Source organism: Rutidosis leptorrhynchoides, chromosome 5, assembly GCF_046630445.1.
Source record: "Rutidosis leptorrhynchoides isolate AG116_Rl617_1_P2 chromosome 5, CSIRO_AGI_Rlap_v1, whole genome shotgun sequence".
Lineage (NCBI taxonomy): Eukaryota > Viridiplantae > Streptophyta > Magnoliopsida > Asterales > Asteraceae > Rutidosis > Rutidosis leptorrhynchoides.
In genome coordinates this window covers 365647787-365719875 of record NC_092337.1, presented here as the reverse complement: position 1 = coordinate 365719875, position 72089 = coordinate 365647787, and the positions used below count along the sequence as shown (strand labels likewise).

The 72089-nt window shown below is 33.5% G+C and overlaps 1 pseudogene; it reads right to left on the bottom strand.

Moving 5' to 3' along the window:
- Nucleotides 1-32997: 32997 nt before the first annotated feature.
- Nucleotides 32998-71739, bottom strand: LOC139846929 (LEAF RUST 10 DISEASE-RESISTANCE LOCUS RECEPTOR-LIKE PROTEIN KINASE-like 2.4; annotated as a pseudogene).
- Nucleotides 71740-72089: the final 350 nt, after the last annotated feature.

The window sequence follows — 72089 nt, the reverse complement described above, 5'->3', positions numbered from 1 at the left end:
GTTAAAAGGAGTTCTATTAGTTGACTAGCTCATGGTAGAAGTTAAAATTGATTAGTCATACATGACATAATCAAGAGTGGAATCCCATGCTAGTTCCTATTGGTATATACCCATAGTAAGTACGTTTTGAAGCTGTGTATAATACGGGTAAGAATACGACTAGAATTCTTGATGAAAGAAAAGAATGGGAAAGTAACTGTAACCATTTTTGTTTAGTATGAGTGTTTTGATATATGTCTTGAAGTCTTCCAAAAGTATTTTAATACATCTAAATACACTACATGTATATACATTTTAACTGAGTCGTTAAGTCATCGTTAGTCGTTACATGTAAGTGTTGTTTTGAAACCTTTAAGTTAACGATCTCAATTAATGTTGTTAACCCATTGTTTATTATATCTAATGAGATGTTAAATTATTATATTATCATGATATTATGGTATATTAATATATCTTAATATGATATATATACATTTAAATGTCGTTACAACGATAATCGTTACATATATGTCTCGTTTCGAAATCCTTAAGTTAGTAGTCTTGTTTATATGTATATAACTCATTGTTAATATACTTATGGAGATACTTACTTATAATAATCTCATGTTAACCATATGTATATCCATATATATATTGTCATGTCGTTTTTACAAGTTTTAACGTTCGTGAATCGCCGGTCAACTTGGGTGGTCAATTGTCTATATGAAACATATTTCAATTAATCAAGTCTTAACAAGTTTGATTGCTTAACATGTTGGAAACATTTAATCATGTAAATATCAATCTCAATTAATATATATAAATATGGAAAAGTTCGAGTCACTACAGTACCTACCCGTTAAATAAATTTCGTCCCGAAATTTTAAGCTGTTGAAGGTGTTGAAGAATCTTCTGGAAATAGATGCGGGTATTTCTTCTTCATCTGATCTTCATGCTCCCAAGTGAACTCGGGTCCTCTACGAGCATTCCATTGAACCTTAACAATTGGTATCTTGTTTTGCTTAAGTCTTTTAACCTCACGATCCATTATTTCGACGGGTTCTTCGATGAATTAAAGTTTTTCGTTGATTTGGATTTCATCTAACGGAATAGTGAGATCTTCTTTAGCAAAACATTTCTTCAAATTCGAGACGTGGAAAGTGTTATGTACATCCGCGAGTTGTTGAGGTAACTCAAGTCGGTAAGCTACTGGTCCGACACGATCAATAATCTTGAATGGTCCAATATACCTTGGATTGAATTTCCACCGTTTACCAAATCGAACAACGCCTTTCCAAGGTGCAACTTTAAGCATGACCATCTCTCCAATTTTAAATTCTATATCTTTTCTTTTAAAGTCAGCGTAGCTCTTTTGTCGACTTTGGGCGGTTTTCAACCGTTGTTGAATTTGGATGATCTTCTCGGTAGTTTCTTGTGTAATCTCCGGACCCGTAATTTGTCTATCCCCCACTTCACTCCAACAAATCGGAGACCTGCACTTTCTACCATAAAGTGCTTCAAACGGCGCCATCTCAATGCTTGAATGGTAGCTGTTGTTATACGAAAATTCTGCTAACGGTAGATGTCGATCCCAACTGTTTTTGAAATCAATAACACATGCTCGTAGCATGTCTTCAAGCGTTTGTATCATCCTTTCGCTCTGCCCATCAGTTTGTGGATGATAGGCAGTACTCATGTCCAGACGAGTTCCTAATGCTTGTTGTAATGTCTGCCAGAATCTTGAAATAAATCTACCATCCCTATCAGAGATAATAGAGATTGGTATTCCATGTCTGGAGACGACTTCCTTCAAATACAGTCGTGCTAACTTCTCCATCTTGTCATCTTCTCTTATTGGCAGGAAGTGTGCTGATTTGGTGAGACGATCAACTATTACCCAAATAGTATCAAAACCACTTGCAGTCCTTGGCAATTTAGTGATGAAATCCATGGTAATATTTTCCCATTTCCATTCCGGGATTTCGGGTTGTTGAAGTAGACCTGATGGTTTCTGATGCCCAGCTTTGACCTTAGAACACGTCAAACATTCTCCTACATATTTAGCAACATCGGCTTTCATACCCGGCCACCAAAAATGTTTCTTGAGATCCTTGTACATCTTCCCCGTTCCAGGATGTATTGAGTATCTGGTTTTATGAGCTTCTCTAAGTACCATTTCTCTCATATCTCCAAATTTTGGTGCCCAAATCCTTTCAGCCCTATACCGGGTTTCGTCTTCCCGAATATTAAGATGCTGCTCCGATCCTTTGGGTATTTCATCCTTTAAATTTCCTTCTTTTAAAACTCCTTGTTGCACCTCCTTTATTTGAGTAGTGAAGTTATTATGAATCATTATATTCATAGATTTTACTCGAATGGGTTCTCTGTCCTTCCTGCTCAAGGCATCGGCTACCACATTTGCCTTCCCCGGGTGGTAACGAATCTCAAAGTCGTAATCATTCAATAATTCAATCCACCTACGCTGCCTCATATTCAGTTGTTTCTGATTAAATATGAGTTGAAGACTTTTGTGGTCGGTATATATAATACTTTTGACCCCATATAAGTAGTGCCTCCAAGTCTTTAATGCAAAAACAACCGCGCCTAATTCCAAATCATGCGTCGTATAATTTTGCTCGTGAATCTTCAATTGTCTAGACGCATAAGCAATCACCTTCGTTCGTTGCATTATTACACAACTGAGACCTTGCTTTGATGCGTCACAATAAATCACAAAATCATCATTCCCTTCAGGCAATGACAATATAGGTGCCATAGTTAGCTTTTTCTTCAATAACTGAAACGCTTTCTCTTGTTCATCCTTCCATTCAAATTTCTTCCCTTTATGCGTTAATGTAGTCAAGGATTTTGCTATTCTGGAAAAGTCTTGGATGAACCTTCTGTAGTAACCAGCTAGTCCTAAAAACTGGCGTATGTGTTTCGGAGTTTTTGGGGTTTCCCACTTTTCAACAGTTTCTATCTTTGCCGGATCCACCTTAATACCTTTTTTGTTCACTATGTGACCGAGGAATTGAACTTCTTCCAACCAAAATGCACACTTTGAAAATTTAGCGTACAATTCTTCCTTCCTCAATACTTCTAACACCTTTCTTAAATGTTCACCGTGTTCTTGGTCATTCTTTGAGTAAATAAGTATGTCATCAATGAAAACAATGACAAACTTGTCAAGGTATGGTCCACACACTCGGTTCATAAGGTCCATGAACACAGCTGGTGCATTAGTTAAACCAAATGGCATTACCATAAACTCGTAATGACCGTAGCGTGTTCTGAAAGCAGTCTTTAGAATATCATCTTCTTTCACCCGCATTTGATGATACCCGGAACGTAAGTCAATCTTTGAATAAACAGACGAGCCTTGTAGTTGATCAAATAAGTCATCGATTCTCGGTAGTGGGTAGTGGTTCTTGATGGTAAGTTTGTTCAACTCTCGGTAGTCGATACACAACCTGAATGTACCATCTTTCTTCTTGACAAACAAAACAGGAGCTCCCCACGGTGATGTGCTTGGTCGAATGAAACCACGCTCTAAAAGTTCTTGTAATTGGCTTTGCAGTTCTTTCATCTCGCTGGGTGCGAGTCTGTAAGGAGCACGAGCTATTGGTGCAGCTCCTGGTACAAGATCTATTTGAAATTCAACAGATCGATATGGGGGTAATCCCGGTAATTCTTTCGGAAATACATCGGGAAATTCTTTTGCGACGGGAACATTATTGATGCTCTTTTCTTCAGTTTGTACTTTCTCGACGTGTGCTAGAACAGCATAGCAACCTTTTCTTATTAGTTTTTGTGCCTTCAAATTACTAATAAGATGTAGCTTCGTGTTGCCCTTTTCTCCGTACACCATTAAGGGTTTTCCTTTTTCTCGTATAATACGAATTGCATTTTTGTAACAAACGATCTCTGCTTTCACTTCTTTCAACCAGTCCATATCGATTATCACATCAAAACTCCCTAACTCTACTGGTATCAAATCAATCTTAAATGTTTCGCTAACCAGTTTAATTTCTCGATTCCGACATATATTATCTGCTGAAATTAATTTACCATTTGCTAATTCGAGTAAAAATTTACTATCCAAAGGCGTCAATGGACAACTTAATTTAGCACAAAAATCTCTACTCATATAGCTTCTATCCGCACCCGAATCAAATAAAACGTAAGCAGATTTATTGTCAATAAGAAACGTACCCGTAACAAGCTCCGGGTCTTCTTGTGCCTCTGCCGCATTAATATTGAAAACTCTTCCGCGGCCTTGTCCATTCGTGTTCTCCTGGTTCGGGCAATTTCTAATAATGTGGCCCGGTTTTCCACATTTATAACAAACTACATTGGCATAACTTGCTCCGACACTACTTGCTCCACCATTACTCGTTCCGACACCATTTGTTCCTTTCGTTCTATTAACCCCTGGTCCGTAGACCTCACACTTCGCCGCGCTATGACCATTTCTTTTACACTTGTTGCAAAATTTGGTGCAGAACCCCGAGTGATACTTTTCACACCTTTGGCATAGCTGCTTCTGATTGTTGTTGTTGTTGCAGTTATTATTGTTGTTGGGATGATTGTTGTAGTTGATGTTGTTGTTGTTGTTGTTGTTGTTGTTGTTGTTGTTGTTGTTGGGCCGTTTGTTGTAGTTGCGATTGATGTTGCGATTGTTGGGATAATTGTTGCGATTATTGTTGTAATTGCTGTTGTTGTTGTATTGGTGATTCTTATCACCGTTTTCCTCCCACTTTCTTTTGACTTGCTTCACATTGGCCTCTTCAGCAGTCTGTTCTTTAATTCTTTCTTCAATCTGGTTCACTAGTTTGTGAGCCATTCTACATGCCTGTTGTATGGAGGCGGGCTCGTGTGAACTTATATCTTCTTGGATTCTTTCCGGTAATCCTTTCACAAACGCGTCGATCTTCTCTTCCTCATCTTCGAATGCTCCCGGACACAATAGGCACAATTCTGTGAATCGTCTTTCGTACGTGGTAATATCAAATCCTTGGGTTCGTAACCCTCTAAGTTCTGTCTTGAGCTTATTGACCTCGGTTCTGGGACGGTACTTCTCGTTCATCAAGTGCTTGAATGCTGACCACGGTAGTGCGTACGCATCGTCTTGTCCCACTTGCTCTAGATAGGTATTCCACCATGTTAACGCAGAACCTGTGAAGGTATGCGTAGCGTACTTTACTTTGTCCTCTTCAGTACACTTACTTATGGCAAACACCGATTCGACCTTCTCGGTCCACCGTTTCAATCCGATCGGTCCTTCGGTTCCATCAAATTCCAAAGGTTTGCAGGCAGTGAATTCTTTGTAGGTGCATCCTACACGATTTCCTGTACTGCTAGATCCAAGGTTAGTGTTGGTATGTAGCGCAGCCTGTACTGCGGCTATGTTTGAAGCTAGAAAAGTACGAAATTCCTCTTCATTCATATTCATGGTGTGTCGAGTAGTCGGTTCCATTTCCTTCAAAATAGTCAAATGGAACAAGTTAATCATACAGAATATTAAGAGTAGTTAATAGTATTTCGTAGCATAATATGAACTCATTTATAAAAGCTTTTTCTTCATATTAGCGTTTTATAAGTTTAAATTCGGGTAGTACCTACCCGTTAAGTTCATACTTAGTAGCTAATATACAATTCAACTACTACAATTCTATATGAAAAACTGATTATAATAATAATTCGCGTTCAAACTTTTATACAATATTTTAAAAACTTACAATACCGCTTATTTTACATAAAGCATGAAATATAGCACACAATAACTTTGATACAAGATAGTTGTGAAGATAATTCTAGCTAGTACACAAGTCGTTCAGCAAAGGCAATAAAGACACGTAATTCATACGTCCAGAAACAAGTCATGCATTCTGGTTTTACTAGGACTACTTCCCATCCTTGGTCTTGTGGAACATAACCGTTATGGCCGTTGATAAGACAGCGTGTTGTAACGTCGTCAAAGGGTCGAGGGTTACGTAATGTCCAACAGTCCCGTAACAATCTAAAAACCTCATTTCTTACCCCAATTACCGACTCCGTCACTTGTGGGAACGTTTTGTTTAATAGTTGTAGGCCGATGTTCTTGTTCTCACTTTGGTGAGAAGCGAACATTACTAATCCGTAAGCATAACATGCTTCTTTATGTTGCATGTTAGCCGCTTTTTCTAAATCACGAAGTCCAATATTCAGATATATTGAGTCAAAATAATTTCTTAACCCATTGCGTAAAATAGCATTTGGGTTCCCCGCAATATATGCGTCAAAGTAAACACATCGTAACTTATCGATTTCCCAATGTGATATCCCCCATCTTTCGAACGAAAGCCTTTTATAAACCAAGGCATTCTTGGAATGTTCTTCGAATGTCTTACAAACTGATCTCGCCTTAAATAGTTGTGCCGAAGAATTCTGACCGACTCTAGACAAGATTTCATCAATCATGTCTCCGGGTAGGTCTCTTAAAATATTGGGTTGTCTATCCATTTTGTGTTTTTATACTGTAAAATAGACAAGAGTTAGATTCATAAAAAAAATACTTATTAATACAAGCAATTTTTACATATATCATAAAGCATAAGTACACTATATTACATATATTACACCACACGAATACAACTATCTTATTCCGACTCGCTTGTTTCTTCTTCTTCGGTTTTGGTTCGTTTTGCCAAGTTTCTAGGGATATATGATGTTCCCCTTATACGATTCCACATTGGTTTAGAAAAACCTGGTGGTTTAGAGGTTCCCGGGTCATTGTTACAACTTAAGGACTTCGGGGGTTGACGATACATATAAAGTTCATCGGGGTTGGAATTAGATTTCTCTATTTTTATGCCCTTTCCCTTATTATTTTCTTTTGCCTTTTTAAATTCAGTTGGGGTAATTTCTATAACATCATCGGAATTCTCGTCAGAATCCGATTCATCGGAGAATTGGTAATCCTCCCAATATTTTGCTTCCTTAGCGGAAACACCATTGACCATAATTAACCTTGGTCGGTTGGTTGAGGATTTTCTTTTACTTAACTGTTTTATTATTTCCCCCACCGGTTCTATTTCTTCATCCGGTTCCGATTCTTCTTCCGGTTCCGACTCTTCTTCCGGTTCCTCTTCGGGAACTTGTGAATCAGTCCACGAATCATTCCAATTTACATTTGACTCTTCATTATTATTAGGTGAGTCAATGGGACTTGTTCTAGAGGTAGACATCTATCACATAATATCAAACGCGTTAAGAGATTAATATATCACATAATATTCACATGTTAAAAATATATAGTTTCCAACAAAATTTGTTAAGCAATCATTTTTCAAGTAAACACGGTCGAAGTCCAGACTCACTAATGCATCCTAACAAACTCGATAAGACACACTAATGCAAAATTCTGGTTCTCTAAGACCAACGCTCGGATACCAACTGAAATGTCCCGTTCTTATTGATTAAAAACGTTCCATATTAATTGATTTCGTTGCGAGGTTTTGACCTCTATATGAGACGTTTTTCAAAGACTGCATTCATTTTTAAAACAAACCATAACCTTTATTTCATAAATAAAGGTTTAAAAAGCTTTACGTAGATTATCAAATAATGATAATCTAAAATATCCTGTTTACACACGACCATTACATAATGGTTTACAATACAAATATGTTACATCGAAATCAGTTTCTTGAATGCAGTTTTTACACAGTATCATACAAACATGGACTCCAAATCTTGTCCTTATTTTAGTATGCAACAGCGGAAGCTCTTAGTATTCACCTGAGAATAAACATGCTTTAAACGTCAACAAAAATGTTGGTGAGTTATAGGTTTAACCTATATATATCAAATCGTAACAATAGACCACAAGATTTCATATTTCAATACACATCCCATACATAGAGATAAAAATCATTCATATGGTGAACACCTGGTAACCGACATTAACAAGATGCATATATAAGAATATCCCCATCATTCCGGGACACCCTTCGGATATGTTATAAATTTCGAAGTACTAAAGCATCCGGTACTTTGGATGGGGTTTATTAGGCCCAATAGATCTATCTTTAGGATTCGCGTCAATTAGGGTGTCTGTTCCCTAATTCTTAGATTACCAGACTTAATAAAAAGGGGCATATTCGATTTCGATAATTCAACCATAGAATGTAGTTTCACGTACTTGTGTCTATTTTGTAAATCATTTATAAAACCTGCATGTATTCTCATCCCAAAAATATTAGATTTTAAAAGTGGGACTATAACTCACTTTCACATATTTTTACTTCGTCGAGAAGTAAGACTTGGCCACTGTTGATTCACGAACCTATAACAATATATACATGTATATTAAAGTATGTTCAAAATATATTTACAACACTTTTAATATATTTTGATGTTTTAAGTTTATTAAGTCAGCTGTCCTCGTTAGTAACCTACAACTAGTTGTCCACAGTTAGATGTACAGAAATAAATCCATAAATATTATCTTGAATCAATCCACGACCCAGTGTATACGTATCTCAGTATTGATCACAACTCAAACTATATATATTTTGGAATCAACCTCAACCCTGTATAGCTAACTCCAACATTCACATATAGAGTGTCTATGGTTGTTCCGAAATATATATAGATGTGTCGACATGATAGGTCAAAATATTGTATACGTGTCTATGGTATCTCAAGATTACATAATATACAATACAAGTTGATTAAGTTATGGTTGGAATAGATTTGTTACCAATTTTCACGTAGCTAAAATGAGAAAAATTATCCAATCTTGTTTTACCCATAACTTCTTCATTTTAAATCCGTTTTGAGTGAATCAAATTGCCATGATTTCATATTGAACTCTATTTTATGAATCTAAACAGAAAAAGTATAGGTTTATAGTCAGAAAAATAAGTTACAAGTCGTTTTTGTAAAGGTAGTCATTTCAGTCGAAAGAACGACGTCTAGATGACCATTTTAGAAAACATACTTCCACTTTGAGTTTAACCATAATTTTTGGATATAGTTTCATGTTCATAATAAAAATCATTTTTCTCAGAATAAAAGCTTTTAAATCAAAGTTTATCATAGTTTTTAATTAACTAACCCAAAACAGCCCGCGGTGTTACTACGACGGCGTAAATCCGGTTTTACGGTGTTTTTCGTGTTTCCAGGTTTTAAATCATTAAGTTAGCATATAATATAGATATAGAACATGTGTTTAGTTAATTTTAAAAGTCAAGTTAGAAGGATTAACTTTTGTTTGCGAACAAGTTTAGAATTAACTAAACTATGTTCTAGTGATTACGAGTTTAAACCTTCGAATAAGATAGTTTTATATATATGAATCGAATGATGTTATGAACATCATTAATACCTCAAGTTTAGTAGGTAAACCTACTGGAAGTGACAAGAAATTATCTAGCTTCAAAGGATCTTGGATGGCTTGAAAGTTCTTGAAGTAGGATCATGACACAAAAACAAGTTCAAGTAAGATTTTTACTCGAATTAAGATAGTTTATAGTTATAGAAATTGAATCAAAGTTTGAATATGAATATTACCTTGAATAAGAAAGATAACCTACTGTATATAACAAAGGTTTCTTGATCTTAGATGATTACTTGGAATGGATTAGAAAGCTTGGAAGTAAATTAGTAATCTTGAAGGGATTTTTGAAGGGTTCTTGAAGTGTTCTTCCTATGATGATTATAGCTTGATTCTTGAAGTGATTTTTGATGAAGATGATGATTAACTACTGGAAAAATACGTTCATAATAGTGTGTGTATGTTGAGAGAGAATTAAAAAGAGAATTGGAAGTGAAATGGAGTGAATGATGAGTGGTAATTGGTGAGTGGTGAGTGGGGTTAAAAGGAGTTCTATTAGTAGACTAGCTCATGGTAGAAGTTAAAATTGATTAGTCATACATGACATAATCAAGAGTGGAATCCCATGCTAATTCCTATTGGTATATACCCATAGTAAGTACGTTTTGAAGCTGTGTATAATACGGGTAAGAATACGACTAGAATTCTTGATGAAAGAAAAGAATGGGAAAGTAACTGTAACCATTTTTGTTTAGTATGAGTGTTTTGATATATGTCTTGAAGTCTTCCAAAAGTATTTTAATACATCTAAATACACTACATGTATATACATTTTAACTGAGTCATTAAGTCATCGTTAGTCGTTACATGTAAGTGTTGTTTTGAAACCTTTAAGTTAACGATCTCAATTAATGTTGTTAACCCATTGTTTATTATATCTAATGAGATGTTAAATTATTATATTATCATGATATTATGATATATTAATATATCTTAATATGATATATATACATTTAAATGTCGTTACAACGATAATCGTTACATATATGTCTCGTTTCGAAATCCTTAAGTTAGTAGTCTTGTTTATATGTATATAACTCATTGTTAATATACTTATGGAGATACTTACTTATCATAATCTCATGTTAACCATATGTATATCCATATATATATCGTCATGTCGTTTTTACAAGTTTTAACGTTCGTGAATCGCCGGTCAACTTGGGTGGTCAATTGTCTATATGAAACATATTTCAATTAATCAAGTCTTAACAAGTTTGATTGCTTAAAATGTTGGAAACATTTAATCATGTAAATATCAATCTCAATTAATATATATAAACATGGAAAAGTTCGGGTCACTACAGCAACGCCCCTGCAACCTTTCAAAGGTGTATGATGGCGATTTTTCATGACATGATAGAAGAATGCATGGAAGTTTTCATGGATGACTTTTCAGTCTTCGGTGATACATTTGAATCATGTCTAGTTAATCTTGAACGAATGCTTATTAGATGCGAACAATCAAATCTAGTACTTAATTGGGAGAAATGCCATTTCATGGTTAAAGAAGGCATCGTTCTTGGACATAAAATTTCAAAAGAAGGAATTGAAGTGGATAGAGCTAAAGTAGATGTAATTGCTAAACTTCCACATCCCACCAATGTTAGAGGAGTTAGGAGTTTTCTAGGGCATGCCGGTTTTTACCGACGTTTCATAAAAGAATTTTCTAAAATTGCCACTCCTATGAATAAACTCCTAGAAAAGGATGCTCCATTCATCTTTTCAGATGAGTGTATCAAATCTTTTAATATTCTTAAAGAGAAACTCACTAATGCACCGATCATGATAATACCAAATTGGAATCTACCATTTGAACTAATGTGCGATGCAAGTGATTTTGCAATGGGAGCCATTTTAGGACAAAGGATTGAAAAACGATTTCAACCTATATATTATGCTAGTAAGACGTTACAAGGAGCACAAACGAACTATACAACTACTGAAAAAGAACTCCTTGCTATTTTCTTTGCTTTTGACAAATTTCGATCATATCTCGTTCTAGCAAAAACGGTGGTCTATACCGACCATTCTGCTCTTAGATACCTATTTTCGAAACAAGATGCTAAACCAAGATTAATCCGTTGGATCTTACTCTTACAAGAGTTTGATATTGAAATCCGAGATAAAAGAGGAGCAGAAAATCTCGCCGCTGATCATCTTTCTCGTCTTGAAAATCCCGAATTAGAAGTTCTAAATGAATCGGCCATACAAGACAACTTTCCTGATGAATATCTATTGAAGATAGATTATAATGAAATCCCATGGTTTGCAGACTATGCAAACTACTTAGTTTGTGGATTCCTTGAAAAAGGATTATCGTACCAAAAACGAAAGAAATTCTTCAGTGATATAAAACACTATTTTTGGGAAGATCCACATCTGTTTAAAAGTTGTCCCGATGGAATAATACGCCGATGTGTATTTGGAGATGAAGCTAGTAAAATATTAAACCATTGTCACACAGGACCAACAGGAGGGCATTATGGGCCTCAACTAACAGCAAGAAAAGTTTATGATGCTGGATTCTATTGGCCTACAATTTACAAAGACGCACACCTTCTTTGCAAATCCTGTGATGCTTGTCAAAGGGCCGAAAAAATAAGTCAACGTGATGAAATGCCACAAAATGTCATCCAAGTATGTGAAGTATTTGACATTTGGGGTATTGACTTTATGGGTCCATTTCCAAAATCTCATAATAATCTATATATACTCGTAGCCATTGATTATGTATTTAAATGGGTGGAAGCACAAGCTCTCCCAACTAACGATGCACGAGTTGTAGTCAACTTTTTAAAACGTCTTTTTGCAAGGTTTGGAACACCGAAAGCTTTAATAAGTGATCGGGGTACTCATTTTTGTAATAATCAACTTGAGAAAGTTCTTAAAAGATATGGAGTAACTCATAAAATCTTCACCGCATATCATCCACAAACAAGTGGACAATTGGAAAATACCAACCGAGCTTTAAAACGTATTCTAGAGAAAACCGTAGGATCAAATCCGAAGGAATGGTCCATTAAATTGGAGGATGCACTCTGGGCTTTTAGAACAGCCTACAAAACTCCAATTGGAACCACACCTTTTAGACTTGTTTATGGAAAAGCATGTCATCTTCCAGTAGAAATTGAACACAAAGCATTTTGGGCTTTGAAGACATGTAATCTTGATATACATGAAGCTGGACGTCTACGATTAAGTCAACTAAACGAATTATAAGAATTAAGACATGAAGCATACGATAATTCGTTAATCTATAAGGAAAGAACGAAGAAATGGCATGATAAAAGAATCAGAAGTTTAAAAGAATTTAAAGAAGGAGACAGAGTTCTTCTTTTCAATTCACGATTCAAGCTATTTCCTAGAAAATTGAAATCAAGATGGTCTGGACCATTCATAGTCAAAAGAGTTTTCCCATACGGAACAGTAGAATTGATAAATTCAAATGGGATTGAATTTAAAGTTAATGGTCACAGAGTTAAACACTACATAGATAGTCCGATGGAAGTCGACAACGAAGTTAATCACAATTTCGACACCACAGCTAACTAAGTGTGGGGAGAATCAAGTCTTTAAAGGATAATATGTATTTCTGTTAGAGTTAGATTGTCTGTTTTCATGTAGTTCTCGAAAATGGAACCCAAATGGTCTTTCCCTAGCAGATCCTAAAGAACTAGTCTTCTCCCCCCATTCTGAATTTTTATTTTTTTTAGGAAATGAAGACTGCTTGTGAACTAAACCATGGTCTAATGCTACACGCTTTGATCACTAAACGTAATAATGACACACTTCCGAGTGAAATAGTATCAGTAATCAGAGAAAGAATGGACGGAGTTAGAAAAGAATCCAGATGCGAAGATAATAAGTTACAATTTGGTAAAGGAAAATCAAAATCCGCAGCAAAAAGAAGAGCACGACACCTAGAAAGATGTCACAAATGCGGAAAATGGTCACATGGAGGTAAATGTTCAAATAATCAAACCTATTCAAATAGCGAATTTGTTACTTTATGCAGAGACGGACCGTTCATATGTTTAGAAGAAAAGACACTGAATGCTCGAGGTTACGCCTATGTAGCTATGGAAAACCAATTAAACCGACTATCTTATGAATGGGATAGATCATATAACTAAGAATACTATCTCACAGGTAAGTCTGTACAGTCTTTATTTTTATTTTTAACCTTTTGATAATAAACGCTAATTTGTTCGCTATAAAGTATTAAATTGGTATTGAATAAAATTAGGTTTGGCGACCGAAATTATTGATATCATTCAAAAATTTATTACATCACTGCGAAATTTAACGTTTATTCTTAAGGTATAAATATCTTTAATCAATCAACCCAAAATATTTCAAAAATTCGTCATGAGTTAACTTAGGTCTTGGAACCGAAATTACTTTACCGAAAAAAGGGGCGCATATTTTTGATAATATTTGATTGATTAAAGTGGGATAAAAAGCGAAAAAAGATTTTTAATTTTATTTTTACCATGTTTTTAAAATTAATATTTAAATCTTAAATTAATATTGTAAACTTTGTAAAAACAATATATTTAAAATTGTAAATATTTGAAAAATTAATATAAGTTTGGTGTGAATTTATAATATGAATTTTTAAATTAAGTTTGGTGTGAATTTTTAATTTTTAAAATATGAATTTTTAATTTTATGCATTTCAAATTTTAAAATTTGGTGTAAATTTTTAATATTAATTTTGAATTTTATATTTAAATTGTGTGAATTTAAAAATAAAAATTTACTTTATCTCATTAAGTTAAAAATATGATTTTTAAAATTCGTCGTTTGTTGAAGACTAGGTCTTTGAACCGAAATTGCTTTACCCGAGGGAGGGACGAGAACTTTTATTATCATTATTTTTAATCTTATTGAATTAAAGTATGTCAAAAACATTAAAAAACTCCAAAAATCTTAGCTTTTAAAACAATCGCTACAAAAAGACAAATTTTAAAATTTTGTCGAAGGACGGACTAGGACATCGATCCGAAACGACCTCGTCCTAAATAACAAGGGAAACAAAATTTTAAAATTAATTACTTAATTGTTTTAATTAATATAAGATGTTATAAAAAAAAAACAAACTCCACGACTCGCGGAGTTTGAAGGGTAATATACCGCGAGTCGCGGAGTTCCTAAAATCCAGAAAAAAATATAAACGCAGAACAGCTCAGTCCACACCACAAACTCAAAAAAAAAACTGCCGAAAATACTGCGAAAAACTGCGAAAATACACCCCCAAAATCACAATTTTTAACCGTTAATCATCAAATCTTTTACTAAAATCATGTTGAGAAGGATGCTATCAAGGAATTACTCAAGAAAAACGGTAAATTTCTACACCTAAACACCATTTAATCTGAAAATTAGTGTTCTTGAACAATTTTATACCCAATTTGATTTTGATGCTTTTTAGTGTAATTATGCTTAAATTGTTTATGTATTATTCTTGTATAACCTAGATTGATGCTATTTAACATGACTAGAAGCCTTAAACTTCAAATTTAGAGTAATCTAGGGTTTGTGTTCTTGAGCAAATTTGGGGCTTTTTGATATAAACAGGTTATGGCCGATTTTTGTCATGAATTGTTGCTAAATTAAGTAGTGTAACATGTTTAGGTAGTTAAATGATCCAAACTTTGAGCCTAAACATGATTTTGAGAATTAAATAGACTTTTTCAAGTCTAAAATTCATGAACTTGATTTTTGAAAGATAATGCCATTTGAAACTTGTTTAATTGCTAGTAATGATTATTTTGACATGTTATTTGAGTTGAATGCTTATGAACTTGGCGAACATTTTCGTATATGCTTATTTGAAAAAGTGTAGATTTGATAAAAATGTGAAAATGAGCTTAAGTTTGATATAAATTGATCATGTCATTGTAATTATTTTGATTGATGGTTTTGCTGACACTAATGCATATTTGGATGCACAAAAATTGTGTTTGATGTGTTTTGCAGACTGAAAGGGGTGAATCTTCATCCCAAGCTCGCAATGCTCCTGCTGAGAATGTGGAACAACAGGAGGTAGATAGCTACTACAAGCAAGATATACCTCATCCAGTCATGACATTTTCTGATATGCACTTGGAAGATTTGCACCCGAACCTGAGATTTGACAGACTTTGGATAGATTATCCAAAATACCAAAGGAGTTTGCATACTCTTCATTCTAAAGTTGTTGAGGTACTTAGGGTCATAGAATGGGGACCATTAGAAGCTGTAGAATTGGCCGGGCCAATTAGGGAATTACTTGCACAGAGGTATGGTAATTCTACTTTTAATGACTGGGTACGTTTATTCACCATGCGTAGACCTGTATATAAAGTATGGTGTGAAGAATTGTTGTGTAGTATAGAATTAAATGATCGGGTAGCTAGTTTAACCGATCGATCTTTTATTAGATTTTTGTTAGGAGGTTCGATGCGCCACATGTCTTTACTAGACATGGCTCAGGCTTTATGTATATATACGCCTGAGGAGTTAGCATCTGCCGATTGTAGAGGGTTGATACTAAATGGTAGAAAGATAGATGAAAATTTTGATACACATGGTGTATGGAGTCAAATGACAAGCCATCACCGATTCAAAGGGGGAAATTACTCTTATTTGGATATAGATAGAGCTGAATTAAGAGTGATTCATAGGTTTTTAGCTAATTCGATTACACAAAGAGGTAAGAACAAGGAAAAGGTAAATGAACAGGATTTGTTTTATCATATGTGTATTCGAGACCCACAAAGCGCTGTAAGTATACCTTATTGTGTGGGTTATTATTTATCAGCTATGGTTAGGGGAATGAGACCGCATAGTAAAATAGGAGGTGGTATTTTTATTACTTTGATTGCTGAATATCTCGGTGTGGATATAAGTCAGGGGGGATTATTAGTCGAAGAACCAGAACCCCGCGATACTATAGGTTTAAATGTATACCATGGTGCGAAAGTTTTGAAGAGGCGAAATAACGCCGCAGTACAATACCATGGTAGACATCCACAGGTTGAGAGAAACCAACAGCAAGGTAATGTAGGAGGGGGAAATGAAATGCAAGAAATGCAAAGGTTTATAGCTTCACAGGAGTACGAAAATGCTAGACAGAGAGCATTTGAAGATTGGCAAGTTCATCAAAACCAAATCATAGCTCATTGCCAACATATAGGTAGAAACTATATTCCTACTCCAAAACCCATATTCCCTCCCTGGTCTATAGAGATGCAACCACCGTATCCTACGTATAACCCTGCCGAAGCATTTTATAGCACCTATGGTTATGCATGGAACCCCTATTGGTATCAGTATCATCCCTAGTCTACTTAGTTTTATTTATTTTGTAATTTGTAATGTTGATACGTTTAATACTTATGTTAATATTGTAATATTTTTTATAATTTTCTAACTTTTATTCTTAGATTTTAATAATTTTTGAATGTGGGGTAATATACCAAACTTCCAAAATATGTATATATGTTTGCAGTTTATTTTATGTACACAACAGGGTAAAACAACGCATTTTCAAAGACTGGCATTAAGTTCAGCAAAAGCAACTAATTTTGACGACAAGATGCAAAATATATGTGAAATAACAACAAGACGGAATGAACAAATGATGTGCACCATTTATCATTCAGCAAACAAACGCCACTATATTTGGAAACTTTGGTAAAATTTAATCATTTTCACACAAATCACCCTCAATAATTTAAATTGTTACTGATTTCTTGCAAATGAGGGCATTGCAAGATCTTAAGTGTGGGAAGGGGTTAAATTCTTTCGGATTTTAAAATTTTTATCTTAAATACTTGGTTACCATTAGAAATACTAGTAAAGTAGTAGTTGTATTAGAATCTAGTGCTCTCTGATAATAAAGAACAGCCCTAGTCTTATATACTGACTACCCAATTCTAGTAAAAAATTTCAAAATTTTCAATTAAATGAACTCAAAATCATGTTTATACATATTTATGAACGATAAACCTAGGTTTTAACACCGAAATTATTGTTACCTCATAAAGGACATAAATTGAGAAACAAATCAAAATGTTAAAATTCATTTAAAATGGAATAGAGGACAATAAAAAGAAAAATAAAAGCCAAGTGTGGGAAATTCTCCAAGTTATTCAAAACATATATCACATATTTTTGTACAAATAACTGAAAATACTTTTGCTTTGGACTAAACTAAAAAGTTTTACCTAATTTACTGTAAGAAAGATGGATCTTCACGATGAATCAATTCCATCATTAAAAGGAAGTAAAGTCTTCCGAAAAAGACACGCGCTTCTTGATTTAAGTCAGGAAGTTGTCGTCCAGACCAGCTGTAGGTTGACGAAAAATCTAGAAAAATCATCACTAAAATCAGCAGGAAATCCACGGACCTCAGCATTAAACAGGGTCGCCAAGTGGTCAGATTTATCCTAACCATGAGAAGGATTTATCTCGTAAAATGGGGGGCACCATGCAAATTAGCTGGATAAGACTAATGAATCAGATCCCCAGAAAGGATAATCTCCTTAAAAGATCAAAAATCAGCTTTTAAGCCTGATATTACTCAATTCTTGAGATTGACCTTAAAGATTGAGAATTACAAACTCATGGAATTCAATGATATCTAAACTCGAGCTTGAACGAGAAAATATTTTGATCAAAATTACAAACCGGTTTGTTTTCTGAAAACCCTATTTTCAATGCGTTCATTACCATTGAACGTAAAATCCTAGGAATTCACCTGGAATTCATTAGGTCACCTGAACCAAATCGGGTGTCAACCGTAAGAACGGTGGTTGCATAGTGGTCAAAGACAGGACCTTGTGCCAGACCGAAAAATTATAAGGGTGAGCTTTACTATTGCTCCTACCAAGGATAGTAATTGCGTCCGACACGTTATAGACCATAATTAAAAGCATGTCAGGGGACATTGCCTTAACAGTTGCTTGTTCAACGCTTTCCTTTACAACCGGACGGTAGTTTACCGAAAGGTAATATACGGGACAAGTAAACTGGATGTGTTGCTTTCTAAATACAAGGTTAGCAAGTGGGTGACACAAAACCATAAGTTTTGAGCTAAAATTTTCAAATCTGAAACCCACCAAACCCACAAAAATATTTTGCAAACACCGGTGAAGGGTTATTCCAGAAAACTTATCTAGGGTAAAAACTAGATTTAATTTTCAAAAGATCAAATGTTTTCATAAAGATCCAATTTCCTTAATGGATCTAAATTTTTATAGTCATGTGGGACTGTAAACCATATCGTTACTACCATTGTTTATACCGCCGTATAGAAATCACTGATGTACAAAGTGTGAAGAATAAAGAAGTGATTCTAGTATTTCAAGACGATATTGCTTGAGGACAAGCAACGCTTAAGTGTGGGAATATTTGATAATGCTAAAAACGAACATATATTTCATAGCATTATTCCTCAAGAAAGACAAGCTTTTAGTTGCAATTATTCTATTTACAAGTGATATTCGTTTAAATAATAAAAGGTGAAGACAAAAGACAGATTCGACGAATTGAAGACACAAACGACCAAAAAGCTCAAAAGTACAAAAGACAATCAAAGAGGTTCCAATTATTGATAATAAACGTCTCGAAATTACAAGAGTACAAGATTCAAAACGCAAAGTACAAGATATTAAATTGTACGCAAGGACGTTTTAAAATCCGGAACCGGGGCCAGAGTCAACTCTCAACGCTCGACGCAACGGACTAAAAATTACAAGTCAACTATGCACATAAATATAATATAATATTTAAATAATTCTTATAATTATTTATATATTATATAAATAAAATAAACCATCGGCAAGAAAGACTCCAAAATGGAGTGAGCTGTATTTACAAACTCCGCGACTCGCGGAGTTTGAAGGCAAAAAGGGCCGCGAGTCGCGGAGTATACCTGAACTCAATTCCCTATAAAGCCAACCGAATTCTGATCATTTTACACACTCATATATCCATCTCTCTATCTATATACGTAATATTTATATTTATAATTTATATTTTAATTTTAATTTTAATTATAATTCTAATAATAAGGGTATGTTAGCGAATATTGTAAGGGTGTAAGTCGAAATTCTGTCCGTGTAACGCTACGCTATTTTTAATCATTGTAAGTTATGTTCAACCTTTTTAATTTAATGTCTCGTAGCTAAGTTATTATTATGCTTATTTAATCCGAAGTAATCATGATGTTGGGCTAATTACTAAAATTGGGTAATTGGGCTTTGTACCATAATTGGGGTTTGGACAAAAGAATGACACTTGTGGAAATTAGACTATGGGCTATTAATGGGCTTTATATTTGTTTAACTAAATGATAGTTTGTTAATGTTAATATAAAGATTTACAATTGGGCATCCCTATAAATTACCATATACACTCGATCGGACACGATGGGCAGGGTATTTATATGTACGAATAATCGTTCATTTAACCGGACACGGGAATGGATTAATAGCCACTAGAATAATTAAAACAGGGGTGAAATTATGTACAATGACACTTGGTAAAATTGATAACAAAATATTAAAACCTTGGGTTACACTCAGTCGACATCCTGGTGTAATTATTAAACAAAGTATTAAAATCTTGTTACAGTTTAAGTCCCCAATTAGTTGGAATATTTAACTTCGGGTATAAGGATAATTTGACGAGGATACTCGCACTTTATATTTATGACTGATGGACTGTTATGGACAAAAACCAGACGGACATATTAAATAATCCAGGACAAAGGACAATTAACCCATGGGCATAAAACTAAAATCAACACGTCAACCATCATGATTACGGAAGTTTAAATAAGCATAATTCTTTTATTTCATATTTAATTTCCTTTATTTTATATTTAATTGCACTTCTAATTATCGCATTTTTATTGTTATTTTATTTAATTACACTTTTAATTATCGTACTTTTTAATTATCGCAAGTTTATTTTATCACATTTTTATTAATCGCAATTTCATTATCGTTATTTACTTTACACTTTAAATTAAGTCTTGTATTTATTTATTATTTTACATTTGGTTTTAACTGCGACTAAAGTTTTAAAATCGACAAACCGGTCATTAAACGGTAAAAACTCCCCTTTATAATAATAATATTACTTATATATATATTTGTATTTTTATAAAAGTAAACTAATATAGCGTTAAGCTTTGTTTAAAGATTTTCCCTGTGGAACGAACCGGACTTACTAAAAACTACACTACTGTACGATTAGGTACACTACCTATAAGTGTTGTAGCAAGGTTTAAGTATATCCATTCTCTAAATAAATAAATATCTTGTGTAAAATTGTATCGTATTTAATAGTATTTCTTGTAAAATTTAATAGCTATTTTATATACACCTCGCACGACATCAGTTTGTTTCTATCAAATTTTTATTTCGTCAAATGTTTTCTTCATTATGCCACTTGTTGGATTCTGATAAATCAAAATCCAAATATGAAATTGGATGAAAATGGTTATTCTGTGGTGAACAGATTTGTATAACGGCGGATGTAAGTAGGATAGTAAACGACTGTTGAATCAGTTTTGAAGAATGTACAGTATAACTTATTAATGTGAATCTTAAATATTCCTCGGGTATTACCTACCCGTTAAAATATTTTCATCATTAACAGTTTGTACAAAAGGATTTTTAATTACAATATTTATGAAAACATATATACATATATATTTTCTTCAGATGTAATCATGGATTTAATGAGTCAATATGATATTAGGCTCATTTGATTTACCGTTAGAATAAGAATATATAATCTCTAAAACATTAGAGATTATATAATCGCCATGTTGAACGAAGATAAATGATGTAGAACGATTCGTGGAACGATAATTATACTCGAGGTACAGAATGAGATGTTGAGGCATGGATTGTTGATAGTACTGGTGCTGTTACTGATGGTACTGTTGGTGCTGGTGACATTGCTGAAGCTGGTAGATTTTGCACCATATTCTCCAAATTGATTACTCGAGCGCGAAGTTCGCTAACTTTTTTTATTATTCAAGGATGATTTTCGGTCGGAACAAGTGGATGAAAAAGGTTTAGAATTTTAGATAGTGCATAATCATAGCGAGATATTCAGGAAATGATGGTGAAAATGGTGTTTCGGATTGGTTTGTTGGTAAGTGCTTCAGATTCTTTGCCAAGAGTGCAGGTTGATGGGTGGAAAGAATCGCTTTCTACTCGTCTCCATTAATTAAGTCGACTACGAACTCATCAAATGAATTGGGGATGGCTGATTGGTTGATTCATTCCGATGACACTGCTTTCGAAGCTTGAGTGAAACTCTATGTCGGAATAGCTGTCGGAATAACTATCGGAATAGTTATCGGAATCTAAGGGACTCGAACTGGTTGAGGGACTCATCTCGTACGATCAGATGAAGGATTTTCGATAAGGAATAGAATAGGATGTAGATTAGTACCCTGCAATACATAATTTACATATGCATATATAATACTAAAATCTCATAAGTTACGGAGGAATCTACGGAAGCTGTCAGGCAAAGGTAACAATAACAGATACGCTAAGATATGAATTTATCTATACACTGTCTATGCAATAGAAGCAGTAAGACGTGTCTAGACTTTTAAGGATGATAAGCAAATAATTTTTGACACTATTGATACGCAAAACTTTTGACATGCAGACCCGGTCGAAGTCCAGACTCACTAATGCATTTAAACAACTATTAGTTAGACACACTAATGCAAGACCTGGTTCGCTAAGACCACCGCTCTGATACCAACTGCAGAGACCCGTCCTAATCCATCCGGACGAAGTCCATATCGATTACAAACGATTCACAACAGTTGATTACATCGCGAGGTACTTGACCTCTATATGATACATTTTACAAACATTGCATTCGTTTTTGAAAAGTCAAACTTTCTTTACAATAAAATTTGACAGCATGCATACCATTTCATAATACATCCAACTATAATTGACTTAATAATAATCTTGATGAACTCAACGACTCGAATGCAACGTCTTTCGAAATATGTCATGAATGACTCAAAGTAATATCCCTAAAATGAGCAAATGCACAGCGGAAGATTTCTTTCATACCTGAGAATAAACATTCTTTCAAGTGTCAACCAAAAGGTTGGTGAGTTCATTAGTTAAACATAAATTATCATTTCCATCATTTTAATAGACCACGAGAATTTCATTTCCAGTTCTCATAAATATACGTCCCATGCATAGAGACAAAAATCATTCATATGGATTGAACACCTGGTAACCGACATTCACAATATGCATATAAGAATATCCCCATCATTCCGGGATCCTCTTTCGGACATGATATAAATTTCGAAGTACTAAAGCATTCGGTACTTTAGATGGGGCTTGTTGGGCCCGATAGATCTATCTTTAGAGTTCGCGTCAATTAGGGTGTCTGTTCCCTAATTCTTAGATTACCAGACTTAATAAAAAGGGGCATATTCGACTTCGATCATTCACCCATATAATGTAGTTTCAATTACTTGTGTCTATTTCGTAAAACATTTATAAAAATTGCGCATGTATTCTCAGCCCAAAAATATAAAGGGTAAAAAGGCAAATGAAACTCACGCATATAAATATTGTAAAACAGTTAATAAAGCATTCGCATGTATTCTCAGCCCAAAAATGTAATAAGTAAAAAGGGAGCAAATGAAACTCACCTAATGTATTTTGTAGCAAAAATACATATGACTATATTGAACAATGCAGGGTTGGCCTCGGATTCACGAACCTATATCAATTATTTATATTAACACATTGTAATCGAACATATTTATTTATTACAATTGTTATCTTAGTAAATTATATGTTTCATTAATAATTTAAATATATCTATTTTACATACTCTAAATAAATAAAATATATAATATAGTTTTATTAAATATATTTTTATGTAACTAACTTTTATTGTAATTATTATGATAGAAATATTGGTAATAATAATAATAATATAATTTTAATAATAATAATAATGATTCTAATTTTAATAATAATAATAATGATTCTAGTAGTAGAAGTGTTAATAATAATATTGCTTTTAAAACTTAATAATAAAAGTAATGTTAATATTAATAATAATACTAATGATATTAGTTGTTATCATAATAATAATAAATGATAATTTTATCCTAATACTTGTATTTGTAAAGATAATAATAATTATATTAGTAATAATCGCAATAACATTAACAATAATAATAATAATAATAATACTAATAAAAATAATAAAAATAAAAATAATAATGATAATAACAAAAAAGGGTGGTGACTACCTCAATAATAAGCTCCAAAAAAAAATAAAATGCCATTGCCCGGGATCGAACCCGCGACCTCTCATTCACCGGAAAAACCCTTAAACCACTCATCCGTTCCATTTTATCATATATAATCTCATATGTAACTTCATATAAACCGAAATTGATTCTATCCCTATTCTTCCATCGGCCCAACTGCACAACTCTCGGCCCAACTACAATAAATCATTTACGGCCCAATACTCCACCTTTGCCATCAGCCCAGCTAAAAAAAAAAATGTACATTTGTCTATGCCAAGGTTCGAACCAGGGACCTCTCGATAAACAACACACCTTCTAACCATTTGTGCCACTTCGTTTTTCTGAAGTATTCTACTCGCTATTTATATATATATACCCCGTTTTTCTGTTTCATCTTTTTCTTAAAATACAAAACCCAGAACTGTGTATTATCTTTAAAAAAAAATCGTTTCATCATTTTCATTGCCCAAACCGTAATCATACTCACCATCATCATCCTCGACCTCGTACATTATCACCTTCATCTTCTTTATCTAAATCATTTTCGTTATCATATCATCACGATATCATATCATTATCATCATCATCTGCGTATCTTTTCATCATCAATACCGTAATCAAATGATATTTATCATTCCTTAATCATCATCTAATCATCTATTTCTCGCTTATTAACATAAAATCATAACTTAATCACTATCCTAAACATCACTATTCTTCGCCTTCAACATTTAACAAACGTAACCATTATCGTACGCTCATCGTCTTCATCACATAAACATTAACAGAAATGATTAGCAGTCGAAAAAAATAACTGCAGCTGCAACGTCGGTGAGCAGTAGCAGCTCATGGGGCTGTTGCACACAGGGAAATCGAAGGAAGGAAAAAAAAATAACGGGTAGCCTCACAGAAGCAAAAATGCAGTAAAAGATGGTGGTTTCAAGTATGTTTTGGGTCGTTTGGAACAGAAATATAAATGAAAGTGATGTAGCTGCAAAAAGTACTATTCATCGTCATCAACCTCATGATTTTAACAGTTGTAGGTGTGTGTGTGTTGTTATGTCACGAAGAAACAATAGTGACGAGTAGTAGCATAAGTTTAATTGGGGAATTGAGGTAAACCGAAGGTATAACCATAGAAAACAGATTAACGGTTTCAATAGTGTTGGTTTTCCGGCCAAGACAGAAAGAAAGGAGGCGGTTAGCAGGTGGTGGAAGCTCGATGGAGAGGGTGGCGGATGGAATGAAGAAGAGGGAAGAACACTTCTGTGTAGATATATACTTATATATATCCATATATAAGTTTAACATTGATATTTAATAATAAATGATAATAATATTAATAATAATAATAATAATAATAATAATAATAATAATAATAATAATAATAATAATAATAATAATAATAATAATAATAATAATAATAATAATAATAATAATAATAATAATAATAAGTAATATAATTGTGAATTGGAAGTCAAAAGTTACACAGTAAATGAAATCACATGGCCGCCCTTCATTTGGCATATGGTGCCGACAGTTTTCACGGGGCGTGTCCATTGCTAAACAGTTAATGTCTAAAAGTGTTTCTAAAGTTCCCAGATTTTTAAATTAAATATATTTAATTATTTCACTCATTAGCTGTATGAAACCTGATCAAAAAGGTTATATAATTATTTATTTTCTGTTCCAATTATTATGTATGGAGTACAAAAACTTAGTTTGAAAAGGTAAAAAAAATATTTACCAAAATTATTATATTTTTAATCAAATTATGTACCAATTTTTATTTTAAAACTTCATATATATATATATATATATATATATATATATATATATATATATATATATATATATATATATATATATATATATATATATATATATATATATATATATATATATATATATATATATATATTAGACCTATTTTAAAAATAAATAAACATCAACCGAAACTTACAGACATTTACAATTTAAGTTCAAAATTAATTATATATAATATACACTATGTATATCTATAAACAGTTTTACATAACAAAATTTACTATGCAAATAAATATATATTAAATAATTTGATTAAATATAACAATATATATATATATATATATATATATATATATATATATATATATATATATATATATATATATATATATATATTATATATATATATATATACAAGTAATATACATATATTATATATAAACTAATAGTTTTATTACAACATATTTTATTTTACATATTTATTTATAATAATAAATATATTTAATAGTTTATTAATATTCATGTTATTATATATATATACATATATTTATATATGCACATATTTACATATATCCATATATTTACAAGCAATGGTTCGTGAATCATCGGGAACAGTTAAAAGGTAATTGATTATATAAACACAACATTACAGACTTTGCTTATCGAGTCGAAATCAATAAAGATTAAGTTTAAAATTTGGTCGAAAATTCCCGGGTCATCACAAACCGTATGTCAACGGCTACTTTTTAAATCCCACTATAAAAGGCAAACATTTAAGTGCATTTGAAGCTGACCCTCTTGCATATTTCAAAGGCTTATCTCCAGTGATCACAAGTGCATCAATTACTACTCAAATGTGATCAAGCAAGAGAAGATTCTATGATCTTATAGATATAGAATTGGTTTGTTGTAAACTTACTAATCAAAATCATTTATCTTGTGAGTTTACTTAATGTAATGTATGTCCTAGTATTGTGTTAGGATCATCATTGCAAAGTGTATAAGTCTTGTAACTTCAATTAGTAGAAGCATATGCTAGCTTAGTGATCCACTTTCTTAAAGGGACTTAGGAAGTTGATTAATCTCATTTGGAGATTAATACTTGTCCAAGGTGAAGACAAGTTGATCTAGGTTGGAGTTGATCTTTCAAAGGGATAGAAAGATTAGGTTTGTTGTCTACCAAAGAAGTTGAAGACTTGTAAATCGGATCTCCACCGGGTTTGGAGAAAAGTGCTTAGTGAAGTAACAAATCCCGATTAGTGTAATCGGGGAGTGTATTAAGGTGGATTAGTTAACATCCACCCGAACCACTATAAATCCTTGTGTCTATGTTCTCTACATTACTTCATTTATCATTTTGAACATATACACTACACACATCAAGTTTGAGTTGAGTTGGTTGATCAAAGTAAAATCGAATTTGGTGATCAATTGAAAAGTGTTAAAAACGTATTAAGTAACTATTCACCCCCCTCTAGTTACTTACAGTTTTTTTTTTATTTTTTTTATTTTGTGAATGGCCAAAATTTTATTAAAAACAAACTAGCAAGAAGCTAGAAAATTAAAAAACGACACAGAAAAACATTACAAAGGGCATGAAAGCCAATCAGTCCATGAAGGAGCAATCTTACTTCTAACTTTTAACCAAGTAAAGGAAGACAATCTAATGCTATCAAAAATGTCGCTTCTTTTTATACTCTTGGTGCCAAAAAGGTTGTCGTCTCGGAAGCGCCATATCCACCAAAAAGTCGAGGCAAAGATGCAGTATAGGCGAGACTTTGAAGCAGAAGAGGCAGCAAACGAGTCTATCCAAGCGAATAGATCCTCTATGTTATCCAAAGAAGGCCAAATAATACCGGTCCAAGTAGTCACTTTGTGCCAAACAGCTGCAGTCAAATTACAAGTACTAAACGTGTGATCGGTTGATTCACCACCAATGCAACAAGTAGGACAAATGATCGAGTCAATGTCCAAGCCACGAATGTAGAGGTTGAACCTCGTTGGGAGACGATTCAACAACAAACGCCAAATGAAAATGTTGATTTTTATTGGGAGAAAACGATGCCAACGTGTGTAGTGATGAGCTGCAGGAAGGTATACGTTATCGAAGTAAATCCTAGTACATTTGACCGAGAAATTTCCATCTGTAGCTAAGGACCAAACCCACTTGTCATCTGAATTTGAAAGCGATACATTGTTAAGAAGCATCATAAGGGCACTAAGCTGATCATGAGACTGGTGCATTGGCGGTCATTGCCAACTCCAAATCCATGAGTTTCCATTCCACATGTCGCTAACTTTGCAGTCTTGGTTAGAAGCTAAGTGGTATAATATATTAAATTTAGTGGCAAACGGTGTATCACCAACCCACACGTCATGCCCAAAGCTCGTGTTTTGCCCATTACCAACAAGACGTTTAAGGGTGTCTTTCGGTAAACAACTAGTCGCCTTTAAGGAGTTGAAGAGCATTACAATGCTATGCCATGTGCCATGAGTCTCGCAACCGTTTCCACAAAGAACGAACCCAATACCATGAATAACAACAATAAGTTTTGCCCATAAGGAGTCGGGATTGTGCAAAATTCTCCAAATCCACTTTAGAAGCAAAGCATGGTTAAACGCCTTGAGACTACTTATTCCCAATCCACCTTATCTCTATCTGTGATAACTGAATCCCATTTTACCCAAACCAACTTTTTTGAATTACTATCACCTCCCAAAAAAATCTTGCTCGGATAGATTCAATAACGTTCAACACGGTTTTTGGCGCATGAAAAAGAGAAAACGGATAAATGCCGATACTTCCAAGTACCGATTTGATTAAAGTCATTCTCCCCCCAATGGACAAAGGGTGCGCAGACCACGAAGATAGCCTCGAATGATATTTATCAAGAACATTGGACCAATTAGCCACACACTTCGTTGCTCCATCGTATTTAATGTATTGGCATTTTTCGTTGCTCCATCGTCTTGGCGACACGTGTGCGGCTTTGATAAGTTCTCATTTTAACCGCCTATTTTCTTTATCTCTCATGTTCTTTCAATTTTTCACCTCCTATAAATACCTCATTATTCTCACATGTTTTTTATCATCTCCTATTCACATTCATTTCTCTCCACATCTTCTTCAGCGCAAATAATTTTTTCTTCGATTATGGTATTCTTCACTTAGCGCATCAGGTTAGGGATTACTTCTTGTCTTTACGTTACAACAAACTTCTTCTCTTTTTATATTTTTAAGAAACAATGGCTTCTTCCACATCTGCCGCTGAGAGAAAGAATGTCGATGAGATTTCATCTATTATAACTCAGGCCCGTATTGACGAGATAAAGGCGTGGTATCTGCCTATTTGTCACCAGAATCCCATTCTTCCTCGTCGTATACAACGCGCCCATGAGCTTCCACAGAATAAAATTGCGGTTTACACAAGGGTTATGGAGGTCCGAATTGCGGTTTCCTTGCAATAATTCACCATTTTGGCATAGGTGCAAGCCAACTGCATCCTTATAGCGCCTACCGGTTGTCTTATTTTGAGATGTGGTGCAATGCACATCATTTTTGGTGCCTATTAAATCCCGTGTGAAATTTCTTTTATTACTGATTCTTGCGCTCGTGCGGGCCAATGGCACACTGGTGTAAACGCTTAAACAAAAAAGCCAACATGTCCGAAGCCATAAATGATATGTTTGCGTTGTACAAGGATCATAAATTAATCACTCAACCCTTTGTGAACGAGGTGTTGAGGGTTGGTGGTGTATCTATGAATCCACCTGCCTTGCCAATTCTGAGGAACAACGCTGGTCAAGATAGGGTTGATAGCGCCTTATTACTATATATCTTAACTGTTTATTGTGAACCGTTTCATATGTCTAACTCTTTCTTTTATTTATGTTGTAGTTATGAGGACTGGTGAGATTTTGGGTGATGCCGATCTTGAGGAGCTCACCATCAAGCATCCGTATGCTGAGCACGAGGTGGGCGTTGAAGACGAGGTTCCCATCGCTGGAGATGACGGTGATGATGTTACTGGCGGTGCTAGTTCGCCAGTGGTCAATGGTTCTTGCAGTGGTGGTCATGCTGAGACCGGTGACCAGGAAACCGGTGCTGACGCTCCGAAAACTGGCTAGCCTACTCTCCCATGAGGTCAGGGTCGAGGAGCTTGTTGGTTCTAGTGCAGTGCCTCTAGGAAGAAGAAAGAGATGCGAAAACATTTCGAGGTGGGTGGGAAGAAATCCCACAAGAAAAAGAAAACTGGTAAGCATTACCAACTTATCTTATGCTTACTGCGAAAAAAGTGTTTTTTTGACTTGTGTTTTTCTTGCAGTGGTTGGTGGCGCTGAAGGGGAAGAAAGGCGTGTCCGACATTCTATCCCCCGAGCCAACGTTTTGATGTTTCATCAGGGAATTGAGGAGACACGCGCCATCTTGTCAGGAGAAAGGCGTGCTTACTTACTTTAACATGACTCCCGATGAGAGTCTTCGCGTAGACATTCGGTTGTCTCTAACAAAACTTTTGCGATATTTTCAACGAATTGAGGAGACATGCGCCATCTTGTCAGGAGAAATTAGCTCCGCGAACTAGTCTACGAGTGCGAGGGAGGCGCGTGAAAGGCTGATCCTTTCCAGGATCAAGTTGAGGTGGCGCAAAAATCGCGTTCTGATGCTGAGGCTTCTTTTTCTTTGGCTAATTCCGAGAAAGAAGCGCTGGTGCAGGAGCTTGATGCCGTAAAGGCAAAAAATGAGGAGCTTACTGTCGGGGAGGGGCTGCTCTGGGCTAATAACGAAAATCTTTGCAAAGCAGTCGAGGAGCACTTGTCCCAGATCGCTAAAATGAATGTAACAACCTGAATTCCAGCACAGGTGCGCGCCGCCTACCCTTTTTATGCACCACGCACAGCGCCTGGTGAAGTTTGTTCTTGTTTTGTTAAAATTAAAGGATATAGGGACTCATGTGAAAATTCGTCAAAATTAAAGCCTTTGAGCTGAAGTTCCAGATTCATCTTCTCATTTGCATTTTACTAGAAACCTAGAAACACCTTCAAGTCTTAGTCCTTGAGAGAGGAGGCTAGGGTTGATCTAATTGGAGCATATTTTGAGATCAAACTCGAAATAGGAGTACTACTTGGTGATAGAAGCTTATTTCCAACAAGATATCCTTGTCATCATCCTTATTTCTCTCTTTGTAAGTAAACCCTAACTTTGTTATATAAATTAATTTGGGGTTTTGGTTAGTTCTTTGATTTTGGGTTTATTTAGGGGTAGTAAATGGTGTATTGAGTTTGGTAAGTGTTGATTCTCCACTAGTATGTAAGAAAAACGAATTTGAGCTTTTGAAACACTAACCCTGTAGATAAATATCTTGGAATGTATTAGTTCTGGTATTATAAGTTGAAATCTTGATATTATGATTTCTGGTGGTCAAACCTAACTTGAGTCTAATAAAGTCTTATAATTGTTGGATGGGTACAAATTGTAATTTTGTATTCATCTAACATAATAAAGGGAAGATGAAGTATATAATGTTTCACCAAAGGTATGTTTTATCTAAATTTGAGGAAGTGTCAAAATGGGTATTCTTACGGGTCGCTAGAATAATTGTAGTGAGAAGTGTGTAATATCACACTTATTAGATTAGAAAAGAAATAATATAACTAGTAGGTTAACTATATGCTATATTTATAATTGTAGGTTGTTAGAGAAGTGCATGTTTGTTCTTGTGATTGTGACTTGCAAGGCTTTGTCAAGGTGAGATCATATATAAATAAATGGGGTTTGTATGCTCTTGTTCAGTTGTTCACAATATGTAAACAATGACATATGAGTTTCGGGAGTGAATTTCCAATGTGGTAAAATTGTCCGAGACTATGAAAGTAGTCAAGGCTTGCGGTAGAAATTAATGGTGATTGTAGTGTACAATCTCCACATCGGTAGTATGACTACGAATCCGTTACTTTTGCGGTAGTTTGCTTTGCGTTGCTTGTATGTGTAAACTAGGTGCGGTAGTTATACTTATTTTACTTATATGTGTTCTCACTATTTAATTTAATTTTTTTTTTTTTTTTTTTTAATCAAGTCAAGGGCGTTTCACTGAAAGAGGCGCATGTTACTGTTAAGCGCCAATTCAATGCGCTAAAGAGTGGCCTCCCAGCTTTTGTTGCGCGCGCTTGTGAACCCCAAAAAATGAAAGTCGCCTTTTGATCAAATAACGCCTAATAAATCTTCAAACATCCTCGAAACGTACAAATAGGAACCAATATTACGAATAATAAAGTGTGTAATTTACGCAATATCCGACCCGTTGCTACCGGTCTTATATAACTAGATATGTTTGCATAAAGAGATCCAGACCAAGCGGTTGACTTGGAAGTTTTTCTATATTTAAAAGAGAAAAATTATAAAACTAAAGCAAGTTGAGTGGCAAATCGATACGCTAAATGCCTGAAAGGAAATATTTTGCCTAATTTTGACATAATTGGTAAAGACAAAGTGTGAAGACTCCAACGTTGACTCCCCATGGTCTTTGCTTAAGTCATCAATTGTCACCCTTGCGTTTCTTCTTTGAAACACCTAAACAAGTATATATATCTGAAAAAATCAAAATATCTAAAGAGTTAAAATGTTCCGGAAAGGGTTTGGGACCAAACGGGTTCAGATCCAAACACGCCAAAAAAGTTAAACTTGTCAAACGGGTCGGTTTGAGAACTTTTTCCCCTTAAATTTTCAGATTTTATGAAAAATCTTACAATGAGCATATCTCATTAACTTTACGTTTGATTATATATAAAGTGATACTCCATCCATCTTAAAATAAATGTCTAACTTACAATTTATATATGTTTTAAAATAATTGTTCAATTGTAAAAAAAAATTATTAAGTATCATTAAACTCTCCAATACTCATATTTATTACACTCGGTCACTCGTAATTATTATAATAAATTCAATCAAACTTATATCTTATATGTCAAGATTGATATTTATTATAAATATCTATCTTAAATCAACTAAAATTTTTGCATGTCATTGGAGAGAGTACCTTTGTTAGATTAATGATCGGATACAAGCCACCGTGCGTGCTATTACATTAGAGGAGTTCGAAGACTCAAATAATCTTCATGGGAATGTTGGGTTGTGAAGGCATGCAGCGGCTCAAAGGAAAACAGTTAAGGCCCAATGTAATTGTTGCTGACCCGTTAGGTAATAAAAGATTCATGTTGAGCTTGAACTTCTTGTTGGGCTAATTGTTGTGCTAAAATCGGTTGTTGGGCTAATTGTTGTGCTAAAATCGGTTGTTGGGCTTGGATAATATTGGTTAACCCTAAACATTGAACATGTCTGGTACTTTCATGTTATAATAGCTTGTTAACATGTAAGAAGTAAGATCAAGCATCCAGAAGCTATTTGCCTATTTATATATATACACAGAATTACAGATTCAATGGGTTTTATGTTTAATCTTCATACTGTCTTAAATATGGTTTTATATTATTTGGAATTGGCAAATTACTCTTGAACTAATTAATAATTACATCAACTTATATTACACCATCACATAAAATTAACATCATGAAACCTATAAGTATAATAACATTAAATTTTTTCATAATAGATGTAAATACACAATACATTTCAAAATGCTAAATACGAACATTAATGATGTAATTAATCGGTAGATGAGGAAATAGGAGATAGGAAGCCCCCATATCTTGATGGAGAAGTAAGATATGGTTTTGGGGGGATTTCCAATGATGCAAGGTCTCCATCTAACATTTCTAAAACCTTAGTGATTGTCGGGCGATTTAATGGATTTGTTTGTATACACCACAAGCCAACGATAATCATCTTCCTTACCATCTCATTTTCTTCGCCGCCTATAATTCCATCTAATCCAAGATGTTCTTCATCTAATTCAATCTTTTTGTATATCCAATGAGGAAAATATATTTCACTTGTATGATCAACTTCAACCTCAATATTCTTTCTTCCTCCGATCATTTCCAGAACCATCATTCCATAGCTATAGACATCTGCCTTATGAGAGACTTGTTCAAAACTTCTTGAAAAAAGTTCAGGTGCAATATACCCTGGTGTTCCTCTCAAATGGGACACTGAAACCATGCTTCTATTCTCATGTGATAGCTTAGCAAGCCCGAAGTCAGATATCTTTGGACACATATCTCGATCCAAAAGAATATTGTGGGGCTTGATGTCGAAATGCAAGATACGCGTGTTACCGCCACTATGCAAGTACTCTAAGCCACGAGCAATTCCAATTGCTTGTGGTGCAACTTTTCCCACCCAAGTTGGCTATCACTTGAAGAATCGCGATCATATATGAATTTTTCAAGGGATCCATTAGGCATGAATTCATAGATTAAAGCTCTTTGATGTCGATCACAACAAAATCCCACAAGAGTTACAATATTAACATGGCTGGTCCTGCCAACACTTGCTACTTCGTTAATGAAATCTTCACCATTACCTTTTAATTCGCTTAAAACCTTCACAGCCACAAGGATTCCATTGCTTAACTCTCCCCTGTAAACAGAACCAAAGCCACCTTGTCCTAGTTTGACTAAAGGAGTTTGTCATCTTTTTAACTTGAGAATATTTGTACCTTTTGGGAGCCAAGAATTCATGATTCTTCAGAAAATTTTCTATATTGACATGATTCATTGTCTTCCTTCTTGATTTGAATGTATTTATATTTCGCAAGATTAATACAATCATTATCATCACAACTCCTACGACAATCAGAACCCCGAAAACTGCATTAAAAATTAAATTGACAATTTTAAGCTATAATATTTATTATAATTATAATCATAATGGTAAGCGATATTTTAACAGTTTATTGTTTCCAGTTATAAGAGCGATTGAAAGCAGTGTTTTTTGTTCCTACATTTAGAAAAGTACAGTATCCGTAAATATGTTACTGCGACCTGAAAAGAAAGAGCGGGACAGTATATATTACTGCATTATCATAAAAAGCGAGACAAGTGCGGATAACTAGTATTTCAAGAACTATGATTTATCATCCCACAAATGTATTAAAGAGTTAACAAGTTCTAAGAGCAAGGAAAAATGAAACTGAGAGTTAGAGTTTCAGGGGATTCGAATGACAAAGCTAAAAACAATTCTAAAGGGATGAATGCAATTAATATATCATGGTATTACAAATATTACAGAAATTTTGTTTGATATGTATAACTAATAACTAATAATAATTATACATTTGTATTAGTTAAAGGGTATATACATTTGTATTAGTTAAAGGGTATATACATCAATTTAAACAATTCCTAACATACTTTTTGAACCATTTCTCGATTTGTGAGGGTTATTTTTATGCAAAGGTGATCGAATATTCGAGTGTCCCGAAAGCACATTGATAATATATCAAGGGTAAAAATAAGTCGAAATACTATGAGAAATACTATGAGAACGAAAACCAAAGTTTATAGTGTATAAATTTAACAATCTAAGAGCTCAAACATATACTCAATTTTAATGTTATCAAATAACTAAATATACTCTAAGAGAACTTTTTCATCAAAATTCGATCAAACTATAGATTATGCTTATGTTACTTTCGTATAGGCCCGGGCCATATGTGAGTTTAGGAAATGTATCATAGTGGGTTCTGATCTCGAAACCTAGTCGACCATCATGAGCCCAATCTCAATACCGCACGTTAAATCACCCTACCCTATCCTACATTCCCACGTCAACAGCAACACCGTGTCAACTAATTTGCAGCATTCTACCGTAGGTATTCTTGGCGGGCACAACAATTGTTGACCACCCCCTAAAATGCAAAACTATAAAAGTTTTTTTTTTTTTGAACGCAAGGCCTAAAAGTGTAGCTAGTGAGAATTAAACATTGGTCTTCTTTAGAGGTTCTCAAGCATCCAACATGTAAGTTGTAATGACCCGAACTTTTCCATGCTTATATATATTAAATGAAATTGTTATTTACATGATTAAGTGTTTCCAACATGTTAAGCAATCAAACTTGTTAAGACTTGATTAATTGAAATATGTTTCATATAGACAATTGACCACCCAAGTTGACCGGTGATTCACGAACGTTAAAACTTGTAAAAACTATATGATGACATATATATGATTATATATATAGTTAACATGATATTATGATAAGTAGGTATCTCATTAGGTATTTTAACAATGAGTTATATACATAAAATTGAGTTTATTGAATTAAGAAACTCGAAACGATATATATAACGATTATCGTTATAACAACGTCTTACTAAATACATATGAATCATATTAAGATATTGATACACTATGTTTAATCATGATAAATGATAAGTAAACATGTCATTAAGTGTATTAAAAATGAACTACATATGTAAAAACAAGACTACTAACTTAATGATTTCGAAACGAGACATATATGTAACGATTATCGTTGTAACAACATTTAACTGTATATATATCATACTAAGATATATTAATATATCATAATATCATGATAATGTAATAATTTAACATCTCATTAGATATAATAAACATTGGGTTAACAACATTTAACATGATCGTTAACTTAAAGGTTTCAAATCAACATTTACATGTAACGATTAACGATGACTTAACGACTCAGTTAAAATGTATATACATGTAGTGTTTTAATATGTATTCATACACTTTTGAAAGACTTCAAGACACTTATCAAAATACTTCTACTTAACAAAAATGCTTACAATTACATCCTCGTTCAGTTTCATCAACAATTCTACTCGTATGCACCCGTATTCGTACTCGTACAATACACAGCTTTTAGATGTATGTACTATTGGTATATACACTCCAATGATCAGCTCTTAGCAGCCCATGTGAGTCACCTAACACATGTGAGAACCATCATTTGGCAACTAGCATGAAATATCTCATAAAATTACAAAAATATTAGTAATCATTCATGACTTATTTACATGTAAACAAAATTACACATCCTTTATATCTAATCCATATACCAACGACCAAAAACACCTACAAACACTTTCATTCTTCAATTTTCTTCATCTAATTAATCTCTCTCAAGTTCTATCTTCAAGTTCTAAGTGTTCTTCATAAATTCTATAAGTTCTAGTTTCATAAAATCAAGAATACTTCCAAGTTTGCTAGCTTTTTCGACTTATTTAAACCAATTCTCTATATGATTTAATATTTTCGACATGATAAGCAATGAATTTTGAAACTTTTGAAAATGATTTTTTTATATATAACGGTTGACCACCCTGTTTGTCCAACGATTCACGAACGTCATAACATGTATTATATACATATTTTAATAAATATAAGAGTTTTCGATATATATGGAATCATGCGAATAATATTTATATACGAAATGATTAAAAATTTACTATTAAACGATGCTATTTCAAATTAAAAATTTTACGTATTAAGTCACTTTATTTTTATGATATAATTTTTGTATTTTTTTTTTAAGAAACAAAGTTAAATTAATAATGTACAATTTGTAAAGCACAACGTACAACGTGTAGCTTAAATAGTTAAATTTAAATTAATTCATTTACTATTCACATGAAAACGACATGATAGAAATTATTAATTATAAGTTACATAGAATACCCCTGAAGTATTTAATAAATACGACTTTTTAAAATTTTAAATTCAATTTACGATTATAATATATGTCGACGAGGTACACGATAAAACATTGCGAGCTGTAAAACCAATCCATGCGATCGCATGGGAATTGGTCATGGGAGCCATGCGATCGCATGGTGACAGATCCCAGCAAACATCTATAAATTTCGACGATTTTTGTTCATTTGTAGCACAATTACTCCTTCTGTTATATTATTATTATTATTATTATTATTATTATTATTATTATTATTATTATTATTATTATTATTATTATTATTATTATTATTATTATTATTATTATTACTATTATTATTAAGATTAATATTATTATTAATCTTATTATTATTAGTATTATTAATAATTAGTATTATACATAAAATACTACGACGAGGTTATGAGCGTGTCACTTTCAAAAATGGGTTTTCGAGCGGGATAGAGCTAAGGAAAATATGGGTTATTACTAAGGAGGTTATGGGTATTGTTCAAGGGTTTTGTTTGCAAGTCAAAACTAGTGTTTATCATCTCCGTTACGTCTACGTACTTTCCTACAATATTGAATCTCAATATTGATATGTAAGTACTTATATTTTATCTTTTACATAATAATTGTGTATCCATGTCTAGTGCTCGAGTATATATATATATATTTATACATGCTTGTATGCTAAATTTCGTCGCTAAACAGTTTATAATGAATCACGAATTAAATACATATATTACTGGTAAAAGGTATATGATATACATGTTTTTGGAAAGCTAGCGAAAAATCAATAACTTTTCATTTAGATATCGAATAGTTTCGATGAACGGATTAAAAGATGTAAGCAACTGAATTATGATTGCCGTTAATTGAAATTGCTTTTGAATCTACAATTAAGATTTAAACAACTTGTTTACGAGATTGATAAAATGGATTTTTAAATATTACCAACCGAGTAAATGAATCCTTATATAAGGCACGTCTCGTTTTGTTGAACTAAAGTCAGAATGACTTTTTGAAATGACTTTTGATAAACTTTTGTATGTCGATCTCGAGCATTAGGGTTGTGATACACTATGACCAGACCTAGCTTGATAGACATTTATTGACCAACATATGTTCTCTAGGTTGAGATCTACGATTATTTGATATTCCGGGTTTCGGTCACATTAAGATGAACAACTTTATGTGCTGCTAAGGTGAGTTTCATTTGCTCCCTTTTTAATTGCTTTTGCAATCTATATTTTTGGGCTGAGAATACATGCACTTTATTTTAAACGCAATGGATACAAGTACATACTAAATTCTACACCGAGTTTGAACCGAAAATCCCTTAGCTTTGGTAACTAGTAACTGCCAGTTATAAGAACTGGTGGGCGCGAGTAGTAGTATATGGATCCATAGGGCTTGACATCCCCGTCTGTTCCAGGTATAGAAACCCTAGCCTGAACTATTAAACAGACGTATGCTATTTGAGTTTAGTACACGTTGGTTTGCGTGTATTGTACATGTTGTTTGCATGTATGTTAAAATAGGGGTACTTATTATATAGACGTTAAAGTTTAGTTACCAGGGTGCTCAATCTTGTAGAATATTTTGATAAACGTTTCTGGATGAAACAACTGAAATCTTGTGATCCATCTTTATATACAGATTATGCGAAACATACAAACTATGAACTCACCAACCTTTGTGTTGACACTTGTTAGCATGTTTATTCTCAGGTTCCCTAGAAGTCTTCCGCTGTTTGCTATTATGATATACAAGCTATGTGCATGGAGTCTTACATGGCATATTTTTCAAGAAAACGTTGCATTCACCAATTCATCACCATGTACCTTATTTTGACTGCATTGTCAACGAAAGTACTATTGTAAACTATTATATACGGTGATTGTCTATATGTAGAAATCATCAGATGTCGAAAACCTTTGATTTAAATATACATTTATGGTGTGCCTTTTCAAAAGAATGCAATGTTTACAAAACGTATCATATAGAGGTCAAATACCTCGCAATGAAATCAATGAATGACGTGTTCGTCCATATGGATTTGGAGCGATCGTCACAGTTGGTATCAGAGCTGGTTTAATGCCGTTTATTAGCGGGTTAATCGTAGAGGGGGTTCTCACAGTGTTACCTGTGACGAAGCATTGACTCTTACTCCTCGCGGTCCCTATTAGGGTTGGCTGTACGTTGCCGAGAGGCGGGCCGTAAAATCAGTGTCTGAGGTACGCCCAGTGATCACCAGGCGGTTAGCTGGGAAGGCACTGAGTGGGATGCGTCCCCACTGTCACAGGTGGTATCAGAGCATTGGTCCTAGTGAACCAGGTCTTGCATGAGTGTGTCTAACTGATAGTTGTTAGAATGCATTAGTAAGTCTGGACTTCGACTGTGTCTACATGTCAAAAGTTTTACTTATCATTTCTTGTCAGAAATTACATGCTTATCATTCTTAAGTCTAGACACGTTTAACTGCAATTATTGCATGAATAGTGTGTAGATAAAATTCATATCTCAGCGTATCTACTAATACATAACTTAGCATATCGGATACTGTAAACTTTTCCTGACATCTTCCGAAAATTTCTCCGTGATTTATGGAATTTGGTATTATATATACATATGTAAATTATGTATTGATGAATACCAAACTAAATTCTATAATCTAATTCATATCAAAAATAATCTCCCTAATTATACAAGATGGATCCCGTATCTAGTTCAAATTCCTTAAATTCCGACAGCTATTCCGATATGGATATTCACCTGAACTCCGAAGATAGTGTAACCGGAATGGATCAACCAATTAGCCATCATCTATTCTGGATGAATTGGGGATGGGTTCGTAGCCTCCTCAATCATTGGAGACAAGAAGAAGGTGATCCCTTCCATCCACCACATTGCCCTCTTGGCGAAGAACCTGAAGCACTTACCGGCGAACCTGTTCGTAATACCATTTTCTCTCTCATTTTCAGAGTATCTAGTCATGATTATATACTATCTCACATTCTAAATCTTATTCGTCCGCTCGTCCGAACCGACAATCATCCCGGTGTAGTAGAAGAAGTCAACAAGCTTCGTGCTCGAGTGGTAACTTTAGAGAATATGGTACAAAGGTTACAAGCACCAGCAGCATCACCAGCATCAACAGTACCACCATCATCAACGTCAACAGTATCATTACCACCACCAACAACAACATCCGCATCTGTCATAACCCGTCCTTAACCATAAGAACAAGTTAGATAACGTATGATTTCATTGCGAGGTATTGACCTCTATATGCGACATTTTTAAAAGAACAACTGCATTTATTTTACATTACAAACCATAACTCTTATGATAATACAAGCTTTAGACAATATAAAGATGATTATCATTTAGCGATAATCTTAGACTTACAAACTTTACATGTGATGATAACAATACGATTTCTAGCATATTTTACATTACAACTCCTCGGATATGCAGTTTTATTTTTGACACAAATATGCATACACAAGATCTTGCTTAAATTCAACATGTTGCAGCGGAAGCTTTTAGTTATCACCTGAGAATAGACATGTTTAAAACGTCAACATAAAGTTGGTGAGATATAGGTTTAATGCCGGCAGCGATATAAATATAGACCACAAGATTTCATATGTAAACATTTTAATAAAAATATTCTAAGTGGTTGAGCACTTGATAACCATACTTAACATTTAATCACGTCGCATATTCCCTTTATTATGAAATCTTACTACACCGTACCAAGTGTAGTCATGAAAAGAAGTACTGTGCAACCGTTGAATACTGGTCGTCCAGTCCGGTTGGGGTTGTCAGGCCCGATAGATCTATCAACAGGATTCGCGTTTACAATACCGCTGTAAATAATAGTTACCAAGCTACAGGGAAGTATGCCAGTGGTACAACTCAACGTAGAATATATTTTTCAGTTACTTGTGTCCATAACGTAAAACATAAAATACATGTATTCTCATCCCGAAATATTTAGAGTTTAAAAGTGGTACTATATACTCACTTTTGTCTTGAAGATATGTAATTTCGACTTGGTCTCCGATTGATATCACGAACCTATCCATATATAATATATCAATACCTTTTCTTTTTAAACAATCGTCACATATATATACTTATAATACTTTTAATACTTTTAATAATTCCTTAGTCCGTAGTTAGCAGTCCGATGTTAGTAATTCAATTTTAATGGTTCATATTTAGGTGTTTAATAAATAAATAAAACCCCCATCGAAATAAATAAAAGCCCATCGTATTCGTATTGGTCGGGATTAATCTTGACCCACGGTACCGGTGTTGTCAAATGACGTGTTGCGTACAATCATGGGATCTTATGATTAATCTTCTCGTATTGTTTACGGGTGATCCTGAAATATATAAAATTAAATTATGAGTACATATATATAAAATATCAAGTTATTTTAGAAAGATGTGATTTATTTAATTTTTCTCCAATTATTTTCGTGGCTAAACTAGTTTTGGATATCCGATTTTGTTTTGGTCATAGTTTCTTCGTTACAACTCCGTTTTCGTTGGTTCAACTTGCCACTTCCTTAGATCGAGTCCCTCTTTAAGAATATGAACTGTAAATACCTTAGTTTGTATTCGAAATCACAGGTCATAGGTCAAACTTTGGTGAAACTTATGAAGTTGATCATTTTCCATCATGTAAACAACCTTAAATGATTATTTTTCTAAAAATACTTATACTTTGAGTTAAATCATGAAATTTTTATGTGTTAACATATTCATAAGAAATATAATTTTTCCAGAATATAACCTCCAATTCAAAGTTCAAGATGGTTTTTAATTATCCAACCCAAAACAGCCCCCGGTTGCATTCCGACGTCGTAAATTCAGTTTTTAAGGTGTTCTTTGAAAAACCAAGTTATACCTTGTTAAATTAGCATATATTTATGATATATTACAGGTCTTGAAGTATTTTAAAAGTTATGTTAGAAGGATCTATTTAGTTTGCAAACAAGTTTGAAAACATTCAAACTATGTTCTTGTTGTTAAAATTTTATACCATAAAATAAGATAGCTATATATATATGAATCGAATAAGGTTATGAACAAAGTTACTACCTCAAGTTACTTGGACAAGATTTCTATAAAATAGAAGTAAAAACCTAGAACCAAAAGAGTGATGAAATTGGATGAAAGATTGGAAGTAAACTTGTGTTCTTGGAAGGATTCTTGAAGTGTTTTTGTAAGGGTTTTCTTATGATGATTAAGTGATGTTTTTGGAACTAGATCTTCATGGTTGTGAGCTGAGATGGTTAAGGGGTTTAAGGCTCATGAAAGTGTGTGTGTTTAGCTAGAAAATGGAAGTGAAAATGAATCAAAATGGAGTACTCCTTGCCCTTTAAAAAAACGTGAATGGGGGGAGACAAAGACAAGTTTTCCTTTTGTTATTTTGTATGACATTCAATGCTAGCATCCAATTTCTAATTACCTTATACATAAGGCATGAACAAGGTCTGGTTGGTGGTGATTTGATGTGTATATACCAATAGTAAATACGTATAGAAGCTAGGTATGATACGGGTACATATACCCTAGATATACGTATAGAAATCTTTAAGAAAACGGAACGAGGATTCAAATATAGCTATCTTTTGTGAATATAATTATATTGTTTTATGTATTTAAGTCCTTAAAAGTGATTAAATACATTACATATACGATATATGTATAAACATTATAGGTCATAAGTATTTATGTCAAATAACGTTACGTATGGTTATCGTTTTGAAAACTTAAGTTAGTAGTTTCAAAATATACTTATAACTTATTGTTATTAATACAAAATGAGGTATTAAAACATCCTTAGATCATGTTAAATATGTATATATACATATATATACATAAACGTATAATTATCATATGTTATATAGTTCGTGATATCATCGGTCAAACTAGACGGTCAAACGTTGTGTAAAAACTCATTTCAAAAACGTAAATCTCAACAATTTGGATTGCTTATCATGTTGGTAAGGTTTAATTTATGTAAATATTAATCTTATAAGTATAGAACGATCGAAAAAGTGCGGGTCATTGCAGTACCTACCCGTTAAATAAATTTCGTCCCGAAATTTTAAAATTGTACCTATTTTGCGTCATCGAGAAACAAGTGTGGATACTTTTGTTTCATCTGATCCTCTCGTTCCCAAGTAAACTCAGGACCTCTTCGAGCATTCCAACGAACCTTAACGATCGGTATGTTGCTCTGCTTGAGCTGTTTAACTTCACGGTCCATGATTTCGACTGGTTCTTCTACGAATTGTAATTTCTCGTCAACTTGGATTTCTTCTAGAGGAATGGTGAGGTCTTCCTTTGCAAGACACTTCTTAAGGTTCGAGACGTGAAATGTATTATGTACTCCGGCGCGTTGTTGTGGTAACTCGAGTCGATAAGCTACCGGTCCAATGCGTTCGATGATCTTGAACGGGCCTACATATCTTGGGTTCAGTTTACCCCTTTTTCCAAAACGTATTACACCTTTCCAAGGTGACACCTTTAGCATAACTATGTCACCGATCTGAAACTCTAATGGTTTCCTTCGGATATCGGCGTAGCTCTTTTGGCGACTACGGGCCGTTCTCAATCTCTCCTTGATTTGTACTATCTTCTCAGTCGTTTCGTGTATGATCTCGGGACCAGTTAATTGTCGATCTCCTACTTCATTCCAACAAATAGGAGATCTAAACTTCCTTTCGTACAATGCTTCGAATGGTGCAGCTTTAATGCTCGCATGATAACTATTATTATACGAGAATTCTGCTAATGGTAGATATTTATCCCATCCGTTTCCAAAATCGATCACACATGCCCTGAGCATGTCTTCAAGAGTCTGAATCGTTCTTTCACTCTGCCCGTCGGTTTGCGGATGATATGCGGTGCTCATATCCAAACGAGTTCCTAGGGCCTCCTGTAGTGATTGCCAGAACTTTGAGGTAAATCTACTATCACGATCGAATATAATGGAAATAGGTATTCCATGCCTTGAAACTATTTCCTTTATATATAATCGTAATAATTTTTCCATTCTATCCGTTTCCTTTATAGGCAAGAAATGTGCAAATTTGGTAAGACGATCAACAATTACCCAAATGGTGTCGTATCCCCAGGCAGTCTTTGGTAACTTCGTGATGAAATCCATGGTAATACCATCCCATTTCCATTCTGGGATTTCTGGTTGTTGAAGTAACCCTGACGGCTTTTGGTGTTCTGCTTTGACTTTGGAACAAGTTAAACACTCCCCAACATATGTTGCAACGTCTGTCTTTAAATTAGGCCACCAATAATGTGTCTTAAGATCTTGGTACATCTTTCCAACTCCAGGATGTATCGAGTATCTTGTCTTATGTGCCTCATTCAATATCAACTTCCTTAATCCACCCAACTTTGGTACCCAAATACGGTTTGCAAAATATCGAATTCCGTCTTCCCGTATAACGAGTTGCTTCTCATACTTCTTCATTATTTCATTTCCTATATTTTCTTTAGTAAGTACTTCTCGTTGAACTTCTTTGATTTGTGAGTTGAGATTCATGCGAATTTTTATGTTCATCGCTCGTACTCGAATTGGTTCTCGTTCCTTTCTGCTTAGTGCGTCAGCCACCACATTCGCTTTCCCAGGATGATAACGAATTTCACAATCATTTTCGTTTATTAACTCGACCCACCTACGTTGCCTCATGTTCAGCTGTTTCTGATCAAAAATATGTTGAAGGCTTTTATGATCAGTAAACACAGTGCATTTAACCCCATACAAGTAGTGTCTCCATATCTTCAATGCAAACACAACTGCTCCCAGTTCTAGATCATGTGTCGTATAATTCCGCTCGTGAATCTTCAATTGTCGGGATGCGTATGCAATAACTTTCTTCCGTTGCATAAGAACGCAACCAAAACCTTGTCGCGAAGTGTCACAATATATTTCAAAATCATCGTTCCCTTCTGGTAACGATAAAATAGGCACCGTAGTTAACTTCTTCTTTAGTAATTGAAATGTACTCTCCTGCTCAGAGGTCCATTCATATTTCTTCCCTTTTTGCGTTAACGCTGTCAACGGCTTAGCTATTCGGGAAAAATCTTGAATAAACCTTCTATAATAACCGGCTAAACCCAAAAATTGGCGTATCTGCGTTGGTGTCTTAGGAGTCTCCCATTTTTCGATGGCTTCAATTTTTGCTGGATCAACCTGAATTCCTTTGCTACTAACAACGTGGCCAAGAAATTGCACTTCTTTCAACCAGAAAGCACATTTAGAAAATTTAGCATATAGCTGTTCTTTTATCAACAACTCTAATATCAACCTTAAATGCTGCTCATGCTCTTGCTCACTCTTGGAATAGATAAGAATATCATCAATGAAAACGATAACAAACTTATCTAAATACGGACTACAAACTCGATTCATGAGGTCCATGAATACAGCTGGCGCATTTGTCAACCCAAACGGCATGACCAAAAATTCGTAATGACCATAACGTGTCCGAAAAGCAGTTTTCGGAATGTCCTCTTCTTTGACGCGTAGTTGATGATAGCCCGATCTTAGGTCGATTTTCGAATAAACACATGATCCTTGCAATTGATCAAATAAGTCATCAATTCTTGGTAGTGGATACCGATTCTTGATAGTTAACTTATTTAATTCACGATAATCTATACACATCCTAAAAGATCCATCTTTCTTCTTAACAAATAAAATTGGAGCTCCCCACGGTGAAGTACTTGGTCGTATGAATCCACGATCCAGTAATTCTTTTAACTGATCTTGAAGTTCTTTTAACTCGGACGGTGCAAGTCTATATGGAGCACGAGCCACTGGTGCAGCTCCTGGTACTAAATCTATTTGAAATTCCACAGATCTAAATGGAGGTAATCCCGGCAACTCTTCCGGAAAAACTTCAGGAAAATCTCTTGCCACAGGCACGTCGTTGATGCACTTCTCTTTTTCTTTCTTTTCGACTTTATTAACATGTGCTAGAATAGCATAACATCCCTTTTCTAAACACTTCTTGGCTTTCAAACAACTAATGAGTTTTAGCTTTGAATTACCATTCTCTCCATAAATCATCACCGGCATTTTATCCTTACCAGGAATGCGAATTGCCTTCTTGGCACACACAACTTCAGCTCCTACTTTGGACATCTAATCCATGCCGACTATTACATCAGAACTTCCTAATTCTACGGGTATCAAGTCAATTTTAAATGTTTCTCCGGCTAAATTTATTTCACAATCACGACAAATTTTATCGGCTTTAATTAGTTTACCATTAGCTAACTCAATCATGTACTTAGCATCTAGAGGTAATGATGAACAATTTAATTTAGTGTAAAAATTTCTACACACGTAACTTCTATCGGCTCCAGTATCAAATATAATAGATGCTGATAAGTTATTAATGGTAAACGTACCCGTAACAAGCTCCGGGTCTTCACGTGCCTCTCTAGCATTAATAATAAATGCTCTCCCACGTGCAGGTCCGATATTCTTCTCTGGATTCGGGCACTGGCTCTTATAGTGACCTTGTTTTCCACACCCAAAACAAGTAACGGTAGCCAAAGCAGTTCTATTTGCATTGGTGGCAGGAGTCTTGGTACCATTTGTATTTGTAACGAGAGCCCTACAATCTTCAACAAGATGACCCTTTCGATTACATTTGTTGCATACCACATTACAGTAACCAGAGTGATGTTTGTGGCATCAGTTGCATAAAGGATTTTGTCCTTTGTAACCAAAGCTTAAACCACTACCCGCACCTCGCGTGATTTCTTGTTTCTTAAAAGATTGTTGTTGGTTACCTCGATCATAATTTCCATTCCACTTTCTTTTGTTACCTGATACCTTCACATCTGTATTGGATGCTTTCTTATCCATGATGACCTGATCCATTAGCTCGTTTGCCATGGTTATAGCTTCATGAATTGAAAGGATCCGAAACTAATCATCCGGACGTTGTCCATATTGATTACAAACGAATTACAATAGTTGATAACATTGCGAGGTACTTGCCCTCTATATGATACATCTTACAAACGTTGCATTTATTCTTAAAAGGCAATCTATAGTTACATCCATAATTGACATATTCGCCTGACATTTCATAATATTCAAATGACCTAAACCGCCATTTACTTAATAATAGTCTCTATGAACTTCAATGACTCGAATGCAACGCCTTATGATATAAGTCCTTAATGGCCTCAAGTAGTATCCTTAGTACGAGATAATGCACAGCGGAAGACTTAATTCATACCTGAGAATAACATGCTTTAAAATGTCAACATAAAGTTGGTGAGATATAGGTTTAATGTCGACAGCGATATAAATATAGACCACAAGATTTCATATATAAACATTTTAATAAAAATATTCTAAGTGGTTGAGCACTTGGTAACCATACTTAACAATTAATCACGTCGCATATTCCCTTTAATATGAAATCTTACTACACTGTACCAAGTGTAGTCACGAAACGAAGTACTGTGCAACCGTTGAATACTGGTCGTCCAGTCCGGTTGGGGTTGTCAGGCCCGATAGATCTATCAACAGGATTCGCGTTTACAATACCGCTGTAAATATTAGTTACCAAGCTACAGGGAAGTATGCCAGTGGTACAACTCAACGTAGAATATATTTTTCAGTTACTTGTGTCCATAACGTAAAACATAAAATACATGTATTCTCATCCCGAAATATTTAGAGTTTAAAAGTGGGACTATATACTCACTTTCGTCTTGAAGATATATATAATTTGACTTGGTCTCCAGTTGATATCACGAACCTATCCATATATAATATATCAATACCTTTTCTTTTTAAACAAACGTCACATATATATACTTGTTATACTTTTAATACTTTGAATAATTCCTTAGTCCGTAGTTAGCAGCTCGTTGTTAGTAATTCAATTTTAATGGTTCATTTTTAGATGTTTAATATACCCGCAATGAAATAAATAAAACCCCCAACAAAATAAATAAAACCCCATCGTATATGTATTGGTCGAGATTAATCTTGACCCACGGTACCGGTGTTGTCAAATGACGTGTTGCGTACAAACATGGGATCTTATGATTAATCTTCTCGTGTTGTTTACGGGTGATCCTGAACCATATAAAATTGAATTATAAGTACATATATATAAAATATCATGTTATCTTAGAAATATGTGATTTATTTAATTTTTCCCAATTAATCCCGAAGTTAAACAAGTCTAGGATAACCAATTTTGTTTCGGTCATAGTTTCTTCGTTACAAATCCGTTTTCGTTGATTCAACTTGTCATCTCCTTGGATCGAGTCCCTCTTTAAGACTATGAACTGAAAATACCTTGGTTTGTATTCAAAATCACACGGCATAGGTGAAACTTTAGTGAAACTTATGAAGTTAAACATTTTTGTTACAAAAAAATAACACTTAATGACCATTTTTCTAAAAATACTTATACTTTGAATTAAATCATGAAATTTTTATGTGTTATCATATTCATAGTAAAAATCATTTTTCCAGAAAATAAACCTCCAATTCAAAGTTTAAGATAGTTTTTAATTATCCAACCCAAAACAGCCCCCGGTTGCACTCCGACGTCGTAAATTCAGTTTTTAAGGTGTTCTTTGAAAAACCAAGTTATACCTTGTTAAATTAGCATATATTTATGATATATTACAGGTCTTGAAGTATTTTAAAAGTTAAGTTAGAAGGATCTATTTAGTTTGCAAACAAGTTTGAAAACTTTCAAACTATGTTCTTGTTGTTAAAATTGTATACCACAAAATATGATAGCTATATATATATATATGAATCGAATAAGGTTATGAACATAGATACTACCTCAAGTTCCTTGGACAAGGTTGCTGTAAAAGAGGAGTAAAAAGCTAGAACCAAAAGGGTGATGAAATTGGATGAAAGATTGGAAGTAAGTTTGTGTTCTTGGAAGAATTTCTTGAAGTGTTTTTGTATGGTTTTCTTATGGTGTTTAAGTAAGGTTTTTGAAGCTAAATGATGGGGAAAATGCTTGGAGATGATCAAGTATGAAGTTAAGAGTATTTTGAGAGAGAAATGGAAGTGTAAGTATGAGAAAATGGGGTGAAGAAATGGTGTGCATGCATAAAAACGTTTTTAGGTTATAAAGGAAAAAAAAATACCTAACTTTGTTTTCTTGCTAAATAATTCATGCTACTTGACAAATGGTTGGTTCCACATGTTTCTTAATCATTTAAGGCTGCTAAGGAGCAGATTTTTATTGGTATATACCAATAGTAAATACATCTAGAAGCTGCATATGATACGGGTACATATACCCTAGGTATACGTATAGAAATCTTTGAGAAAACGGAACGAGGATTCAAATATAGCTATCTTTTGTAAATATACTTATATTGTTTTATGTATTTAAGTCTTTAAAAGTGATTAAATACATTACTTATACGATATATGTATAAACATTATAGGTCATAAGTATTTAAGTCAAATAACGTTACGTATGGTTATCGTTTTGAAAACTTAAGTTAGTAGTTTCAAAATATACTTATAACTTATTGTTATTAATACAAAATGAGATATTAAAACATTCTTAGATCATGTTAAATATGTATATATACATATATATACACAAACGTATAATTATCATATATTGTATAGTTCGTGATATCATCGGTCAAACTAGACGGTCAAACGTTGTGTAAAACTCTTTTCGAAAACATAAGTCTCAACAATTTGGATTGCTTATCATGTTGGTAAGGTTTAATTTATGTAAATATTAATCTTATGAGTATAGAACGATCGAAAAAGTGCGGGTCAACTTTAGGGTTTTTGCTTATCGTGTCGGAACCATATAGAGATTAGAGTTTAAATTTGGTCGGAAATTTCCGGGTCGTTACAGTACCCACCCGTTAAAGAAATTTCATCCTCGAAATTTGGTAGAGGTTGTCATAAATAACAATAGGAATGTTTTCATGACGAATATGTGGTAATAATTAAATTTTATCATTATTGAAAGATTTAGATAAAACGATTCGGTTATGTGAGACGCACGAGCGAAGCTATCACAAAAGAGTGAAATGAGTAAATATAGAATTGTTGTAACCGATGACGTGATTATGATCGATTTCCGGGATTTAAGGGTTTTAAAGAAAATCTTATGTAATAAGATTTAGTTTTGCGGCGATCAGGATCTTCTTTGATTTAACGCGGCAATCTGTTTTGATTTCTTTGTCGAATATTTCACTATAAATTTACCTCCTTCCCTTTCTTTCTTCCCACATCTTCTATTCTTTCTCTTTAGTTCCTACTTTAAGACATTCGCTAATATGCTCCATCCCATTCTAATCCTTGTTATATTTCTAACTTTCATATCTTTCATTCTTCTTTTTCATCTATCACCAGAAGAATCTATTCTCTTTTATCCTTTCCTTGGAATTATAATGTTTTTAATTCTCCCGTGCCTTTACGTTGCAATACGTATTGATATGCACGGTTTGTAGTTTCGGGGTTGTTGTTAGGTTTTATACCTTCCCTTATATTTCGATGTTCCTACTCCCGTCCCTTAAAATCATTGTCATCCACAGTTAATGCTCTCTCTTATTTGCTGTGGTTTATGTTCCTATTTCTATTCTGAGGTTTTGTCCCTTCGTTTCTTCTTTCCGTCCTCGAGCCAAGCGAACAATGGTCCGAAATTCGTAGGTAGGAAATTTGGAATGAACCTAGCTATTGGTTTTAGAATGAAATTGTAATGACACGATCTTGATTCGTTAAATTACTCGAATATTCCGGAAAAATAGAACTATCAAGGCGATACGTTCTAATATGTTTGGAGACTTGATAGAATGTAAGAGCCGTGTAACATGGCACATGATGACGGTACTGTGAATCATCACATTCCATTAGAAACTTAACATGACTTACTGTAATATAATAAAGTTGATCAAGTTTCATTATATTATACTAATTCATGCATCAGTTCCCAACACTACTTCAAATCATTTATATTTTAATCTCGGAGGTTTCAGAATTTAGAAATTAACACAGTTTCTTTTATATTGTAACGCAGATGTTATGGAGTGATAAATGATCGCAGATAGGAATAGTTGTAAAAATATCTCCAGAAATATGAAAAATATGTATAACGAATGATATGAAGATATCTTATAATATCTAAGATAAGATGATGATGAAAAATATCATCCGGGCAAGATTTTGAATAAAGAGTAGGGTTCTTACTGACGGTTTCAGGAGGTACGGAATCGTTTGTATTCTTTGAGAGCAGGTTCAGTCCCTGTGATTTATCCACAGCCTCTTTCATACTTTGCTTCATCCGTTTTCTAGTTCCAAACTTTTTTTTTTTCAGCTTTACCACCTTACTATTCTTTGTCATCAAACTTTTGACCGTTAAAGTCGTTTACAGTTTTTGCTGCTTCGTTAGCATTTCAAGAACTATTTCATAGTCCCGGGTGTTTTTTAGAAACTTCACGTTCAGATTATGAAATTCTTAGGGATAGACATTATAGATATGATGGAAGAAGTTCCGCGAGATTTTCAAAATAATGATTGTTGATTTCGCCAAAAGGATAACGATCTGCTGGTGCACCTGTTGATGTTGTCGAGGGATATAAAAGGTTTTCCGGTAATGACGGCGAAAGGACAAGGTATAAATATCATGATTATAATAGAAATAATCTCACTGAAAAGTCGAAGTGGAGTTGTGACAAAATTAGCTTCTTGAAAAGGAATTGTAGGGTTGTTCTTGCTAATAAATGGCAAAGGATTCAATACGTTATGTGTTAAATTATGAATTTGGGTTCGAGAGTTCTTCAGGTGTATAACTGTATGTATAAATCTTCATTCCGTAGGCGAGGTGCGGCGGGTTCAACTTCTCGGTCGAGGTGTTTTCAGGAATCATGAAAGGATTTGAATGCGAATTGTAATCGTCAAGTTACGAATGAGGTTTAAGATAAAATCAAGTGGCAAGCTTGAAGAATTGTTTAGCTTCATATGTTACAATCAACATTTTAATTCATTTTAATTGTCCAGAGTTAGCCGGAACAGTTAGCGTGGAATCCTTAATAGATTTTTAATTAGTTAAATCGTGTGTTTCTAACAAATTTTTTTTTTTTATTTTGTCCAATGTTTTCTTCTTTATGCCACTTGTTGGATTCTGGTAGGTCAAAATCCGAATATGAAATTTGATTGAAAATGGTTATTCTGGGGTGAGCGGATACAAATATCGGTGGTTGTAAGTAAGATAATAGAAAACCGTTGAATCAGATTCAAGAATGTATAATATAACTTATTAATGTGAATTCTAAATATTCCTCGGGTACTACCCACCCGTTAAAATATTTTCATCATTAATAGTTTGTACGAAGGAATTTTTAATTACTATCTTTATGAAAATATACTTGCATATATATTTTCTTCAGAGATAATCATAGATTTAATGAGTCAATAAGATATTAAACTCATTTGATTTATCGTTAATTCTAGATTACATAATCTCTAAGACTTTAGAAATTACATAATCGTCATACGATACGTAAAGCGAAGATAATCGATGTAGAACGATATATAGAACGAAGATCATACTCGAAGTACAGATATTGAGTCGTGTGATGTTGATATTCGAGATACAGATTGTGATGTTGAGATTTAAGGCGCGGTTGTGTTTGGGGTGATAAAGGTACTGTCGGCGTTGACGATGGTAGTACGGATTATGCTGCTGGTGCTGCTGTTGGTGTTTGTAACCTTCGCACCATATTCTCCAAAATCACTACCCGAGCACGGAGTTCGTTGACTTCTTCTATTATACCGGGATGATTGACGGTTAGAACGAGCGAATGAACAAGATTTGAAATATGGGATAGTATGTAATCATGACGAGATACTCTAGAAATGAGCGAGAAAATGGTGTTTCGAATAGGTTCGCCGGTAAGTGCTTCAGGTTCATCGTTAAGAGGACAATTTGGTGGATGGAATGGATCACCTTCTTCTTGCCTCCAGAAATTTAGTATATTACGAACCCATCCCCAATTCATCCAGAATAGATGATGGGAAATTGGTTGATCCATTCCGGTAACGCTGTTCTCGGAGCTCGAATGGAAATCCATATCGGCGAAGCTATCGAAGTCGGAGGAATTTGAGCTGGATGAAGAATCCATCTTGTATGGTCGGAGAAATGAATTTTTGGTTTGGAATAGATTATAGGAGTTGGGTTTGGTACTCTTCAATACATAATTTACATATGTATATATAATATCAAAATCCCATGAATTACGGAGAATCTTTGAAATACGTCAGGCAATGTCTATAGTAACAGATACGCTAGGATATGAATTTTGTCTATACATTATCGATGCACTAAATGCAGTAAGACGTGTCTAGACTTAAGAATGATAAGCAGGCAGTTCCCTAAGGATGATAAGCAGATGATTTCCGACTAGGATTGATAAGCAAAACTTTTGACAGGCAGACACGGTCGAAGTCCAGACTCACTTAATGTATCCTAACAACTACTAGTTAGACACACTAATGCAAGGCCTGGTTCGCTAAGACCAACGCTCTGATACCAACTGAAAGGATCCGAAACTAATCATCCGGACGTTGTCCATATTGATTACAAACGAATTACAATAGTTGATAACATTGCGAGGTACTTGCCCTCTATATGATACATCTTACAAACGTTGCATTTATTCTTAAAAGGCAATCTATAGTTACATCCATAATTGACATATTCGCCTGACATTTCATAATATTCAAATGACCTAAACCGCCATTTACTTAATAATAGTCTCTATGAACTTCAATGACTCGAATGCAACGCCTTATGATATAAGTCCTTAATGGCCTCAAGTAGTATCCTTAGTACGAGATAATGCACAGCGGAAGACTTAATTCATACCTGAGAATAACATGCTTTAAAATGTCAACATAAAGTTGGTGAGATATAGGTTTAATGTCGACAGCGATATAAATATAGACCACAAGATTTCATATATAAACATTTTAATAAAAATATTCTAAGTGGTTGAGCACTTGGTAACCATACTTAACAATTAATCACGTCGCATATTCCCTTTAATATGAAATCTTACTACACTGTACCAAGTGTAGTCACGAAACGAAGTACTGTGCAACCATTGAATACTGGTCGTCCAGTCCGGTTGGGGTTGTCAGGCCCGATAGATCTATCAACAGGATTCGCGTTTACAATACCGCTGTAAATATTAGTTACCAAGCTACAGGGAAGTATGCCAGTGGTACAACTCAACGTAGAATATATTTTTCAGTTACTTGTGTCCATAACGTAAAACATAAAATACATGTATTCTCATCCCGAAATATTTAGAGTTTAAAAGTGGGACTATATACTCACTTTCGTCTTGAAGATATATATAATTTGACTTGGTCTCCAGTTGATATCACGAACCTATCCATATATAATATATCAATACCTTTTCTTTTTAAACAAACGTCACATATATATACTTGTTATACTTTTAATACTTTGAATAATTCCTTAGTCCGTAGTTAGCAGCTCGTTGTTAGTAATTCAATTTTAATGGTTCATTTTTAGATGTTTAATATACCCGCAATGAAATAAATAAAACCCCCAACAAAATAAATAAAACCCCATCGTATATGTATTGGTCGAGATTAATCTTGACCCACGGTACCGGTGTTGTCAAATGACGTGTTGCGTACAAACATGGGATCTTATGATTAATCTTCTCGTGTTGTTTACGGGTGATCCTGAACCATATAAAATTGAATTATAAGTACATATATATAAAATATCATGTTATCTTAGAAATATGTGATTTATTTAATTTTTCCCAATTAATCCCGAAGTTAAACAAGTCTAGGATAACCAATTTTGTTTCGGTCATAGTTTCTTCGTTACAAATCCGTTTTCGTTGATTCAACTTGCCATCTCCTTGGATCGAGTCCCTCTTTAAGACTATGAACTGAAAATACCTTGGTTTGTATTCAAAATCACACGGCATAGGTGAAACTTTAGTGAAACTTATGAAGTTAAACATTTTTGTTACAAAAAAATAACACTTAATGACCATTTTTCTAAAAATACTTATACTTTGAATTAAATCATGAAATTTTTATGTGTTATCATATTCATAGTAAAAATCATTTTTCCAGAAAATAAACCTCCAATTCAAAGTTTAAGATAGTTTTTAATTATCCAACCCAAAACAGCCCCCGGTTGCACTCCGACGTCGTAAATTCAGTTTTTAAGGTGTTCTTTGAAAAACCAAGTTATACCTTGTTAAATTAGCATATATTTATGATATATTACAGGTCTTGAAGTATTTTAAAAGTTAAGTTAGAAGGATCTATTTAGTTTGCAAACAAGTTTGAAAACTTTCAAACTATGTTCTTGTTGTTAAAATTGTATACCACAAAATATGATAGCTATATATATATATATGAATCGAATAAGGTTATGAACATAGATACTACCTCAAGTTCCTTGGACAAGGTTGCTGTAAAAGAGGAGTAAAAAGCTAGAACCAAAAGGGTGATGAAATTGGATGAAAGATTGGAAGTAAGTTTGTGTTCTTGGAAGAATTTCTTGAAGTGTTTTTGTATGGTTTTCTTATGGTGTTTAAGTAAGGTTTTTGAAGCTAAATGATGGGGAAAATGCTTGGAGATGATCAAGTATGAAGTTAAGAGTATTTTGAGAGAGAAATGGAAGTGTAAGTATGAGAAAATGGGGTGAAGAAATGGTGTGCATGCATAAAAACGTTTTTAGGTTATAAAGGAAAAAAAAATACCTAACTTTGTTTTCTTGCTAAATAATTCATGCTACTTGACAAATGGTTGGTTCCACATGTTTCTTAATCATTTAAGGCTGCTAAGGAGCAGATTTTTATTGGTATATACCAATAGTAAATACATCTAGAAGCTGCATATGATACGGGTACATATACCCTAGGTATACGTATAGAAATCTTTGAGAAAACGGAACGAGGATTCAAATATAGCTATCTTTTGTAAATATACTTATATTGTTTTATGTATTTAAGTCTTTAAAAGTGATTAAATACATTACTTATACGATATATGTATAAACATTATAGGTCATAAGTATTTAAGTCAAATAACGTTACGTATGGTTATCGTTTTGAAAACTTAAGTTAGTAGTTTCAAAATATACTTATAACTTATTGTTATTAATACAAAATGAGATATTAAAACATTCTTAGATCATGTTAAATATGTATATATACATATATATACACAAACGTATAATTATCATATATTGTATAGTTCGTGATATCATCGGTCAAACTAGACGGTCAAACGTTGTGTAAAACTCTTTTCGAAAACATAAGTCTCAACAATTTGGATTGCTTATCATGTTGGTAAGGTTTAATTTATGTAAATATTAATCTTATGAGTATAGAACGATCGAAAAAGTGCGGGTCAACTTTAGGGTTTTTGCTTATCGTGTCGGAACCATATAGAGATTAGAGTTTAAATTTGGTCGGAAATTTCCGGGTCGTTACATGAATTGTCTTAGGTTTCGATGCTGTAACGTTTGCCTTGACCTTTTTGGGCAAACCATCTTTGTACATTTCAATCTTCCGTTCCTCGGTTGGAACCAATTCAGGACATAGTAAAACTAATTCCATGAATCGCTGATTGTAGTTGGTGATTTCAGTACCAACAACCTTCAGACTTCGTAATTCATCTTCCAACTTCCTAACCTCGTTCCTTGGACAATACTCGTTGATTAACATTGTTTTGAATTCTTCCCATGGAGTATCATAAGCTACATCTCCTCCTACAGCCTTCACATAATTTTTCCACCACGTGAGTGCACTGTCTTGTAAAGTGCACGATGCATACTTGGTCATGTCCTTTTCAACACAACCACTGATTTTAAACACAGTCTCCATCTTTTCTATCCACCGGGTTAAACCGATCGGTCCTTCCGTTCCACTGAATGATGAGGGCTTGCAAGCTTGAAAAGTTTTGTAGGTGCATCCTACACGAGGATTTGGGTTAACTGCAGCAGCTCTTGCAGCCTCGACCCATAACATTCTGTTGTTCACTCGCTGGTTGATGAATTCCTCGACTTCTTGTTCCGTCATTCGATTCAATCGCGCCATATTCTTCTATAAGAATGAAAAGAAAATAATTATTCACATGGAATATTATAGATGTAGTGTGTATTTATAGTACATTATAGCTTGTTAATAATATGAACCAGGTATTATTATAAAAGCTTTTTCTTCTTATTAGCATTTTATAATTATATCTAGGGTAGTACCTACCCGTTAATGTTCATACTTAATAGCTTAGTACAGAACCAATTACTACAATCTAAATAATACCTAACCATGGAAAATTATTGCATTTCATACTTCACTATTTTACATATGCTTATCTTACATCGAACATTAAGCAAACCACACTAATAATATTATACAAAACATTATATGATCCCATGGTTTAATACGGCAGTGCATCGTTTGGTCTATTTTCTAGGACGTTTAGGTTCAAGGAATCGCCTAACGCTTATCCTAGCTGTCTGCCTATATTTTGGCTGTGGGGCTGAAGAACTGGATGCCGGGATAGAAAGAATAGGAATAGCGGGAATAGGGGTGGTAGTGTTTAGCGGAGTTGGTGCCACATCATCCTCACTAAACTCGGGATTTGAATTTTCTAATTCATTAGCTTTTCGTTTCTTTCCTAGTTCGAACTTGTCTTTCGTAATTTCCTGTATTTCTTCCTCGGGTTCACTTTCCTCCTCGGGTTCACTTTCTTCCTCGGGTTCACTTTCCGGTTTCTCTATAGTTGGTTCATCCGGAATTTGTGAGTCTGCCCCAAAGATATCATTTTCGTCATCGGATAGGTTAATGACTGGAACACCATCTGAAGATTCTGATTCGGAGTCGCTGAATGTGATAACAAGTTTTGAGCCCGACATCTATCACACAACAACTAACCCATTAGTACTACATAGTATTTACATATAAATTTTAACCAACAATGATAAGCAATGGTTTTTAAATCAAACCCGGTCAAAGTCCAGACTTACTAATGTATCCTAACGACTTATCAGTTAGACACACTAATGCAAACCTGGTTCGCTAAGACCACCGCTCTGATACCACATGTCATAACCCGTCCTTAACCATAAGAACAAGTTAGATAACGTATGATTTCATTGCGAGGTATTGACCTCTATATGCGACATTTTTAAAAGAACAACTGCATTTATTTTACATTACAAACCATAACTCTTATGATAATACAAGCTTTAGACAATATAAAGATGATTATCGTTTAGCGATAATCTTAGACTTACAAACTTTACATGTGATGATAACAATACGATTTCTAGCATATTTTACATTACAACTCCTCGGATATGCAGTTTTGTTTTTGACACAAATATGCATACACAAGATCTTGCTTAAATTCAACATGTTGCAGCGGAAGCTTTTAGTTATCACCTGAGAATAGACATGTTTAAAACGTCAACATAAAGTTGGTGAGATATAGGTTTAATGCCGGCAGCGATATAAATATAGACCACAAGATTTCATATGTAAACATTTTAATAAAAATATTCTAAGTGGTTGAGCACTTGATAACCATACTTAACATTTAATCACGTCGCATATTCCCTTTATTATGAAATCTTACTACACCGTACCAAGTGTAGTCATGAAACGAAGTACTGTGCAACCGTTGAATACTGGTCGTCCAGTCCGGTTGGGGTTGTCAGGCCCGATAGATCTATCAACAGGATTCGCGTTTACAATACCGCTGTAAATAATAGTTACCAAGCTACAGGGAAGTATGCCAGTGGTACAACTCAACGTAGAATATATTTTTCAGTTACTTGTGTCCATAACGTAAAACATAAAATACATGTATTCTCATCCCGAAATATTTAGAGTTTAAAAGTGGGACTATATACTCACTTTTATCTTGAAGATATGTAATTTCGACTTGGTCTCCGATTGATATCACGAACCTATCCATATATAATATATCAATACCTTTTCTTTTTAAACAATCGTCACATATATATACTTATAATACTTTTAATACTTTTAATAATAATTCCTTAGTCCGTAGTTAGCAGTCCGATGTTAGTAATTCAATTTTAATGGTTCATATTTAGGTGTTTAATAAATAAATAAAACCCCCATCGAAATAAATAAAACCCCATCGTATTCGTATTGGTCGGGATTAATCTTGACCCACGGTACCGGTGTTGTCAAATGACGTGTTGCGTACAATCATGAGATCTTATGATTAATCTTCTCGTATTGTTTACGGGTGATCCTGAAATATATAAAATTAAATTATGAGTACATATATATAAAATATCATGTTATTTTAGAAAGATGTGATTTATTTAATTTTTCTCCAATTATTTTCGTGGCTAAACTAGTTTTGGATATCCGATTTTGTTTTGGTCATAGTTTATTCGTTACAACTCCGTTTTCGTTGGTTCAACTTGCCACTTCCTTGGATCGAGTCCCTATTTAAGAATATGAACTGTAAATACCTTAGTTTGTATTCGAAATCACAGGTCATAGGTCAAACTTTGGTGAAACTTATGAAGTTGATCATTTTCCATCATGTAAACAACCTTAAATGATTATTTTTCTAAAAATACTTATACTTTGAGTTAAATCATGAAATTTTTATGTGTTAACATATTCATAAGAAATATCATTTTTCCAGAATATAAACCTCCAATTCAAAGTTCAAGATGGTTTTTAATTATCCAACCCAAAACAGCCCCCGGTTGCATTCCGACGTCGTAAATTCAGTTTTTAAGGTGTTCTTTGAAAAACCAAGTTATACCTTGTTAAATTAGCATATATTTATGATATATTACAGGTTTTGAAGTATTTTAAAAGTTAAGTTAGAAGGATCTATTTAGTTTGCAAACAAGTTTGAAAACATTCAAACTATGTTCTTGTTGTTAAAATTTTATACCATAAAATAAGATAGCTATATATATATGAATCGAATAAGGTTATGAACAAAGTTACTACCTCAAGTTACTTGGACAAGATTGCTATAAAAGAGAAGTAAAAACCTAGAACCAAAAGAGTGATGGAATTGGATAAAAGATTGGAAGTAAGCTTGTGTTCTTGGAAGGATTCTTGAAGTGTTTTTGTAAGGGTTTTCTTATGATGATTAAGTGATGTTTTTGGAACTAGATCTTCATGGTTGTGAGCTGAGATGGTTAAGGGGTTTAAGGCTCATGAAAGTGTGTGTGTTTAGCTAGAAAATGGAAGTGAAAATGAATCAAAATGGAGTACTCCTTGCCCTTTAAAAAAACGTGAATGGGGGGAGACAAAGACAAGTTTTCCTTTTGTTATTTTGTATGACATTCAATGCTAGCATCCAATTTCTAATTACCTTATACATAAGGCATGAACAAGGGCTGGTTGGTGGCGATTTGATGTGTATATACCAATAGTAAATACGTATAGAAGCTAGGTATGATACGGGTACATATACCCTAGATATACGTATAGAAATCTTGTGAAAACGGAACGAGAATTCAAATATAGCTATCTTTTGTGAATATACTTATATTGTTTTATGTATTTAAGTCCTTAAAAGTGATTAAATACATTACATATACGATATATGTATAAATATTATAGGTCATAAGTATTTATGTCAAATAACGTTACGTATGGTTATCGTTTTGAAAACTTAAGTTAGTAGTTTCAAAATATACTTATAACTTATTGTTATTAATACAAAATGAGGTATTAAAACATCCTTAGATCATGTTAAATATGTATATATACATATATATACACAAACGTATAATTATCATATGTTATATAGTTCGTGATATCATCGGTCAAACTAGACGGTCAAACGTTGTGTAAAAACTCATTTCAAAAACGTAAATCTCAACAATTTGGATTGCTTATCATGTTGGTAAGGTTTAATTTATTTAAATATTAATCTTATAAGTATAGAACGATCGAAAAAGTGCGGGTCATTACAGCATCGCACACCTCAACATCACAATCTGTACCTCGAACATCAACGTTATACGCACCATAGATACCAAGGAATACCAACAACAACAAACGATGAAGTATTGATTCATAACTTCATCAAAGAAATATTCTGCAGAGAATATGTAGCTTCTAAAAGTTTTAGAGATTATATATTCTAGTCCTAGTCAAAAACCAGATGAGATTAATATTATGTTAACTCATTAAATCCATGATTACATCTAAAGAAAATATATATGTAGGTATATTTTCATAAAGATTGTAATTAAGAAAATTCTTTTGTATAAACTGTTAATGGTGAGAATATTTTAACGGGTAGGTAATACCCGAGAGATATATAAATTCACAATTAACATGTTACATTTTTCAATTCTGATTCAACCAATCATCAACTACTTTCATAACGAGAAACATTCTTTCATAGAAATCAAAACAACCATACTCATTCAAAATCAATTACATATTCTGATTTTAACATATCAGAATCCAAGTCGAGATATACCCGATATCATCACTTTTAGATCCCTACATCTTTCAAAGCTATACTTTCATTTCAAAACTGTGCTAGAACATCATATGTATATTAACGATTACAATATGTGTTCAAACCGTCCGAAATTTCTGAAAAACACTTCAAACAATGAACCATCGAGATGATGATCCAACCACATGTTACTCACAGTTATGCACCTGAAAAACTCTCAAAACCAAAGTCATAGTTTAACACGTAATCGTGTCAGACCATTTGGCATTTATTAGCAAAAATAACTTTTCAAACCCTTTTCAACATAGACAGTTTTGTCACAGCTCCAACAAATCAACTTCAATTATTCATTCGAATAAGCCTTATTATAACTTTGATATATAAGTTCGCAATTAATATGTTACACTGTACATTCTTCAACTTTGATTCAAAAATTATTAACAATGCTCACAACGATATACAATCGTTTTCATACAAATTCGATTACATATTGACGGATTAGAATTCAAGTCATAACTCTAAACTGGTGACATCATTCTTAGATCTCGATATCTTTCAAAGCTATATTTTGACTTCATAACTGTGCAAGATCCTTTAGCGTTGTTTTTACCGAAAATAATCTTGCAATCCTTTTCAAAGTATCCAGTTTTATCACACTTTCAACCAACTTCGACTTTTCATATTAGCCTTATTGTGACTTTGATATATACGTTCTTGTTACTGGGAAACCTTTCATGTTCCACCACATTAGCAGTAAATTTACTAACAACTCCATTGATCTTTGACCTTTCGAAAAATCATAATATTCAATGAAACCCTATCATGTACTCATCCACATCTTGTAACAATAATTGCCATATCAACTACCGGGAATTAGCAATCAGTATTTCGAATATCGCAGCAATTCTACATCATCAGTTATATATATACATATAATGTCTATCTTCTAGACTTACATACTTCGAATGTGAAGTTTCTGAAAAACATCCCAAACTATGAACTAGTTCTCTGAAATTGAAACAATGCTGATGAAGCAGCAAAAACTGTAAACGACCTTAACAGTTAAAAGTTTAATGATAAAGAATAGTATGGTGGTAAAGCTGAGAAAAAGAGAAGGTTTGGAACTGGAAAACGGATTGAGCAAAGTATGAAGGAGGCTGTGGATAAATCACAAAGACTGAACCTGACTTCAAAGAATCCAAATGATTCAGTGTCTGCTGAAACCATTAGTAAGAACCTTACTTCTTATTCTAAACCTTCACAGACAGATTTTCCGCATCATCCTCTGATATTAGAAATTCTAAGATATCATCGTATCTTCCATTATAAATATCCTCCATATTTCTGAAGATATTTTTTTATAACCATTCTTATCTGAAATTATTCATCTCTTCGCTCTATCTGTGTTACATCATAAAAGAAACTATTTTAGTTTCTAAAATCTGAAAAATTCGAAAAATAGATGTTTTGAAGTAATGTTGGGAATTGAAGCATGGGTTAGTATAATATAATGACACTTGATCAACGTGATTATATTACAGTAAGTCATGCTGAGTTTCTAGTGGAACGTGATAAAGGTTCACAGATCACACCCTCATCATGAACTATGTTACATAACTCTTTCATTCTATTTAACCTCTAAACATATCAAGAAAATATTTTTCTTGATGATTCGGTTTTTTCGAGGTATTCTGGTAATTTGACAAGTCAGATTGTGCCATTACCGTTTCTTTCTTATAATATTAATTATGTTCATTTCAAAATCCATACCTACGAATTCTGGACCATTATTCGCTTGACTTAAAGTCGGGAAGAGAAAACGAAAGCATGAAGCTCCGAAATATAAAGGAGAATATAAGCCCGATAACAACCCCGAAATTACAAACCGTGTATATCAATGCGTATAGCAATATAAAGACACGGGAGAATGAAAAACACTATAACTCTAAGGTAATAGTAGAAGAAAATAACTTCCTCTGGTGGCAGATGAAAAAGAAGAATGAAGGATACGATAGCCAGGAAAATATCAAGAATCAGAACTGGATTAAGCATTTTCACAATCTATTGGGATGTATGAAATAAGAAAGAAGATTATAGGAGTAGTGAAAATAAATGAAACGGAAGAGGTCAATTTATAGCGAAATATCAGACATAGCAATCGAGGCAGATTGCGCATTTAATCAAAAAAAAATCTTAATTTCCGTAAATTCCGAAGAATCAAATCTTATTTAGATTAAGAAGATTTTCTATTCTTTAAATTCCGAAAATCAATCGTTACTACGTCAAGAGATAAGATGCATCTCTATTCTTCATTTCACTCTTTTACGATAACTTCCATCATACGCTTCGAGTAATTGGATTGTTTTATCCATATTATTCAACGATGATAGAAATTCTATTTATCAACTCATATTCATCATGAAACATTTTTATTGTTAGCCATGACGACCTCACTCAAATTTCGGGAAGAAATTTCTTTAACGGGGAGGTACTGTGATGACCCGGAAAATTTTGACTTATTTAAACCAATTCTCTATATGATTTAATATTTTCGACATGATAAGCAATGAATTTTGAAACTTTTGAAAATGATTTTTTTTATATATAACGGTTGACCACCCTGTTTGTCCAACGATTCACGAACGTCATAACATGTATTATATACATATTTTAATAAATATAAGAGTTTTCGATATATATGGAATCATGCGAATAATATTTATATACGAAATGATTAAAAATTTACTATTAAACGATGCTATTTCAAATTAAAATTTTTTTAATTGAAGTCACTTTATTTTTATGATATAATTTTTGTATTTTTTTTAAGAAACAAAGTTAAATTAATAATGTACAATTTGTAAAGCACAACGTACAACGTGTAGCTTAAATAGTTGAATTTAAATTAATTCATTTACTATTCACATGAAAACGACATGATAGAAATTATTAATTATAAGTTACATAGAATACCCCTGAAGTATTTAATAAATACGACTTTTTAAAATTTTAAATTCAATTTACGATTATAATATATGTCGACGAGGTACACGATAAAACATTGCGAGCTGTAAAACCAATCCATTCAATCGCATGGGAATTGGTCATGGGAGCCATGCGATCGCATGGTGACAGATCCCAGCAAACATCTATAAATTTCGACGATTTTTGTTCATTTGTAGCACAATTACTCCCTCTGTTATATTATTATTATTATTATTATTATTATTATTATTATTATTATTATTATTATTATTATTATTATTATTAAGATTAATATTATTATTAATCTTATCTTATTATTATTAGTATTATTAATAATTAGTATTATACATAAAATACTACGACGAGGTTATGAGCGTGTCACTTTCAAAAATGGGTTTTCGAGCGGGATAGAGCTAAGGAAAATATGGGTTATTACTAAGGAGGTTATGGGTATTGTTCAAGGGTTTTGTTTGCAAGTCAAAACTAGTGTTTATCATCTCCGTTACGTCTACGTACTTTCCTACAATATTGAATCTCAATATTGATATGTAAGTACTTATATTTTATCTTTTACATAATAATTGTGTATCCATGTCTAGTGCTCGAGTATATATATATATTTATACATGCTTGTATGCTAAATTTCGTCGCTAAACAGTTTATAATGAATCACGAATTAAATACATATATTACTGGTAAAAGGTATATGATATACATGTTTTTGGAAAGCTAGCGAAAAATCAATAACTTTTCATTTAGATATCGAATAGTTTCGATGAACGGATTAAAAGATATAAGCAACTGAATTATGATTGACGTTAATTGAAATTGCTTTTGAATCTACAATTAAGATTTAAACAACTTGTTTACGAGATTGATAAAATAGATTTTTAAATATTACCAACCGAGTAAATGAATCCTTATATAAGGCACGTCTCGTTTTGTTGAACTAAAGTCAGAATGACTTTTTGAAATGACTTTTGATAAACTTTTGTATGTCGATCTCGAGCATTAGGGTTGTGATACACTATGACCAGACCTAGCTTGATAGACATTTATTGACCAACATATGTTCTCTAGGTTGAGATCTACGATTATTTGATATTCCGGGTTTCGGTCACATTAAGATGAACAACTTTATGTGCTGCTAAGGTGAGTTTCATTTGCTCCCTTTTTAATTGCTTTTGCAATCTATATTTTTGGGCTGAGAATACATGCACTTTATTTTAAACGCAATGGATACAAGTACATACTAAATTCTACACCGAGTTTGAACCGAAAATCCCTTAGCTTTGGTAACTAGTAACTGCCAGTTATAAGAACTGGTGGGCGCGAGTAGTAGTATATGGATCCATAGGGCTTGACATCCCCGTCTGTTCCAGGTATAGAAACCCTAGCCTGAACTATTAAACAGACGTATGCTATTTGAGTTTAGTACACGTTGGTTTACGTGTATTGTACATGTTGGTTGCATGTATGTTAAAATAGGGGTACTTATTATATAGACGTTAAAGTTTAGTTACCAGGGTGCTCAATCTTGTAGAATATTTTGATAAACGTTTCTGGATGAAACAACTGATATCTTGTGATCCATCTTTATATACAGATTATGCGAAACATACAAACTATGAACTCACCAACCTTTGTGTTGACACTTGTTAGCATGTTTATTCTCAGGTTCCCTAGAAGTCTTCCGCTGTTTGCTATTATGATATACAAGCTATGTGCATGGAGTCTTACATGGCATATTTTTCAAGAAAACGTTGCATTCACCAATTCATCACCATGTACCTTATTTTGACTGCATTGTCAACGAAAGTACTATTGTAAACTATTATATACGGTGATTGTCTATATGTAGAAATCATCAGATGTCGAAAACCTTTGATTTAAATATACATTTATGGTGTGCCTTTTCAAAAGAATGCAATATTTACAAAACGTATCATATAGAGGTCAAATACCTCGCAATGAAATCAATGAATGACGTATTCGTCCATATGGATTTGGAGCGATCGTCACATCATTCAACCTCAAGAAATCTTTCTTACTTATAGTAAGATATCTTTCTAATACAAGGTAATAATCATATTCAAACTTTGATTCAATTTCTATAACTATAACAATCTTATTTCGAGTGGAAATCTTACTTGAACTTGTTTTCGTGTCATGATTCTGCTTCAAGAACTTTCAAGCCATCCAAGGATCCTTTGAAGCTAGATCCATTTGTCTCTTTTCCAGTAGGTTTATCCACAAAACTTGAGGTAGTAATGATGTTCATAAAATCATTCGATTCATACATATAAAGCTATCTTATTCGAAGGTTTAAACTTGAAATCACTAGAACATAGTTTAGTTAATTCTAAATTTGTTCGCAAATAAAAGTTAATCCTTCTAACTTGACTTTTAAAATCAACTAAACACATGTTCTACATCTATATGATATGCTAACTTAATGATTTAAATCCTGGAAACACGAAAAACACCGTAAAACCGGACATACGCCGTCGTAGTAACACCGCGGGCTGTTTTGGGTTTGATACTTAAAAAAACTATGATAAACTTTGATTTAAAAGTTGTTATTCAGGGAAAATGATTTTTCTTTTGAACATGAAACTATATCCAAAAATCATGGTTAAACTCAAAGTGGAAGTATGTTTTTCAAAATGGTCATCAAGACGTCGTTCTTTCGACTGAAATGACTACCTCTTACAAAAACTACTTGTAACTTGTATTTCCGACTAGAAACCTATACTATTTCTGTTTAGATTCATAAAATAGAGTTCAATATGAAACCATAGAAATTTGATTCACTCAAAACGGATTTAAAACGAAGAAGTTATGGGTAAAACAAGATTGGATGTTTTTTGATTGTTGTAGCTACGGGAAATATTGTAACAATTCTATACAAATCATATCCTAGCTAACTTATATTGTATTATACATGTATTCTAATATATTATGTAATCTTGAGATACCATAGACACGTATGCAAATGTTTTGACATATCATATCGACCCATGTATATATATTATTTGGAACAACCATAGACACTCTATATGCAGTAATGTTGGAGTTAGCTATACAGGGTTGAGGTTGATTCCAAAAATATATATACTTTGAGTTGTGATCTAGCCTGAGACGTGTATACACTGGGTCGTGGATTGATTCAAGATAATATATATCGATTTATTTATGTACATCTAATTATGGACAACTAGTTGTAGGTTGCTAACGAGGACAGCTGACTTAATAAACTTAAAACATTAAAACGTATTAAAAATATTGTAAATATATTTTGAACATACTTTGATATATATGTACATATTTGTTATAGGTTCGTGAATCGACCAGTGGCCAAGTCTTACTTCCCGACGAAGTAAAAATATGTGAAAGTGAGTTATAGTCCCACTTTTAAAATCTTATATTTTGGGATGAGAATACATGCAGTTTTATAAATGTTTTACGAAATAGACACAAGTAATTGAAACTACATTATATGGGTGAATGATCGAAGCCGAATATGCCCCTTTTGCTTGGTAACCTAAGAATTAGTAAACCGATCTACTAATTGACGCGAATCCTAAAGATAGATCTATTGGGCCTAACGAACCCCATCCAAAGTACCGGATGCTTTAGTACTTCGAATTTGTTTGTATCATGTCCGAAGGATTTCCCGGAATGATAGGGGATATTCTTATATGCATCTTGTTAATGTCGGTTACCAGGTGTTCACCATATGAATGATTTTTATCTCTATGTATGGGATGTATACTGAAATATGTAATCTTGTGGTCTATTATTATGATTTGATAATATATAGGTTAAACCTATAACTCACCAACATTTTTGTTGACGTTTTAAGCATGTTTATTCTCAGGTGATTATTAAGAGCTTCCGCTGTTGCATACTAAAATAAGGACAAGATTTGGAGTCCATGCTTATATGATATTATGTAAAAACTGCATTCAAGAAACTTATTTTTTGATGTAATATATTCTCATTGTAAACCATTATGTAATGGTCGTGTGTAAACGGTATATTTCAGATTATCATTATTTGATAATCTACGTAATGCTTTTTAAACCTTTATCGATAAAATAAAGGTTATGATTGTTTTAAAAATGAATGCAGTCTTTGAAAAACGTCTCATATAGAGGTCAAAACCTCGCGACGAAATCAATTAATATGGAACGTTTATAATCAATATGAACGGGACATTTCATAAGTCACTCGTTGAGGTAAAATATTCTCTTTTTATACGAAAATGGGTTTCGTTTAAACCCCTCCAGATTAAGAAGATAACTAGAAAGAGCATGATGCAAGAACTAGTACAAAAAAAATATAATCACTTCAGGTACAGTTTCCTACATGTATGTGTACGCATTTAATAAGACATATGATTGAAGAGGGATATTACCTAGAATTAGTGTCAGTTTTTTATGGAGTTTTTCTTGTATATGGGGTTTTTCTTTTATGTGGGGTATTTCTGCAGGGTGCAAGCAAACACCAAAGATTAATTAGATTAGACATCATATCTGTTATGCCCAGATTAGGACTATAAAGGAAGAAAAGAAGAATGCAAAAGGAAGAAAACAAGCCATAAAAACCTTTTTTGATATATAAACACTCAAAATCACCGTTATCAGTTGAATGACATCGATTGCCTTGCTTGTGACAGTCGTCGCAAGCAGTTGACAAAGGAAAGGAAACACGGAATTTAAAAGAGAGAAGAGAGAATATGTTGGTATCATTAATAATTGGTGATTCTTTGCGTTGCCATTCCTCTTCGTACTACTTGACATTCACGCGGGAGATCATTCGGAATTATTGTATTATTGAAGGGAATGTTATAGTAGAAATTGTGATCTCTGCATCCTTGTACAAGGAAATCAAACACTTATAGAAAGCACACTCACGTTACCATTGTTAATGAATCAAGATACATAAGCTTTTATTTATTGTCTGATTCTATTCTATAAATACCTTTAGAAAAATTCATGATACATCGATGTGGGAGGATGAAGAGAACACTTGTTAAAATATTTATTTAATTAATTTTTTGTTAAAATATAGTTTAGGTCCTCCAGTTTACTACTTGAACATCTAGGCCCTATAAAGTATAAAGTATATATCAAACAATAATGAGAAACATCGTGAATTGTAAAGACTTAATTACACAAATTGTCACTGTGGTTTGTCAAATTATACAAGTTCAATCACTATGGTTTTATTTTTGCAAAAATAGTCATTGTGGTTTCAAAATATTACATATTTAGTCACTCACTTTAACAGACATTAGTTTATTCCGTTTAAACTGATCATGTGCTGGTCACATGATTGCTAATTTCGTGAATTCCTTTGCACATGAGGGTATATTTGTCTTGTCATTATCTTCCTACCTACTTTATAATTTTTTTACTCTTTTTTCTTCTTCACCTGATTACTTCTCGGTGACACAATACCATCAGTCCTTGTTTTGATCCACCTCAATTTAACATTTAATTTTTTCTTCAAGGAAATTGAAATACCTAATTTACAAACTAACAAGAACCCAAAATTAAAATTCGGGAACAAGTTAACAAGAACCCAGATTTTCTTATAATATAAACTATCGCGGTTGTGTTGGTTGTGTATAGGTGATAGAGCAGTTTCGGAGGACCCGACATCATCATACTCGGTCCAGATCTGGAATAAAAAAGGTCACGTATTTTAGTCGACTTCAACAGGTTCGCTGAAATTTCTTAATCGTGTGAAATAAGGTATTCTGGAACCTGCAAAATGAAAACCCACTCGAAATACGTCAGCGACGGAGATGAGTTACCAGATCTGGGTTTCAAATTTTAGAATCGTTAGCAGATCTGCGTGTAGAAATAAAGTAACGCGTGGTTGACGGTTGTGGAGGTTCGATTTTGTTTTAATTCGTTAACCATTGATTTATGAGGATCGTTGATGAATAGCGCAAGTTAGTTTGGATATGGTGGTTACCATCAATTTCTGGCGATGAATTGATGAAGGTGTTTGATCATTGATGAAGGTGAGACTGACGAAGAATTAGTTTTATCATTGATGGTGTAACAACCAAATGGGTTTGTGTATGTGAAATTGTCTGATTGTAATTGTAATATTTGAAGGTGTTTCATACAAGTGGGTGTATGTATGATACAGGTGAAGTATAACAAGGAGAAAAGAAAGCTAAGAAAATAAAAATATATATATAAATGATTAAGTAAAATGACAAAAATACCCTCACGTGTTAGACATGTGAGGTAACTTAACTGCATAAGTTGACGCCCATTAGACGGAGTGACTAAACGTGCAAGATATGTAAACTACAGTGACTATCTTTGCAATAAAAAAAGTTTAGTGACTAAACCTGCAAGATTTGACAAATCACAGTGACCATTTTGTTAATTAAGTCAATTGTAAATTACAATTCCAAATGTATTTTTAGTTTGTATGGAATGGAATAATTCAGTTTGCAAATTTCTTGACTTTACTTTTCAATTTTCTTGTATCTTCTTATTAATAGACATAAAACGTCTAGCTTTATTAGATATTAAAATTCATAAATAGTGTCGATTGGCTTTTTAAGAAAATATTTAGGGCCTACTTTCTTATTTCGATCGGGGCACCACTAATCTCAGGACCGGCCCTGAGCTATTGTAATTTGGTTTGCCAAAATAAGTAGTACTTTTAAAATAAGTGTTTTTTGTGTATTTGAAGATATTGATGAAAAATTGTATTGAATATGTAAACAGAATTGGGTATGGCGAAGTAATATTATCCATGAGCGCATCGCAGCTTTCAACTTTCAGAAGCTTTTCAAATGTTTTGTTTCCAATCACGATGGAAGAATTAGAATCAAGCTTGTATAAAATTTCATATTGCTGTGTTCCAGATTGAAAAGTTGTAACTGTCTTATTGCAGTTGACCTTGATCAACCCACATGACGTATCATCAGACCCATTGTAAAAAGGGTAGTTAAAAGGGGACAAATTTGGGCAATTGAAACTTTCGGGGCAGGTTGGGGTAGCTGAGTGAAGGATAGGCAGACAAGAGAGAGTGAAAAATAAGATACTTGTCATCATTTTCAAGTATATTATTTTCTAGCTCAATATGTTTTCAACACGAATTTTTTTATGCTAAAACTCTTAAGTTTGCACCATCTTTTATGCTAAAAGCATTGAAATTTCAACTAGTTTCTGTACATTTTCCACGTTGACCAACACTATCAAGACTCTTGACTAACCCATTCGATTTAACCCCTTTCAAACGCATTAAAGACCCACTTTGAAAGTTTCATGTGGTTCCCATTCTTACCCGTTTAATACGTCTCAACTTAATTGGCATCATTTACCACCATTTGTTTTAATTTCTTATATCATCATACTAGAAACAAATAGACTTAAGAACAGTACTATGTACTAGTAGCTTACTATAAACGTTTGCACTAACGTACGAAGTTTTAGA